Source organism: Petromyzon marinus, chromosome 23, assembly GCF_048934315.1.
Source record: "Petromyzon marinus isolate PM22_M1 ecotype Great Lakes invasive population chromosome 23, UKy_Petmar_22M1.pri1.0, whole genome shotgun sequence".
Lineage (NCBI taxonomy): Eukaryota > Metazoa > Chordata > Hyperoartia > Petromyzontiformes > Petromyzontidae > Petromyzon > Petromyzon marinus.
Window position 1 is genome coordinate 17,655,291 of NC_133689.1, and position 71,144 is coordinate 17,726,434.

Below are 71,144 nucleotides of genomic sequence, written 5' to 3' on the forward strand. Positions count from 1 at the left end.
AGCGGTGAGCGTGGATGGTGTTGGGGTGATGGTGGATGCTGTAGGGGTGAGCGTGGATGTTGTCAGGGTGAGGGTGTATGGTGTAGGGGTGAGTGTGGATGTTGTAGAGGTGAGCGTGGATGGTGTAGGGGTGAGCGTGGCTATTGTAGGGGTGAGCGTGGATGGTGTAGGGGTGAGCGTGGAGGTTGTAAAGGTGAGCATGGATGGTGTAGGAGTGAGCGTGGATGTTGTAGGGGTGAGAGTGAATGGGGTTGGGGTGGGCGTGGATGGTGTTGGGGTGAGTGTGGATGTTGGCGGGGTGAGCGTTGATGTTGCAGGGGTGAGCGTGGATGTTGCAGGAGTGAGCGTGAATGTTGTAGGGGTGAGCGTGGATGGTGTAGGGGTGAGAGTGGATGTTGTATGAGTGAGCATGGACGGTGTAGAGGTGAGTGTGGATGGTATAGGTGAAAGCATGGATTGTGTAGTGGTGAGCGTGGATGGTGTAGGGGTGAGAGTGGATGTGGTGGGGGTGAGCGTGGATGTGGTAGGGGTGAGCGTGGACAGTGTAGGGGTGAGCGTGGATGGTGTAGGAGTGAGCGTGGATGGTGTAGGGGTGAGCGTGGATGGTGTAGGTGTGAGCGTGGATGGTGTAGGAGTGAGCGTGGACATTGTAAAGGTGAGCGTGGACAGTGTAGCCGTGAGCGTAGACGTTGTAGGGGTGAACGTGGATGTTGTAGGGGTGAGCGTGGATGTTGTAGGCGTGAGGGTGGATGGTGTACGGGTGAGCGTGGATGTTGTAAAAGTGAGCGTAGATGGTGTAGGAGTGAGGGTGGATGTTGTATCGGTGAGCGTGGATGGTGTTGGGGTGAGGGTGGATGTTGTAGGGGTGAGCGTGGATGTTGTCGGGGTGAGGGTGGATGGTGTAGGGGTGAGTGTGGATGTTGTAGAGGTGAGCGTGCATGGTGTAGGGGTGAGCGTGGCTATTGTAGGGGTGAGCGTGGATGGTGTAGGGGTGAGCGTGGATGGTGTAGGTGAGCGTGGATGGTGTAGGGGTGAGCGTGGATGGTGTAGGGGTGAGCGTGGATGTTGTAGGGGTGAGCGTGGATGTTGCAGGAGTGAGCGTAGATGGTGTAGGGGGTGAGCGTGGAGGTTGTAAAGGTGAGGGTGGAGGTTGTAAAGGTGAGCGTGGATGGTGTAGTAGTGAGCGTGGATGTTGCAGGGGTGAGAGTGGATGGGGTTGGGTGTGGCGTGGATGGTGTTGGGGTGAGAGTGGATGGTGTCGGGGTGAGAGTGGATAGTGTCGGGGTGAGAGTGGATGGTGTCGGGGTGAGTATGGATGTTGGAGAGGTGAGCGTGGATGGTGTAGGGGTGAGCGTGGATATTGCAGGAGTGAGCGTGGATGGTGTAGGGGTGAGAGTGGATGTTGTAAAGGTGAGCGTGGATGGTGTAGGGGTGAGAGTGGATGTTGTATGAGTGAGCATGAATGGTGTAGATGTGTGGATGGTATAGGGGAAAGCGTGGATGGTGTAGTGGTGAGCGTGGATGGTGTAGGGGTGAGCGTGGATGGTGTAGGGGTGAGCGTGGATGGTGTAGGAGTGAGCGTGGACATTATAAAGGTGAGCGTGGATGGTGTAGCGGTGAGCGTGGACGTTGTAGGGGTGAACGTGGATGTTGTAGGGGTGAGCGTGGATGTTGTCGGGGTGAGGGTGGATGGTGTAGGGGTGAGCGTGGATGTTGTAGGGGTGAGCGTGGATGGTGTAGGTGTGAGCGTGGATGGTGTAGGAGTGAGCATGGACATTGTAAAGGTGAGCGTGGACAGTGTAGCCGTGAGCGTAGACGTTGTAGGGGTGAACGTGGATGTTGTAGGGGTGAGCGTGGATGTTGTAGGCGTGAGGGTGGATGGTGTAGGGGTGAGCGTGGATGTTGTAGAGGTGAGCGTGCATGGTGTAGGGGTGAGCGTGGCTATTGTAGGGGTGAGCGTGGATGGTGTAGGGGTGAGCGTCGATGGTGTAGGGGTGAGCGTGGATGGTGTAGGGGTGAGCGTGGATGGTGTAGGGGTGAGCGTGGATGTTGTAGGGGTGAGCGTGGATGTTGCAGGAGTGAGCGTAGATGGTGTAGGGGGTGAGCGTGGAGGTTGTAAAGGTGAGCGTGGAGGTTGTAAAGGTGAGCGTGGATGGTGTAGGAGTGAGCGTGGATGTTGCAGGGGTGAGCGTGGATGGGGTTGGGTGTGGCGTGGATGGTGTTGGGGTGAGAGTGGATGGTGTCGGGGTGAGAGTGGATAGTGTCGGGGTGAGAGTGGATGGTGTCGGGGTGAGTATGGATGTTGGAGAGGTGAGCGTGGATGGTGTAGGGGTGAGCGTGGATATTGCAGGAGTGAGCGTGGATGGTGTAGGGGTGAGAGTGGATGTTGTATGAGTGAGCATGGATGGTGTAGATGTGTGGATGGTATAGGGGAAAGCGTGGATGGTGTAGTGGTGAGCGCGGATGGTGTAGGGGTGAGCGTGGATGGTGTAGGGGTGAGCGTGGATGGTGTAGGAGTGAGCGTGGACATTATAAAGGTGAGCGTGGACGGTGTAGCGGTGAGCGTGGACGTTGTAGGGGTGAACGTGGATGTTGTAGGGGTGAGCGTGGATGTTGTCGGGGTGAGGGTGGATGGTGTAGGGGTGAGCGTGGATGTTGTAGAAGTGAGCGTAGATGGTGTAGGAGTGAGGGTGCATGTTGTAGCGGTGAGCGTGGATGGTGTTGGGGTGATGGTGGATGCTGTAGGGGTGAGCGTGGATGTTGTCAGGGTGAGGGTGTAGGGGTGAGTGTGGATGTTGTAGAGGTGAGCGTGGATGGTGTAGGGGTGAGCGTGGCTATTGTAGGGGTGAGCGTGGATGGTGTAGGGGTGAGCGTGGAGGTTGTAAAGGTGAGCATGGATGGTGTAGGAGTGAGCGTGGATGTTGTAGGGGTGAGAGTGAATGGGGTTGGGGTGGGCGTGGATGGTGTTGGGGTGAGTGTGGATGTTGGCGGGGTGAGCGTTGATGTTGCAGGGGTGAGCGTGGATGTTGCAGGAGTGAGCGTGAATGTTGTAGGGGTGAGCGTGGATGGTGTAGGGGTGAGAGTGGATGTTGTATGAGTGAGCATGGATGGTGTAGAGGTGAGTGTGGATGGTATAGGTGAAAGCATGGATGGTGTAGTGGTGAGCGTGGATGGTGTAGGGGTGAGAGTGGATGTGGTGGGGGTGAGCGTGGATGTGGTAGGGGTGAGCGTGGACAGTGTAGGGGTGAGCGTGGATGGTGTAGGAGTGAGCGTGGATGGTGTAGGGGTGAGCGTGGATGGTGTAGGTGTGAGCGTGGATGGTGTAGGAGTGAGCGTGGACATTGTAAAGGTGAGCGTGGACAGTGTAGCCGTGAGCGTAGACGTTGTAGGGGTGAACGTGGATGTTGTAGGGGTGAGCGTGGATGTTGTAGGCGTGAGGGTGGATGGTGTAGGGGTGAGCGTGGATGTTGTAAAAGTGAGCGTAGATGGTGTAGGAGTGAGGGTGGATGTTGTATCGGTGAGCGTGGATGGTGTTGGGGTGAGGGTGGATGTTGTAGGGGTGAGCGTGGATGTTGTCGGGGTGAGGGTGGATGGTGTAGGGGTGAGTGTGGATGTTGTAGAGGTGAGCGTGCATGGTGTAGGGGTGAGCGTGGCTATTGTAGGGGTGAGCGTGGATGGTGTAGGGGTGAGCGTGGATGGTGTAGGGGTGAGCGTGGATGGTGTAGTGGTGAGCGTGGATGGTGTAGGGGTGAGCGTGGATGTTGTAGGGGTGAGCGTGGATGTTGCAGGAGTGAGCGTAGATGGTGTAGGGGGTGAGCGTGGAGGTTGTAAAGGTGAGGGTGGAGGTTGTAAAGGTGAGCGTGGATGGTGTAGGAGTGAGCGTGGATGTTGCAGGGGTGAGAGTGGATGGGGTTGGGTGTGGCGTGGATGGTGTTGGGGTGAGAGTGGATGGTGTCGGGGTGAGAGTGGATAGTGTCGGGGTGAGAGTGGATGGTGTCGGGGTGAGTATGGATGTTGGAGAGGTGAGCGTGGATGGTGTAGGGGTGAGCGTGGATATTGCAGGAGTGAGCGTGGATGGTGTAGGGGTGAGAGTGGATGTTGTAAAGGTGAGCGTGGATGGTGTAGGGGTGAGAGTGGATGTTGTATGAGTGAGCATGGATGGTGTAGATGTGTGGATGGTATAGGGGAAAGCGTGGATGGTGTAGTGGTGAGCGTGGATGGTGTAGGGGTGAGCGTGGATGGTGTAGGGGTGAGCGTGGATGGTGTAGGAGTGAGCGTGGACATTATAAAGGTGAGCGTGGACGGTGTAGCGGTGAGCGTGGACGTTGTAGGGGTGAACGTGGATGTTGTAGGGGTGAGCGTGGATGTTGTCGGGGTGAGGGTGGATGGTGTAGGGGTGAGCGTGGATGTTGTAGGGGTGAGCGTGGATGGTGTAGGTGTGAGCGTGGATGGTGTAGGAGTGAGCGTGGACATTGTAAAGGTGAGCGTGGACAGTGTAGCCGTGAGCGTAGACGTTGTAGGGGTGAACGTGGATGTTGTAGGGGTGAGCGTGGATGTTGTAGGCGTGAGGGTGGATGGTGTAGGGGTGAGCGTGGATGTTGTAGAAGTGAGCGTAGATGGTGTAGGAGTGAGGGTGGATGTTGTAGCGGTGAGCGTGGATGGTGTTGGGGTGAAGGTGGATGTTGTAGGGGTGAGCGTGGATGTTGTCGGGGTGAGGGTGGATGGTGTAGGGGTGAGTGTGGATGTTGTAGAAGTGAGCGTGCATGGTGTAGGGGTGAGCGTGGCTATTGTAGGGGTGAGCGTGGATGGTGTAGGGGTGAGCGTGGATGGTGTAGGGGTGAGCGTGGATGGTGTAGGGGTGAGCGTGGATGGTGTAGGGGTGAGCGTGGATGTTGTAGGGGTGAGCGTGGATGTTGCAGGAGTGAGCGTAGATGGTGTAGGGGGTGAGCGTGGAGGTTGTAAAGGTGAGGGTGGAGGTTGTAAAGGTGAGCGTGGATGGTGTAGGAGTGAGCGTGGATGTTGCAGGGGTGAGAGTGGATAGAGTTGGGTGTGGCGTGGATGGTGTTGGGGTGAGAGTGGATGGTGTCGGGGTGAGAGTGGATAGTGTCGGGGTGAGAGTGGATGGTGTCGAGGTGAGTATGGATGTTGGAGAGATGAGCGTGGATGGTATAGGGGAAAGCGTGGATGGTGTAGTGGTGAGCGTGGATGGTGTAGGGGTGAGCGTGGATGGTGTAGGGGTGAGCGTGGATGGTGTAGGAGTGAGCGTGGACATTATAAAGGTGAGCGTGGACGGTGTAGCGGTGAGCGTGGACGTTGTAGGGGTGAACGTGGATGTTGTAGGGGTGAGCGTGGATGTTGTCGGGGTGAGGGTGGATGGTGTAGGGGTGAGCGTGGATATTGCAGGAGTGAGCGTGGATGGTGTAGGGGTGAGGGTGGATGTTGTAAAGGTGAGCGTGGATGGTGTAGGGGTGAGAGTGGATGTTGAATGAGTGAGCATGGATGGTGTAGATGTGTGGATGGTATAGGGGAAAGCGTGGATGGTGTAGTGGTGAGCGTGGATGGTGTAGGGGTGAGCGTGGATGGTGTAGGGGTGAGCGTGGATGGTGTAGGAGTGAGCGTGGACATTATAAAGGTGAGCGTGGACGGTGTAGCGGTGAGCGTGGACGTTGTAGGGGTGAACGTGGATGTTGTAGGGGTGAGCGTGGATGTTGTCGGGGTGAGGGTGGATGGTGTAGGGGTGAGCGTGGATGTTGTAGAAGTGAGCGTAGATGATGTAGGAGTGAGGGTGCATGTTGTAGCGGTGAGCGTGGATGGTGTTGGGGTGATGGTGGATGCTGTAGGGGTGAGCGTGGATGTTGTCAGGGTGAGGGTGTATGGTGTAGGGGTGAGTGTGGATGTTGTAGAGGTGAGCGTGGATGGTGTAGGGGTGAGCGTGGCTATTGTAGGGGTGAGCGTGGATGGTGTAGGGGTGAGCGTGGAGGTTGTAAAGGTGAGCATGGATGGTGTAGGAGTGAGCGTGGATGTTGTAGGGGTGAGAGTGAATGGGGTTGGGGTGGGCGTGGATGGTGTTGGGGTGAGTGTGGATGTTGGCGGGGTGAGCGTTGATGTTGCAGGGGTGAGCGTGGATGTTGCAGGAGTGAGCGTGAATGTTGTAGGGGTGAGCGTGGATGGTGTAGGGGTGAGAGTGGATGTTGTATGAGTGAGCATGGACGGTGTAGAGGTGAGTGTGGATGGTATAGGTGAAAGCATGGATGGTGTAGTGGTGAGCGTGGATGGTGTAGGGGTGAGAGTGGATGTGGTGGGGGTGAGCGTGGATGTGGTAGGGGTGAGCGTGGACAGTGTAGGGGTGAGCGTGGATGGTGTAGGAGTGAGCGTGGATGGTGTAGGGGTGAGCGTGGATGGTGTAGGTGTGAGCGTGGATGGTGTAGGAGTGAGCGTGGACATTGTAAAGGTGAGCATGGACAGTGTAGCCGTGAGCGTAGACGTTGTAGGGGTGAACGTGGATGTTGTAGGGGTGAGCGTGGATGTTGTAGGCGTGAGGGTGGATGGTGTAGGGGTCAGCGTGGATGTTGTAAAAGTGAGCGTAGATGGTGTAGGAGTGAGGGTGGATGTTGTATCGGTGAGCGTGGATGGTGTTGGGGTGAGGGTGGATGTTGTAGGGGTGAGCGTGGATGTTGTCGGGGTGAGGGTGGATGGTGTAGGGGTGAGTGTGGATGTTGTAGAGGTGAGCGTGCATGGTGTAGGGGTGAGCGTGGCTATTGTAGGGGTGAGCGTGGATGGTGTAGGGGTGAGCGTGGATGGTGTAGGGGTGAGCGTGGATGGTGTAGGGGTGAGCGTGGATGGTGTAGGGGTGAGCGTGGATGTTGTAGGGGTGAGCGTGGATGTTGCAGGAGTGAGCGTAGATGGTGTAGGGGGTGAGCGTGGAGGTTGTAAAGGTGAGGGTGGAGGTTGTAAAGGTGAGCGTGGATGGTGTAGGAGTGAGCGTGGATGTTGCAGGGGTGAGAGTGGATGGGGTTGGGTGTGGCGTGGATGGTGTTGGGGTGAGAGTGGATGGTGTCGGGGTGAGAGTGGATAGTGTCGGGGTGAGAGTGGATGGTGTCGGGGTGAGTATGGATGTTGGAGAGGTGAGCGTGGATGGTGTAGGGGTGAGCGTGGATATTGCAGGAGTGAGCGTGGATGGTGTAGGGGTGAGAGTGGATGTTGTAAAGGTGAGCGTGGATGGTGTAGGGGTGAGAGTGGATGTTGTATGAGTGAGCATGGATGGTGTAGATGTGTGGATGGTATAGGGGAAAGCGTGGATGGTGTAGTGGTGAGCGTGGATGGTGTAGGGGTGAGCGTGGATGGTGTAGGGGTGAGCGTGGATGGTGTAGGAGTGAGCGTGGACATTATAAAGGTGAGCGTGGACGGTGTAGCGGTGAGCGTGGACGTTGTAGGGGTGAACGTGGATGTTGTAGGGGTGAGCGTGGATGTTGTCGGGGTGAGGGTGGATGGTGTAGGGGTGAGTGTGGATGTTGTAGGGGTGAGCGTGGATGGTGTAGGTGTGAGCGTGGATGGTGTAGGAGTGAGCGTGGACATTGTAAAGGTGAGCGTGGACAGTGTAGCCGTGAGCGTAGACGTTGTAGGGGTGAACGTGGATGTTGTAGGGGTGAGCGTGGATGTTGTAGGCGTGAGGGTGGATGGTGTAGGGGTGAGCGTGGATGTTGTAGAAGTGAGCGTAGATGGTGTAGGAGTGAGGGTGGATGTTGTAGCGGTGAGCGTGGATGGTGTTGGGGTGAGGGTGGATGTTGTAGGGGTGAGCGTGGATGTTGTCGGGGTGAGGGTGGATGGTGTAGGGGTGAGTGTGGATGTTGTAGAGGTGAGCGTGCATGGTGTAGGGGTGAGCGTGGCTATTGTAGGGGTGAGCGTGGATGGTGTAGGGGTGAGCGTGGATGGTGTAGGGGTGAGCGTGGATGGTGTAGGGGTGAGCGTGGAGGTTGTAAAGGTGAGCATGGATGGTGTAGGAGTGAGCGTGGATGTTGTAGGGGTGAGAGTGAATGGGGTTGGGGTGGGCGTGGATGGTGTTGGGGTGAGTGTGGATGTTGGCGGGGTGAGCGTTGATGTTGCAGGGGTGAGCGTGGATGTTGCAGGACTGAGCGTGAATGTTGTAGGGGTGAGCGTGGATGGTGTAGGGGTGAGAGTGGATGTGGTGGGGGTGAGCGTGGATGTGGTAGGGGTGAGCGTGGATGTTGCAGGAGTGAGCGTGGATTTTGTATGAGAGCGTGGATGTTGAAGGGGTGAGTGTGGATGGTGTAAGGGTGAGCGTGGATGTTGGAGGAGTGAGCGTGGATGATGTAGGAGTGAGCGTAGATGGTGTAGGGGGTGAGCGTGGAGGTTGTAAAGGTGAGCATGGATGGTGTAGGAGTGAGCGTAGATGGTGTAGGGGGTGAGCGTGGAGGTTCTAAAGGTGAGCATGGATGGTGTAGGAGTGAGCGTGGATGTTGTAGGAGTGAGAGTGAATGGGGTTGGGGTGGGCGTGGATGGTGTTGGGGTGAGTGTAGATGTTGGCGAGGTGAGCGTTGATGTTGCAGGGGTGCGCGTGGATGTTGCAGGAGTGAGCGTGAATGTTGTAGGGGTGAGCGTGGATGGTGTAGGGGTGAGAGTGGATGTTGTAAAGGTGAGCGTGGATGGTGTTGGGGTGAGAGTGGATGTTGTATGAGTGAGCATGGACGGTGTAGAGGTGAGTGTGGATGGTATAGGTGAAAGAATGGATGGTGTAGTGGTGAGCGTGGATGGTGTAGGGGTGAGAGTGGATGTGGTGGGGGTGAGCGTGGATGTGGTAGGGGTGAGCGTGGACAGTGTAGGGGTGAGCGTGGATGGTGTAGGAGTGAGCGTGGATGGTGTAGGGGTGAGCGTGAATGGTGTAGGTGTGAGCGTGGATGGTGTAGGAGTGAGCGTGGACATTGTAAAGGTGAGCGTGGACAGTGTAGCGGTGAGCGTGGACGTTGTAGGGGTGAACGTGGATGTTGTAGGGGTGAGCGTGGATGTTGTAGGCGTGAGGGTGGATGGTGTAGGGGTGAGCGTGGATGTTGTAGAAGTGAGCGTAGATGGTGTAGGAGTGAGGGTGGATGTTGTAGCGGTGAGCGTGGATGGTGTTGGGGTGAGGGTGGATGTTGTAGGGGTGAGCGTGGATGTTGTCGGGGTGAGGGTGGATGGTGTAGGGGTGAGTGTGGATGTTGTAGAGGTGAGAGTGCATGGTGTAGGGGTGAGCGTGGCTATTGTAAGGGTGAGCGTGGATGGTGTAGGGGTGAGCGTGGATGGTGTAGGGGTGAGCGTGGATGGTGTAGGGGTGAGCGTGGATGGTGTAGGGGTGAGCGTGGATGTTGTAGGGGTGAGCGTGGATGATGGAGGAGTGAGCGTAGATGGTGTAGGGGGTGAGCGTGGAGGTTGTAAAGGTGAGCGTGGAGGTTGTAAAGGTGAGCGTGGATGGTGTAGGAGTGAGCGTGGATGTTGCAGGGTTGAGAGTGGATGGGGTTGGGTGTGGCGTGGATGGTGTTGGGGTGAGAGTGGATGGTGTCGGGGTGAGAGTGGATAGTGTCGGGGTGAGAGTGGATGGTGTCGGGGTGAGTATGGATGTTGGAGAGGTGAGCGTGGATGGTGTAGGGGTGAGCGTGGATATTGCAGGAGTGAGCGTGGATGGTGTAGGGGTGAGAGTGGATGTTGTAAAGGTGAGCGTGGATGGTGTAGGGGTGAGAGTGGATGTTGTATGAGTGAGCATGGATGGTGTAGATGTGTGGATGGTATAGGGGAAAGCGTGGATGGTGTAGTGGTGAGCGTGGATGGTGTAGGGGTGAGCGTGGATGGTGTAGGGGTGAGCGTGGATGGTGTAGGAGTGAGCGTGGACATTATAAAGGTGAGCGTGGACGGTGTAGCGGTGAGCGTGGACGTTGTAGGGGTGAACGTGGATGTTGTAGGGGTGAGCGTGGATGTTGTCGGGGTGAGGGTGGATGGTGTAGGGGTGAGCGTGGATGTTGTAGAAGTGAGCGTAGATGGTGTAGGAGTGAGGGTGCATGTTGTAGCGGTGAGCGTGGATGGTGTTGGGGTGATGGTGGATGTTGTAGGGGTGAGCGTGGATGTTGTCAGGGTGAGGGTGTATGGTGTAGGGGTGAGTGTGGATGTTGTAGAGGTGAGCGTGGATGGTGTAGAGGTGAGCGTGGCTATTGTAGGGGTGAGCGTGGATGGTGTAGGGGTGAGCGTGGAGGTTGTAAAGGTGAGCATGGATGGTGTAGGAGTGAGCGTGGATGTTGTAGGGGTGAGAGTGAATGGGGTTGGGGTGGGCGTGGATGGTGTTGGGGTGAGTGTGGATGTTGGCGGGGTGAGCGTTGATGTTGCAGGGGTGAGCGTGGATGTTGCAGGAGTGAGCGTGAATGTTGTAGGGGTGAGCGTGGATGGTGCAGGTGTGAGAGTGGATGTTGTAAAGGCGAGCGTGGATGGTGTAGCGGTGAGAGTGGATTTTGTATGAGTGAGCATGCACGGTGTAGAGGTGAGTGTGGATGGTATAAGGGAAAGCATGGATGGTGTAGTGGTGAGCGTGGATGGTGTAGGGGTGAGAGTGGATGTGGTGGGGGTCAGCGTGGATGTGGTAGGGGTGAGCGTGGATGATGTAGGGGTGAGCGTGGATGGTGTAAAGGTGAGCATGGATGATGTAGGAGTGAGCGTAGATGGTGTAGGGGGTGAGCGTGGAGGTTGTAAAGGTGAGCATGGATTTGTGTAGGAGTGAGCGTGGATGTTGTAGGGGTGAGAGTGGATGTGGTGGGGGTGAGCGTGGATGTGGTAGGGGTGAGCGTGGATGTTGCAGGAGTGAGCGTGGATTTTGTATGAGAGCGTGGATGTTGAAGGGGTGAGTGTGGATGGTGTAAGGGTGAGCGTGGATGTTGGAGGAGTGAGCGTGGATGATGTAGGAGTGAGCGTAGATGGTGTAGGGGGTGAGCATGGAGGTTGTAAAGGTGAGCATGGATGGTGTAGGAGTGAGCGTAGATGGTGTAGGGGGTGAGCGTGGAGGTTCTAAAGGTGAGCATGGATGGTGTAGGAGTGAGCGTGGATGTTGTAGGAGTGAGAGTGAATGGGGTTGGGGTGGGCGTGGATGGTGTTGGGGTGAGTGTAGATGTTGGCGAGGTGAGCGTTGATGTTGCAGGGGTGCGCGTGGATGTTGCAGGAGTGAGCGTGAATGTTGTAGGGGTGAGCGTGGATGGTGTAGGGGTGAGAGTGGATGTTGTAAAGGTGAGCGTGGATGGTGTTGGGGTGAGAGTGGATGTTGTATGAGTGAGCATGGACGGTGTAGAGGTGAGCGTGGATGGTATAGGTGAAAGCATGGATGGTGTAGTGGTGAGCGTGGATGGTGTAGGGGTGAGAGTGGATGTGGTGGGGGTGAGCGTGGATGTGGTAGGGGTGAGCGTGGACAGTGTAGGGGTGAGCGTGGATGGTGTAGGAGTGAGCGTGGATGGTGTAGGGGTGAGCGTGGATGGTGTAGGTGTGAGCGTGGATGGTGTAGGAGTGAGCGTGGACATTGTAAAGGTGAGCGTGGACAGTGTAGCGGTGAGCATGGACGTTGTAGGGGTGAACGTGGATGTTGTAGGGGTGAGCGTGGATGTTGTAGGCGTGAGGGTGGATGGTGTAGGGGTGAGCGTGGATGTTGTAGAAGTGAGCGTAGATGGTGTAGGAGTGAGGGTGTATGTTGTAGCGGTGAGCGTGGATGGTGTTGGGGTGAGGGTGGATGTTGTAGGGGTGAGCGTGGATGTTGTCGGGGTGAGGGTGGATGGTGTAGGGGTGAGTGTGGATGTTGTAGAGGTGAGCGTGCATGGTGTAGGGGTGAGCGTGGCTATTGTAGGGGTGAGCGTGGATGGTGTAGGGGTGAGCGTGGATGGTGTAGGGGTGAGCGTGGATGGTGTAGGGGTGAGCGTGGATGGTGTAGGGGTGAGCGTGGATGTTGTAAGGGTGAGCGTGGATGTTGCAGGAGTGAGCGTAGATGGTGTAGGGGGTGAGCGTGGATGGTGTAGGGGTGAGAGTGGATGTTGTAAAGGTGAGCGTGGATGGTGTTGGGGTGAGAGTGGATGTTGTATGAGTGAGCATGGACGGTGTAGAGGTGAGCGTGGATGGTATAGGTGAAAGCATGGATGGTGTAGTGGTGAGCGTGGATGGTGTAGGGGTGAGAGTGGATGTGGTGGGGGTGAGCGTGGATGTGGTAGGGGTGAGCGTGGACAGTGTAGGGGTGAGCGTGGATGGTGTAGGAGTGAGCGTGGATGGTGTAGGGGTGAGCGTGGATGGTGTAGGTGTGAGCGTGGATGGTGTAGGAGTGAGCGTGGACATTGTAAAGGTGAGCGTGGATGGTGTAGGGGTGAGAGTGGATGTTGTAAAGGTGAGCGTGGATGGTGTAGGTGTGAGCGTGGATGGTGTAGGGGTGAGCGTGGATGTTGTAAGGGTGAGCGTGGATGTTGCAGGAGTGAGCGTGAATGTTGTAGGGGTGAGCGTGGATGGTGTAGGGGTGAGAGTGGATGTTGTAAAGGTGAGCGTGGATGGTGTTGGGGTGAGAGTGGATGTTGTATGAGTGAGCATGGACGGTGTAGAGGTGAGCGTGGATGGTATAGGTGAAAGCATGGATGGTGTAGTGGTGAGCGTGGATGGTGTAGGGGTGAGAGTGGATGTGGTGGGGGTGAGCGTGGATGTGGTAGGGGTGAGCGTGGACAGTGTAGGGGTGAGCGTGGATGGTGTAGGAGTGAGCGTGGATGGTGTAGGGGTGAGCGTGGATGGTGTAGGTGTGAGCGTGGATGGTGTAGGAGTGAGCGTGGACATTGTAAAGGTGAGCGTGGACAGTGTAGCGGTGAGCATGGACGTTGTAGGGGTGAACGTGGATGTTGTAGGGGTGAGCGTGGATGTTGTAGGCGTGAGGGTGGATGGTGTAGGGGTGAGCGTGGATGTTGTAGAAGTGAGCGTAGATGGTGTAGGAGTGAGGGTGTATGTTGTAGCGGTGAGCGTGGATGGTGTTGGGGTGAGGGTGGATGTTGTAGGGGTGAGCGTGGATGTTGTCGGGGTGAGGGTGGATGGTGTAGGGGTGAGTGTGGATGTTGTAGAGGTGAGCGTGCATGGTGTAGGGGTGAGCGTGGCTATTGTAGGGGTGAGCGTGGATGGTGTAGGGGTGAGCGTGGATGGTGTAGGGGTGAGCGTGGATGGTGTAGGGGTGAGCGTGGATGGTGTAGGGGTGAGCGTGGATGTTGTAAGGGTGAGCGTGGATGTTGCAGGAGTGAGCGTAGATGGTGTAGGGGGTGAGCGTGGAGGTTGTAAAGGTGAGCGTGGAGGTTGTAAAGGTGAGCGTGGATGGTGTAGGAGTGAGCGTGCATGTTGCAGGGGTGAGAGTGGATGGGGTTGGGTGTGGCGTGGATGGTGTTGGGGTGAGAGTGGATGGTGTCGGGGTGAGAGTGGATGGTGTCGAGGTGAGTATGGATGTTGGAGAGGTGAGCGTGGATGGTGTAGGGGTGAGCGTGGATATTGCAGGAGTGAGCGTGGATGGTGTAGGGGTGAGAGTGGATGTTGTAAAGGTGAGCGTGGATGGTGTAGGGGTGAGAGTGGATGTTGTATGAGTGAGCATGGATGGTGTAGATGTGTGGATGGTATAGGGGAAAGCGTGGATGGTGTAGTGGTGAGCGTGGATGGTGTAGGGGTGAGCGTGGATGGTGTAGGGGTGAGCGTGGATGGTGTAGGAGTGAGCGTGGACATTATAAAGGTGAGCGTGGACGGTGTAGCGGTGAGCGTGGACGTTGTAGGGGTGAACGTGGATGTTGTAGGGGTGAGTGTGGATGTTGTCGGGGTGAGGGTGGATGGTGTAGGGGTGAGCGTGGCTATTGTAGGGGTGAGCGTGGATGGTGTAGGGGTGAGCTTGGATGGTGAAGGTGTGAGCGTGGATGGTGTAGGAGTGAGCGTGGATGGTGTAGGGGTGAGCGTGGATGGTGTAGGGGTGAGCATGGATGTTGTAGGGGTGAGAGTGGATGTTGCAGGAGTGAGCGTAGATGGTGTAGGGGGTGAGCGTGGAGGTTGTAAAGGTGAGCGTGGAGGTTGTAAAGGTGAGCGTGGATGGTTTAGGAGTGAGCGTGGATGTTGTAGGGGTGAGAGTGGATGGGGTTGGGTGTGGCGTGGATGGTGTTGGGGTGAGAGTGGATGGTGTCGGGGTGAGAGTGGATGGTGTCGGGGTGAGAGTGGATGGTGTCGGGGTGAGTATGGATGTTGGAGAGGTGAGTGTGGATGGTGTAGGGGTGAGCGTGGATGTTGCAGGAGTGAGCGTGGATGGTGTAGGGGTGAGAGTGGATGTTGTAAAGGTGAGCGTGGATGGTGTAGGGGTGAGAGTGGATGTTGTATGAGTGAGCATGGATGGTGTAGATGTGTGGATGGTATATGGGAAAGCGTGGATGGTGTAGTGGTGAGCGTGGATGGTGTAGGGGTGAGCGTGGATGGTGTAGGGGTGAGCGTGGATGGTGGAGGAGTGAGCGTGGACATTGTAAAGGTGAGCGTGGACGGTGTAGCGGTGAGCGTGGACGTTGTAGGGGTGAACGTGGATGTTGTAGGGGTGAGCGTGGATGTTGTAGAAGTGAGCATAAATGGTGTAGGAGTGAGGGTGCATGTTGTAGCGGTGAGCGTGGATGGTGTTGGGGTGATGGTGGATGTTGTAGGGGTGAGCGTGGATGTTGTCAGGGTGAGGGTGTATGGTGTAGGGGTGAGTGTGGATGTTATAGAGGTGAGCGTGGATGGTGTAGGGGTGAGCGTGGCTATTGTAGGGGTGAGCGTGGATGGTGTAGGGGTGAGCTTGGATGGTGAAGGTGTGAGCGTGGATGGTGTAGGAGTGAGCGTGGATGGTGTAGGGGTGAGCGTGGATGGTGTAGGGGTGAGCGTGGATGTTGTAGGGGTGAGAGTGGATGTTGCAGGAGTGAGCGTAGATGGTGTAGGGGGTGAGCGTGGAGGTTGTAAAGGTGAGCGTGGAGGTTGTAAAGGTGAGCGTGGATGGTGTAGGAGTGAGCGTGGATGTTGTAGGGGTGAGAGTGGATGGGGTTAGGTGTGGGGTGGATGGTGTTGGGGTGAGAGTGGATGGTGTTGGGGTGAGAGTGGATGGTGTCGGGGTGAGAGTGGATGGTGTCGGGGTGAGTATGGATGGTGTAGTGGTGAGCGTGGATGGTGTAGGGGTGAGCGTGGATGTTGTAGAGGTGAGCGTGAATGGTGTAGGGGTGAGCGTGGCTATTGTAGGGGTGAGCGTCGATGGTGTAGGGGTGAGCGTGGATGGTGTAGGAGTGAGCGTAGCTATTGTAGGGGTGAGCGTGGATGGTGTAGGGGTGAGTGTGGATGTTGCAGGAGTGAGCGTGGATTTTGTATGAGAGAGCGTGGATGTTTAAGGGGTGAGTGTGGATGGTGTAGGGGTGAGCGTGGATGGTGTAGGGGTGAGCGTGGATGTGGCAGGAGTGAGCGTGGGTGTTGTAGGAGTAAACGGAGATGGTGTAGGGGTGAAGGTGGATGGTGTAGGGGTGAGCGTGGACGTTGTAAAGGTGAGCATGGATGATGTAGGAGTGAGCGTAGATGGTGTAGGGGGTGAGCCTGGAGGTTGTAAAGGTGAGCATGGAGGTTGTAAAGGTGAGCGTGGATGGTGTAGGAGTGAGCGTGGATGTTGTAGGGGTGAGAGTGAATGGGGTTGGGGTGGACATGGATGGTGTTGGGGTGAGTGTGGATGTTGGCGAGGTGAGCATGGATGTTGCAGGGGTGAGCGTGGATGTTGCAGGAGTGAGCGTGAATGTTGTAGGGGTGAGCGTGGATGGGGTAGGGGTGAGTGTGGATGTTGTAGAGGTGAGCGTGGATGGTGTACGGGTGAGCGTGGCTATTGTAGGGGTGAGCGTGGATGGTGTAGGGTTGAGCTTGGATGGTGAAGGTGTGAGCGTGGCTGGTGTAGGAGTGAGCGTGGCTGGTGTAAGAGTGAGCGTGGATGGTGTAGGGGTGAGCGTGGATGGTGTAGGGGTGAGCGTGGATGTTGTAGGGGTGAGAGTGGATGTTGCAGGAGTGAGCGTAGATGGTGTAGAGGGTGAGCGTGGAGGTTGTAAAGGTGAGCGTGGAGGTTGCAAAGGTGAGCGTGGATGGTGTAGGGGAAAGCATGGATGGTGTAGTGGTGAGCGTGGATGGTGTAGGGGTGAGAGTGGATGTGGTGGGGGTGAGCGTGGATGTGGTAGGGGTGAGCGTGGATGTTGCAGGAGTGAGCGTGGATTTTGTATGAGAGCGTGGATGTTGAAGGGGTGAGTGTGGATGGTGTAAGGGTGAGCGTGGATGTTGGAGGAGTGAGCGTGGATGATGTAGGAGTGAGCGTAGATGGTGTAGGGGGTGAGCGTGGAGGTTGTAAAGGTGAGCATGGATGGTGTAGGAGTGAGCGTAGATGGTGTAGGGGGTGAGCGTGGAGGTTCTAAAGGTGAGCATGGATGGTGTAGGAGTGAGCGTGGATGTTGTAGGAGTGAGAGTGAATGGGGTTGGGGTGGGCGTGGATGGTGTTGGGGTGAGTGTAGATGTTGGCGAGGTGAGCGTTGATGTTGCAGGGGTGCGCGTGGATGTTGCAGGAGTGAGCGTGAATGTTGTAGGGGTGAGCGTGGATGGTGTAGGGGTGAGAGTGGATGTTGTAAAGGTGAGCGTGGATGGTGTTGGGGTGAGAGTGGATGTTGTATGAGTGAGCATGGACGGTGTAGAGGTGAGTGTGGATGGTATAGGTGAAAGCATGGATGGTGTAGTGGTGAGCGTGGATGGTGTAGGGGTGAGAGTGGATGTGGTGGGGGTGAGCGTGGATGTGGTAGGGGTGAGCGTGGACAGTGTAGGGGTGAGCGTGGATGGTGTAGGAGTGAGCGTGGATGGTGTAGGGGTGAGCGTGGATGGTGTAGGTGTGAGCGTGGATGGTGTAGGAGTGAGCGTGGACATTGTAAAGGTGAGCGTGGACAGTGTAGCGGTGAGCGTGGACGTTGTAGGGGTGAACGTGGATGTTGTAGGGGTGAGCGTGGATGTTGTAGGCGTGAGGGTGGATGGTGTAGGGGTGAGCGTGGATGTTGTAGAAGTGAGCGTAGATGGTGTAGGAGTGAGGGTGGATGTTGTAGCGGTGAGCGTGGATGGTGTTGGGGTGAGGGTGGATGTTGTAGGGGTGAGCGTGGATGTTGTCGGGGTGAGGGTGGATGGTGTAGGGGTGAGTGTGGATGTTGTAGAGGTGAGCGTGCATGGTGTAGGGGTGAGCGTGGCTATTGTAGGGGTGAGCGTGGATGGTGTAGGGGTGAGCGTGGATGGTGTAGGGGTGAGCGTGGATGGTGTAGGGGTGAGCGCGGATGGTGTAGGGGTGAGCGTGGATGTTGTAGGGGTGAGCGTGGATGTTGCAGGAGTGAGCGGTAGATGGTGTAGGGGGTGAGCGTGGAGGTTGTAAAGGTGAGCGTGGAGGTTGTAAAGGTGAGCGTGGATGGTGTAGGAGTGAGCGTGGATGTTGCAGGGGTGAGAGTGGATGGGGTTGGGTGTGGCGTGGATGGTGTTGGGGTGAGAGTGGATGGTGTCGGGGTGAGAGTGGATAGTGTCGGGGTGAGAGTGGATGGTGTCGAGGTGAGTATGGATGTTGGAGAGGTGAGCGTGGATGGTGTAGGGGTGAGCGTGGATATTGCAGGAGTGAGCGTGGATGGTGTAGGGGTGAGAGTGGATGTTGTAAAGGTGAGCGTGGATGGTGTAGGGGTGAGAGTGGATGTTGTATGAGTGAGCATGGATGGTGTAGATGTGTGGATGGTATAGGGGAAAGCGTGGATGGTGTAGTGGTGAGCGTGGATGGTGTAGGGGTGAGCGTGGATGGTGTAGGGGTGAGCGTGGATGGTGTAGGAGTGAGCGTGGACATTATAAAGGTGAGCGTGGACGGTGTAGCGGTGAGCGTGGACGTTGTAGGGGTGAACGTGGATGTTGTAGGGGTGAGCGTGGATGTTGTCGGGGTGAGGGTGGATGGTGTAGGGGTGAGCGTGGATGTTGTAGAAGTGAGCGTAGATGGTGTAGGAGTGAGGGTGCATGTTGTAGCGGTGAGCGTGGATGGTGTTGGGGTGATGGTGGATGTTGTAGGGGTGAGCGTGGATGTTGTCAGGGTGAGGGTGTATGGTGTAGGGGTGAGTGTGGATGTTGTAGAGGTGAGCGTGGATGGTGTAGGGGTGAGCGCGGCTATTGTAGGGGTGAGCGTGGATGGTGTAGGGGTGAGCTTGGATGGTGTAGGGGTGAGCGTGGATGGTGTAGGGGTGAGCGTGGATGTTGTAGGGGTGAGAGTGGATGTTGCAGGAGTGAGCGTAGATGGTGTAGGGGGTGAGCGTGGAGGTTGTAAAGGTGAGCGTGGAGGTTGTAAAGGTGAGCGTGGAGGTTGTAAAGGTGAGCGTGGATGGTTTAGGAGTGAGCGTGGATGTTGTAGGGGTGAGAGTGGATGGGGTTGGGTGTGGCGTGGATGGTGTTGGGGTGAGAGTGGATGGTGTCGGGGTGAGAGTGGATGGTGTCGGGGTGAGAGTGGATGGTGTCGGGGTGAGTATGGATGTTGGAGAGGTGAGTGTGGATGGTGTAGGGGTGAGCGTGGATGTTGCAGGAGTGAGCGTGGATGGTGTAGGGGTGAGAGTGGATGTTGTAAAGGTGAGCGTGGATGGTGTAGGGGTGAGAGTGGATGTTGTATGAGTGAGCATGGATGGTGTAGATGTGTGGATGGTATATGGGAAAGCGTGGATGGTGTAGTGGTGAGCGTGGATGGTGTAGGGGTGAGCATGGATGGTGTAGGGGTGAGCGTGGATGGTGGAGGAGTGAGCGTGGACATTCTAAAGGTGAGCGTGGACGGTGTAGCGGTGAGCGTGGACGTTGTAGGGGTGAACGTGGATGTTGTAGGGGTGAGCGTGGATGTTGTAGAAGTGAGCGTAAATGGTGTAGGAGTGAGGGTGCATGTTGTAGCGGTGAGCGTGGATGGTGTTGGGGTGATGGTGGATGTTGTAGGGGTGAGCGTGGATGTTGTCAGGGTGAGGGTGTATGGTGTAGGGGTGAGTGTGGATGTTGTAGAGGTGAGCGTGGATGGTGTAGGGGTGAGCGTGGCTATTGTAGGGGTGAGCGTGGATGGTGTAGGGGTGAGCTTGGATGGTGAAGGTGTGAGCGTGGATGGTGTAGGAGTGAGCGTGGATGGTGTAGGGGTGAGCGTGGATGGTGTAGGGGTGAGCGTGGATGTTGTAGGGGTGAGAGTGGATGTTGCAGGAGTGAGCGTAGATGGTGTAGGGGGTGAGCGTGGAGGTTGTAAAGGTGAGCGTGGAGGTTGTAAAGGTGAGCGTGGATGGTGTAGGAGTGAGCGTGGATGTTGTAGGGGTGAGAGTGGATGGGGTTGGGTGTGGGGTGGATGGTGTTGGGGTGAGAGTGGATGGTGTTGGGGTGAGAGTGGATGGTGTCGGGGTGAGAGTGGATGGTGTCGGGGTGAGTATGGATGGTGTAGTGGTAAGCGTGGATGGTGTAGGTGTGAGCGTGGATGTTGTAGAGGTGAGCGTGAATGGTGTAGGGGTGAGCGTGGCTATTGTAGGGGTGAGCGTCGATGGTGTAGGGGTGAGCGTGGATGGTGTAGGAGTGAGCGTAGCTATTGTAGGGGTGAGCGTGGATGGTGTAGGGGTGAGTGTGGATGTTGCAGGAGTGAGCATGGATTTTGTATGAGAGAGTGTGGATGTTTAAGGGGTGAGTGTGGATGGTGTAGGGGTGAGCGTGGATGGTGTAGGGGTGAGCGTGGATGTGGCAGGAGTGAGCGTGGGTGTTGTAGGAGTAAACGGAGATGGTGTAGGGGTGAGGGTGGATGGTGTAGGGGTGAGCGTGGACGTTGTAAAGGTGAGCATGGATGATGTAGGAGTGAGCGTAGATGGTGTAGGGGGTGAGCGTGGAGGTTGTAAAGGTGAGCATGGAGGTTGTAAAGGTGAGCATGGATGGTGTAGGAGTGAGCGTGGATGTTGTAGGGGTGAGAGTGAATGGGGTTGGGGTGGGCATGGATGGTGTTGGGGTGAGTGTGGATGTTGGCGAGGTGAGCATGGATGTTGCAGGGGTGAGCGTGGATGTTGCAGGAGTGAGCGTGAATGTTGTAGGGGTGAGCGTGGATGGGGTAGGGGTGAGTGTGGATGTTGTAGAGGTGAGCGTGGATGGTGTACGGGTGAGCGTGGCTATTGTAGGGGTGAGCGTGGATGGTATAGGGTTGAGCTTGGATGGTGAAGGTGTGAGCGTGGCTGGTGTAGGAGTGAGCGTGGCTGGTGTAAGAGTGAGCGTGGATGGTGTAGGGGTGAGCGTGGATGGTGTAGGGGTGAGCGTGGATGTTGTAGGGGTGAGAGTGGATGTTGCAGGAGTGAGCGTAGATGGTGTAGCGGGTGAGCGTGGAGGTTGTAAAGGTGAGCGTGGAGGTTGCAAAGGTGAGCGTGGATGGTGTAGAAGTGAGAGTGGATATTGTAGGGGTGAGAGTGGATGGGGTTGGGGTGGGCGTGGATGTTGGAGAGGTGAGCGTGGATGGTGTAGGGGTGAGCGTGGATGGTGTAGGGGTGAGCGTGGATGTTGCAGGAGTGAGCGTGGATGTTGTAGGGGTGAGCGTGGATGGTGTAGGGGTGAGAGTGGATGTTGTATGAGTGAGCATGGACGGTGTAGATGTGAGTGTGGATGGTATAGGGGAAAGCGTGGATGGTGTAGTGGTGAGCGTGGATGGTGTAGGGGTGAGCGTGGATGTTGTAGAGGCGAGCGTGGATGGTGTAAGGGTGAGCGTGGCTATTGTAGGGGTGAGCGTGGATGGTGTAGGGGTGAGCATGGACGTTGTAAAGGTGAGCATTGATGATGTAGGAGTGAGCGTAGATGGTGTAGGGGGTGAGCGTGGAGGTTGTGAAGGTGAGCATGGATGGTGTAGGAGTGAGCGTGGATGTTGTAGGGGTGAGAGTGAATGGGGTTGGGGTGGCCGTGGATGGTGTTGGGGTGAGTGTGGATGTTAGCGAGGTGAGTGTGGATGTTGCAGGTGTGAGCGTGGATGTTGCAGGAGTGAGCGTGAATGTTGTAGGGGTGAGAGTCAACAGAAGGTGTATATCGGATTAATTGTTTATGTGGCAGCTGCTACATTGGACAGACGGGACGTAACATCAGCGTACGACTTAAAGAACATAAGAGAAATATTAAATTATCTCAAACACAACTGTCGGCAGTGGCAGAACATGCTTGTCAACAAGGACACTCAATTGATTTTGACAATGTTGCAGTGTTGTGTAAAACTAATTATTACTGGCAAAGACTAATTAGAGAATCCATTGAAATTGAGAGGAACAAGAATAACTTTAATCGCTCTGACAGCTACAGGCTTAGTGCGGCCTGGAAGCGTATAATTAAATAATACACATTACATTTTGATTTAAAGAATTACTAATCTACAACTCATTACTAATCATAACCAATGACTGATTACTAATCGATCATATAATTACAATACCCCCCCCCTCCGCCTCTAATCACTGCACCTGATATGAGTTAAGTGATGACGTCACCCTGCTGCTCTATATAAAACCGGGAGCAAGGGAGGGCTTTACCATTCTGGCGAATTGCCCGATGATGCTGGTTGTATTTACCAGCGAAACGTCGTACTCAAACTGTAAATGTGGATTCGCTCTTCAACACACCGGTGGGCTAAAGTAGTGAATTATTTGTCTTTTTGTCAACGTGACACCTTTTTTTGCTGATTGGCCGTGTCGGGTGGTGGAGGGTTACGACACATTTATAAATAAACGCGATCTAACCCAAAAAACCTTTATTATGAATTCGTCAATCTAGATAATTTATAAGTGCATAGCTCCATTGGCTTCCTAATATCGGAAGGAAGAGCGTTCCAGACGGCCGCAGAAGTGCATTTGAACGCACGCGATGTGTTGACCGTCTCCGTTCGATGGGTGGCAAAAAAGTGCAGTGATACCAACAACTGTTGGGGCGAGCACTGTTATTGAGCGTCTATAAACGTTGTCACAGCACACAAGGAGGCGGTGTGGCCAGAGCCACACATTCCCAGCGCTGATATTTTACACACCGCACCGGATGCTCGTTTAAGGCCGAGCCAACCTAGGGGAGGCCCCAGACCGGTTCCGATATCCGATATCGCTCTCCTCTAACGTTTGACAGCCAGGAATTCAACTTACAATGCCGGGTTCATAGAGCGGTGGCCACGGCCATGAATTTGACTCGGGAACGCCAGGTTCAAAGCAGCGATTCATAATTTACTTTGACAAGTGAAACATAAAAAAAACAATATATCCGCAACAATAACAGCAAAATAACGACACTGCTGCATGTCGTGACGCGGCGAGGCGACAGCATGACGACACCTGCGTGGGGTTCGCTGTGCTGCATCGCGTGGTTGAACTTCTTTTGCTCCGTACGTAGCCAACCGCGATAATCGGACTGCGGGGCAAGGACAGTTGTTCCCTCCACATTTAGAAACGTGCGTTTAAACAGATTATTTGATGTTCGGTTGGGGGCGAGGGAGCGGGGGGGACGACAATGCCGGCATGGCTCTCTCACCCAGCAGCACGTGGCCTCCTTCGTGCGAGAAGCACACGCCGGGCGTCGTGGGCGCGGAGGTGCAGGGCGTCACGGCGAAGCGGCGTGCTGGCTCCCCCAGGGACGCTCCGTTGAGCCGGGCCCCGCGCACGCAGCCCGGCCCTCCAGCGGCCCTGGGGTGGGGGGGGCGGTGACGGCACACCCGGGGCGCGCGACGCCTCCCGATAGAACGGCGCTCCTCCTTCTCGGCCCGCATGGCTACCGTCAGCGCCACGTAGCGCGCTAATGCAAGACAGGAAACAAATGCATTACGAGCGCAAAACAGAGCTACATACAAACAACACCAAACACCGGCATAGACTCGCCTTGAACATGTGATCTCTCTCTCTCCACTGTTAATAACACAAAATAACTTTGCGCGCCATTGTGGAGAACATAACAAAGATAAATAAGCAGACAATTCGTTCTCCTTAACGTATTTGATTAACGTAAAAAATAAATGTATGGATTTGTACAGATCTCATCAGCCGCATCGTGGCCTTATGGAAGTGAATATAATTCTCACGTGGAAGGGCGGGTGGAAAAGTGCTGCCCCTTATTCTTTGGACAAAAGTATCTCAGAACTAGTTCAGCATTATCCGCTTCCGCGGGCTATTCTCTAGCAGGGGGCGGCACACTGCTTTGCGAGAGACACCAATAAGTCTGTCAACGAGCGTGAGCGCTCGCGATCGTGTGCTCTTACGAGTCCGTGCCATCGGAAATGCGCGCCGCTCACACGGAGTAGCAGCGCCACTTTAAGTGTCGAACAAAACTGGTCTGAGACTCAAGCATGGATGAGGAACGTCTCCCACAGGTGACCGCCTCCAGTTCCTCAGGTTTGGAGACTCCCGGCGAAACTGCGCTGGCCGCATCGCCGCACAAGGCTTGCGGGCGGGAACGGGAACAGGAGCAACAGCAGGAGTAGCAGCAGCAGGAGTAGCAGCAGCAGGAGCAGGAGCAGCAGGAGTAGCAGCAGCAGCTGGAGTAGCTGGAGTAGCTGGAGCAGCAGGAGTAGCTGCAGCAGCAGCAGGAGCAGCAGGAGTAGCAGCAGGAGCAGCAAGAGCAGCAGCAGGAGTAGCAGCAGGAGTAGCAGCAGGAGCAGCAGCAGGAGCAGCAGCAGCAGGAATAGCAGCAGCAGCAGCAAGAGCAGCAGCAGCAGGAGCAGCAGCAGGAGTAGCAGCAGCAGCAAGAGCAGCAGCAGGAGCAGCAGGAGTAGCAGCAGCAGGAGTAGCAGCAGCAGCAAGAGCAGCAGGAGCAGTAGCAGCAGAGCAGCAGGGTAACCGTGGGATGCGGATCATTGACGGCGTCGATTTGGGGTCCTGTTGAGGCCGGCGCTGTGCACTGCTCAGCAAGATAGGATGGGGCAGATTGGTACAGACCCTTGTAGATCAGACGCAGAATCTTTATTTAGACTGCAGGAGGAATGTGATGAGTTATGAGGCTCTTTTTCATAGATGTCCAGTATGGGTGGGCCAACAAGAAGAGCAGGCATGGTTTGTAAATAATCCTATGGTTTGATGGGTCACCAATGTAACCCATCTCGTATTGGGAACGTTATCGGATAAGATTTCCGCTTTGGAACTCTCAGGCGAGCCGCGCCATTTGACACAGCCCCGGGGGGGGAAGGTGGATGTCCGGTGCTGGCACAGCCGGAGGCGCCATCGCGACAGTCCACCGTTTCACGGAGTGACGCTGACGGCACAAATCGCAACAAAACTCAGAATAAAACCCTCGAATCGGGCAAAACGCCCCGACACAGCACGACGAACGTGGGCGGCTTTCTACCTGCAGGTGTCGCCGGCCCGTGCCGCTCGCGACGCCACCCAGGTAGAGCGGGGAGCGCAGGCCGAACTCCGGGCCCCTGCGGCGTGTCGGGGCGGCCTTCGCCGCCGAGCCGTCCACGTTCAGCTCCCCGTGAGCCTCAGGGCCCACCACCACCTCCACCTGCGCGACACGAAGCGGCGGACCGGCGGGCAACGTCACGCTGGGGGGTTGCCACCTCTGGGGTGCAAACACAACCGGGGCGCATCACGATGTCACATCTAAAGTGATGTACAGATCACTATGAGCATCGAGGCCCACAGGGCTCCCCCACTACGCTGCTTTCTCTGTCTATACGGCTAGAAGGGAGATGTTTCGACTGTTGTAAGTAATGAGCTCCAATGTGTAACATCTGCAAATAACGGACTGCATTCACCATCAGCAGCTGCTGGGACAAGGGCTGCGCCTCCAGGTGCATGTCCAGGTGCCGCCTGTCGTCGTCCCCGCCGGTGGACGCGTACGCGAGCAACCCGTTGGCGTCGGTCTTCAGCTCCAGCGAGGTGCCTGTGAGAGGCACAGAGAGGGCACCGCCAACGTTGCTCACACATTAAAACTACACTATTTTTATTTGACCAGGTAAGGTGTCCTGAGCTATATAGCTCTTTTTCAGAAGTGACCCGCTTAAACACTCACAAATACGCCCACACACACACACACACTCTCCCACGTACACAAACTCCCACATAAACATTCACCCACGTAGATCTAAAACTCATTCCTTTAGAACTGCTTTTTGTGTACAGTTTGTTGGTCTTTTTCCCTGCACCTCGGACAAGCACGGTTGGCTACATACGGTGCCAAAGAAGTTCAACACACGTACGTACATTTCCACACTTCGTCAGCTGCGGTGGATCGCGCTGCGCATGCGTTTCCCCCACAAGAGGCGGTCGTGCGTGGCTCCGGCACCGGCACTGTTGCCCCCCTGCCCCCGCACGCCCCCTGCGTGTCCCCCCCACGGCCCCGCACAGCCACCCTCGCCGGGCCACGCCGGCACACCATCCTGCACGGGCCTCAGGTGCCGCGCTGATGAACCCTGGCCACACGGTCACCATCGGTCACCACCAGTCACCACCACAACCAGCCATGGTCACCACCGGTCACACAGTCACCTGTCTCTGTTTATTGTATTACCGTACTAAATTACCAGCATAAGTCTGGCCCAAGTGTGAACAATGGAGGAGGTGGATCATTTCTGTGGATGGATCCAAGACAGTCGTGGATATTCCAGACTTTTATAGCCAGGACCCATGTCTGATGACTAAGTGTTGAAGATGACAATATTGACGACGACAATGACAATGCTATCGACGATGATGTTGAGGATGATGGTGACGATGACTTTGTACGACGCGCGAGTGTGATAGCCACGTGTCCCCGCGGCGCTGCAGAGACACAGATGCACATGCACATACGCGTAGACACAGACACACGCAGAGACACAGACGCACATGCGCATACGTGTAGGCACAGACACACGCAGAGACACAGATGCACATGCACATACGCGTAGACACAGACACACGCAGAGACAGACGCACATGCACATACGTGCAGGCAGACAGACGCAGAGACACAGACGCATATGAGCATACGTGCAGGCAGACACACGCAGAGACACAGACGCACATGCGCATACGCAAAGACACAGACACACGCAGAGACACAGAAGCACATGTGCATACGCGTAGGTACAGACACACACAGAGAGACACAGATGCACACACACGCAGGCAAAGACGCACACGCGCAAGAAAGAACGACAAAGTGACACGAACACATGCACGCACGCGCTAGGGGGGGTGCACACGCATCGAGCTCGTCTCTTCTAACAAACCAGAGCCTGCGGTGGCAATACGGAAATTCCACGTTCCTATGGCCAAGACAGGGGAGACCGAGGCGGCATCTGGAGGAGTTGCACAGAGCGAAGAGGTAAATGGTTGGAGCCTTCGTTGTATCCGTCGCTCATGGTCCGCAGGGTGTCCTCTTTGTCTTCAGGACCACCGCCCCCTCTTGAGGGCGACGGACAGAATCTCACCCTGCCCACACACACAGACTGTTGGGATGAGTGCTGTTCGCGAGCACCTGTGAAGGTCAGCACGGCACACAAGAGGGTGAGTTACCAACACCATGCCCGACCACCTTTGTCTTCCTAGTGGCGATGTTTACACACTGCAAAAAATACTCATTTTTGGCCAAGTCAACCTAGGAGAGGCCCAGGACCAAATCAGATAATCGTCACTGCTGTTGGCCGTGAGTGGCAATCGAACTCAGGTTGCCGGATTCGTAGCGCATTGCGCTAACCGTTGCACCACCACTCCCCACGATGTACCACTCCCCGCAGTCACCTCTCGATTAGCCTGGGTAAGAGTGTTAAAGGCTGTATGGGGGACCTTTTGTCTTTGTTTTTATTATTGTTTGCAGTGATCAAGAAGGGCAACGTGCTTCACTTAGACATGGATGGGGGATGTGAGCCGCGTCAAGGGCCCGGTGCCCGGGCTGCTCACACACACACACACACAGCAGGAGCTGCACGTTGGAGGGCTGCCCCGTGAGTCTCTCCCCACCGCACCACTACCACCACAACCACCGCCACCGCGCGTCACACGTGACAGGAGTCACCGACCGTTGATACTGGGGTGGGTGGTGTGGCCGGCTTCAGGCCGGGCCGGTACTTGCAGGGAGTAGTAGAAGAGCAGGCCGCTTGGCTGCATGGTGCGGAACGTGAGCCTCGTCTCAGCACGGGGAAGGGCTCCTTGACGGCCAGCGACATGAACCCGTCGCCCGCCAGGTAGGCCTTGCGCGACACCTGCACGCCGAGGTCAGAGGGGGTGCGAGCGCTTGAGAGGCCGCGGGGCCAGCGGCGGGACCTCGGGGAGCACGGTTGCAAGTCGAGCGTCTCGGCTGCACGCGAGGGATGCGTGACAGACGCATCGTAAAGGTTTTTGGGTTAGATCTGGCAAATCGCCCGATGACCTGGTGAAAACGTCACAGTACTCGAATTGTAAACGTTGCGGATTTACACACAAACAACAAAACCAAGTCTGCTGAAGTAGTCACTATTTGGCACGTTTTGTTCACGTGACAAACCTTACTAATTGGCCATGTCGGGTGGTGGTGGGTTAATGAAACATTTATATTCACACGGTCTATCCCAAAAATCCTTTACTATGATTAATATTGGTCACGAAAGCCTTCTACGTGTTAGACTGCGTAACACTTTCTTTCTAAACATTGTGTGACGTTACTCTTCTAACGAGACGTTTCTTTCTCGGAGGTTTTGCGAGCATGTGAGCTCTACGCACATTTTAGCGGGTTCAAAGCGTGATTCACATCTCATTGGGCGGCTACAAACCGACAAGTTGAGAGACTTCCAGTGACAATCACCCGGGTTCAGTTACACAAACATTTGATCCTTCTAAAAACGAAATAACTTTTTTTTAACTAAGCTATTTTTATTTCACCTGGCCACAAGCCACAACTCAACAAAAGTGGCTTACAAAGTGGACATTTATAGCTGCCAAATACTTTAAACGCACGTTGATTGTAAATGTGGGAGGGAAATAAACTGGAGGACCCAGAGAACGAACGGCAAGGTGCGGTGCGCGTACCAGCACGTCGTCTGATCAGCTGGCGCTCACTCCGATCATGTTCCTTCTGCAGGTCCAGGTTGGTGTCCTGCACCTTGAGGCTCAGGAAGCAGCACTTGAGCCCCGTCTCCATCGTCACGTGGGTACGGCTCCTGCGAGACGCGACGACGCCAACCCCTTGGGGGTCAAATCTGTGCCATCGATCACCGATTCTGACACACTTCCAGGACAGTTGTATGTAGTCTCAGTAGCACTATCAGTGATTTAAACTCTAACAATGGCTGCTGCACCCCTTTCACTAAGAATGCAATGCAACCTGACAGATTCACCACCAACCACTGGGCAGACACCGGGAGTGCGCTACGATAGAGACCCATTGCTGGTAACAGACTACGAGTGCCACACACCCCTTCCCCCTAACTCTCTGTAAAATATGAAAAAAAACTTTTTTTATTTTACCAGGTGAGCCCCACTGAGCTATAGATCTCTTTTTTAGAAGCGACCTGGCCACAAATGTTAGCCCAACAAAGTGGGTTATCATGTGGAAATGTATCGCAACCAAATACTCTAAACGCATATTTCTAAATGTAGAGGGAAAAGTCGGAGGACCCGGAGAAAAATCCACATGATCACGGGAAGAACATGCAGTCTCCAAATATACAGCAGGCGTTGGGGTCAAAATCGAACCCACGACCTCCTGTATACCAGGCGAATGCATTAACCTGACTGTCCTCAAAGATTCCTTGAGGAAGTAACCTTCTAATGTAAGTATGTATGCATGTTGAACTTCTTTCGCACCGTACCTTGGCCAACCGTGCTGTTATAATCATGATAAGTTTATATCTATGACTACAGGACTGCCAACAACACAGTCCCGTATATTTCATAAAAATGGTTGTATATTAAGTCAACACGTGTAAAAGATCGATTGAAATGAATTGGAAGGAGATAATATTTAAACTACCCCTACAGGTGGCAGTGCTACAGTATTGCATTTCAACCAATACTAAGAATTATATAATGTTAGTGCTCCTGTTAAATCAGGCTGCGCTCCTGACCTGAAGGATGGTTTGAGGATACAGCCTTCCAACATATCTGGTATAGATCATACTACTTCATGTAAAACTACAGTACAGCACTGATAGCAATACAGTCCATTACATGTTGTATTAAGGGTTGTTCATGCGTTAGAAGTAGACAGTAATTGAAATTACGCCTGCAGGTGGCAGAGAACCACGCCACGCTGGTGCGCTACACGGCGCTGCTGCAGAACCTAACGGTGCGCGTGGAGCGAATGGAGCAGGGCCATGACTGCTACACAGAGCTGGACTATAAGCTGCTGCGGGTGGAGATCAGGAAGATGGAGCAGCTGGTACAGCAGCTGAAGCTGGACGTCTCCAGCGCCACGCACGATCATCTCCACCCCTGGTTCAGTCACGATTGTCTCAAAGGCACGCAATTGTTTCCATCAGGGGTGCTGCAATGCCCACGGTTCCTTTTGGGCAGATATGCAGACTCAGCTTTTGCAGCTGAAGGTGGCACGTAAAAAGGGGAGTACCTTGGATCACTGGAATGCGGAGGCAGCAGTTCTTGCAGTCGCTGGACTGTGTTGGATGGCTTCTCATAGAGAGCTGAATTGAACTTCACGAGCAAATTTGTGAGGAAAATGTTAAAGCCACTGCTTCAGAATTTTCATAAATTTTGTGAAATCTGTACACAGTATCTGAACATGGAAAAGCTGTACTGTACTTTCTACTGCATGTACAAAATGGTGTTAAAGCTCGTGAAAAAATACACATACTGACAAAAAATTACAGCCCTTTATCATTGCACTCTGGTCATGGCGGAGCATTTGGGGGGGGGTTGGGTGGCACTTCATGTAAAATTAGGGATTTCGATCGGATCATTGGGGTTTATCTATATATAAAAAGGAAATTTGTAAATGTGTCTGTTCAAAATGTTTAGCATACTTCCTGACATGCAACTTGAAATGTGCCATGTGGGTACTTTCCAGACTGTACACAATGCAAAAATTAGAAAAATAGACTTTTGTTTTTTTTGGGGGGGAGGGGGGGGGGCGTAATAATGGATATATTTTGCACGGCAAGTGAGCTGTGACTTCACATCTGTGATGTCACCCGCGCATGCGGAAGCGTCACGCAGTGTGCCTGTTTTTAATTGTATCACTTAAAGAACCAGGCTCCAGTCTACATTATAGACTGCCAGTACACTCACCCAGCTTAATAACCAGGCTCCAGTCTACATTATAGATTGCCAGTACACTCACTCCGATGAAGAACCAGGCTACAATCTACATTAGTGTTTTAATTATTATTTATTTTTAATTTTTTATTCACTTTATTATTTTTCTATCTACGTGACTTTACCAAAAGAACCAAGGAATAGTATGAACTATTCACATATTTTGAAAAAAAAGTGAATATCACTTTTACTGTATGATGATATACAAGAAACTGGTAGGTTATAAAAACCAAATAAGAATTGAAAGTAAAATACTTTGTTAGAGCTGCCTGAGGTTGTAATTTTAAGCATTTTTTTCCTCCGAATGAAGTGAAACACTTAATTATTGATTTCCAAATGTAATGACGCCATATTATTTATGAAAAAAATTCAGAGAAAGAACATAACACCGATTACTAGTCATTGTTGTAAATGTTCAGTGCAGTAACTCATAACATAACTTGCTTCCTCTGGTTTTCCCCTCCACATTTAGAAACATGCATTTAGAATATTTGGCTGCTATAAATGTCCACGTGATAAGCCACTTCGTTGAGCTAACATTTGTAGCCAGGTCGCTTACGAAAACGAGCTGTACAGCTCAGTGGGCCTAACCTGGTAAAATAAAAAAGGTTGCATTCTCAGGCACGTTCTTTGGCTGCTGTTCCATCATCCGCCTTGTCCAAATGCCATCATCTCTTCAAGAAATTATTCTCCTCGTGCGTTTATGACTAAAATAAAACAAATTAGGTTACCCTGTGTGTATGTATCACACGCTCGTCTTATAGACACACACAAAGACAAAAGACCCCCGCTTTAGCCTTAACATATTTTTTGTAAAATATATGGTTCAAAGAAGGCCGTATCGGGCATAGGCGGGTGTTGTCTGACCATACTTCACCAGTGCGTGCCGGTAACGCTGGGAGAGCGGGAGGTAGCGGGGCTTGACCAGGACCGGTTCAGATATCAGTCGCCTCTGATGTTCGCCGTGGTCGGGAACCGAACTCGGCTTGGATTTGAAGCGCCGTGTGCCAACCACTGTGCCACCGCTCCATCCCCACTGTACAGCACCGTACTCAACAACAACAAAAGCTTCAAAATACAATTCTGCAATAACGTATCATGCAGATAAATAACTCGTGCGTACAAAGTATGTGTGGGTGACGATCGTCCAGTAAATCAATGATCGCTCACGGAATAATTCTTCAAACAGTCGTGAAGATTAAAGCTGCAGGCATTGGCCACGCGGCACACAACACATGAGCCTCATAAACACCAATCTTGAGACTCGGTGAAGATTTGCTCAGTAAATAATTGACATTATTATGTCATTGTTATTATAGGACCAAACTTAGTACACGTAATGCTCTCGTGTGCGTGTTCGTGTAGCGGTTAGCGCGTTGCGTTGCTGTGAACCTGGCGACCCGGGTTCGATTCCCGCTCACGGCCAACACCGGTGACGATTTTATCTGAACCGGTCCTGGGCCTCCCCTAGGTCCACTCAGCCTCAAATGAGTACCTGGTGCGGTGTGTAAACATCGCCACTGGGGAGACAAAGACGGTCGGGCGTGGTGCTGGCCACCCACCCCCTCGTGTACCGTTCCGGCCTTCATAGGTGCTCGCTAACAGCACTTGCCCCTACAGTCTGTTAAGGCTACACGGGAGATATTTGTCTTTGTTGTGTCTATAAATGATGAGTAGCGATGGTAGTCTGTACTCGAGAGAGATGTTTGTACTGTACACGTGTCTGGAGCGTTATACACGAGGGGGTGGGTGGCCAGAAGCACGCCCGGCCGCCTTTGTCTCCCTTGTGGCGATGTTTACGCACGGCACTCGGCACTCATTTGAGGCTGAGTCGACTTAGAGGAGGGCGTAGAAGCGGACCGGTGTTGGCCCCGAGTGGGAATCGAACTCGGCTCGCCGGGTTTATAGCGCAGACACATCAACACACAGACATCAACACACAGACATCAACACACAGACACATCAACACACAGACACATCAACACACAAACACATCAACACACAGACACATCAACACACAGACACATCAACACAGACACATCAACACAGACACATCAACACACAGACACATCAACACAAACACATCAACACAAACACACCAACACACAGACACATCAACACACAAACACATCAACACACAGACACATCAACACACAAACACAGACACATCAACACACTGACACATCAACACACAAACACATCAACACACAGACACATCAACACACAGACACATCAACACACAGACACATCAACACAGACACATCAACACACACATCAACACACAAGGCACATCAACACACAGACACATCAACACACAAACACATCAACACACAACCACACACCCCTCACCCTCCCCTATAAAATATCCCAATTACTTAAATACTTCAACTAACTTTACTTTATTAAAACACGTCACGCGAGTCTAAGTCCAATCGTGTGTTCTGATTATTTTTAATTTATAAGTCAAATGGCTGTGCGCCTCGAGGCGCCGACATCAACAGCCGCTCTGGTCAATGGCCATCAAAATCAACAGCCGCGCAAACGAACCAGATCACATTTGATACACTTACAGAACGCCATCGCACGGCGTTTATATGACATGCTACGTAACGATGTTGTCGTGGATTGTAACGCGTTCACCATTGTTGTTGTTTTTGTTGTGGTTCTCGTGAAGGGCGCGGTTCTCGCGTGATCTCGTGACGGGCGCGGCTCTCGCGAGATCTCGGTAACCCGGAAGGGGCGGGGTCTCAGAGACGGCAGGGCGGAAGCACGCATCAGACGGCGGAGGGAGGCGGAGAAGTTGGCTGTGACAGTGGCGCGGAACACGAAGACGGCCAAGCAACGCGAATCACAGCCCAGCAGTGCCGTGGAGTCCACGACGGCGACAACAGCTATGGCGAACGAAGCCGACATCCTCTCGCTCTGCGTGGCCATGGCGAACATGACTTTCCAAGGTGCGCGTCACTATCGCACAACACAGCAGCAATAACACACAACACAAACCTATAACATACAAAACACACATCAGCATTAATGTACAACATACAGCACTGTCGCACATGTATTATAATGTAAGTTCACAAATTAATATTCTCCACTGACTCAGATTTTAGTCCCCCCACCACCGTGTCCACAGAGCATGAAGTGTGCATGGAGACCCAGGCTACAGCCAGGAGTCCTCATAGAGGCCCCAGACCCCACATGTTTGAGGAGTTGTCTGGGTTCCCCGCACGTGGTGGAAAGAGAGGCGAATATGCACACCATATGGGCACCTGGAAAACAAGGAATGGTGCAGGATGGACACGAGGTGATGGCGGAGGCTCTTGTAGTAGCGGAGGACGAGATGCTAGAGATGGCCGAATCCCCCGCTCCCATCGTATGAGTGGACGTGGAAATGTGGACAAGGGGGATAGGTCGGGTTCCTGCCAGCGCCGGTAAGTTTAACTGAGCGCACACCGTGCATGTGTGTGCAGAGGGGACGCGGTGATTAGGCCACTGCACTATGTACCTGGGGACCTTAGTTTGATTTCCAGCCATGGCTACATCAGTGGAGATTGATATATGAACCGGTCCCCGGGCCTGCCCAAAGTCGATTTGTACCTGCTGCATTGTGAAAACTTTAGCAGCAATGGGGCAGTGAAGGCGGCCGGGTGCGGCTGACCAAACCACCCACCCCTTTACATGCCATTTAGGCCTTAATAGGCGCTCACTGACATCACTTGCTCTTACAACCTAGGTAGGCTACAAGAGGGTTATTTACTCTATATGATCCGGAAGGCCACCACAATACTCTTTTCCCATAGCGGTGAATGAGGCTCTCACCTCAATCCTCGGAGCCCACATCTGATTCTCCATGGTGCGCACGCCCTGGTTTTCATACAGCATCTAGAGATGTGTTCGAGTTAGACGCTATATACATCCATCAGTGTTTAGCTATTGCGTTATTTTTAGAGTCGGGGCATAATTTCAGCTGGGTCTGTCTGGGTCAGTAACATTTTGACTAATAACCTCAACCCGGCGCACCACATCCAGTATACATCTTGCTCTGCCTGTGGCTATTAGTCACGTTCCTATTATAGTCGACTAGCGACCTAGAATATAATGCAAACCTCGAGTAGAGCCTGGACACTGCCTCTGTCTGGGCAAAGCGCAGGTTTTTCTCATGTGCCTAATTCTTGCCCTCATCGCTGATGTTCTGTGCTGTTGTGTTTTGTTTGTGGTGCACCTGCGTTGCCACCACCAGCGGACCCTATACGATGTCCATCTGCAAGGCGCAGCGGCAGCAGCTGCTGATGGCCAAGCGGCGCATCTTCAAAGCCGATTCTGCGGTGCCAAGCCAATTGTGCTGGTTCGAGATCTCGGTAAATGTACTGGGGGGTGTGCAAACGTGGAGATGGAGTATCCTAGGTATCAGGTTTTGAGAAAGAAATGCCAATTATAAAAGGTTAACAGTTGCACCAAAATAATTATAGAATATAGAGACTTGTCATTTTGGTGACCCAGGTCACTCTCGGAAATGTATGCATTTAAACTTATTTCACACCATACATAGCCAACCATGCTGACCGGAGGTGCGGGAGGACAACTAAACACAACAAGTAGTTATAGGGAAATGAGTTGTCAATTTATATTTAAGAGTGCATAGCTCCAGTAGCTTCCTGATATTGGAAGAGCGTTCCAGAAGGCCGCAGAAGTGCATTTGAATGCGCTCGATGCAGTGACTATCTTTTTTCGATGAGTGGCCAAAAGCCACTACGAGGATGACTGGAGCTCATGTGATGGTTTATGCTCCTTGACAAAAAGTGAACACATCCTGGTCTCTTGAATTCTCAACTGGTTAAACAAACTAAACTTTGACGTTGTAAAGTATCTAGTTTAAATCGACATGCAACATTGATATATAAGAATAGATGTTAGCCTTTCTGGCAATAAAAATAGTGTTAAGATGTTATAACACCATTTTGAAACCTTTTGCAAGGAATCATGTCTGCATTAACCATATATGCTCGTGGTGAACATGCAAACAAAAAACATGCTCTGGTAGTATATGCATTGTCTTTTAAACTGATTGGTCCACACCATAGACAGCTTTCTTTAGAGCCATGCCCTCTTAAACTTGTGATGCTATGACACTTTTCCTATATGGACGCAACCATATATTTATACCTGGTTCAGTTTGTTAACATCACCAATGGGGAGACAAACACAGCTTGGTGTGGTGCTCACCACATCACCGTCTGGTGTACCTTTCCGGCCTTAATTAGTGTTCACGAAGAGCACTCGCTGCCCCCAATACTCTGTAAGCCTAAACAGGGAGTATTTTCTGTGGTTGGTTGAGCAAACCCACTGCACTCTGGTCCCGGCTCCAGTAATCACCCTGCTGTTAGAGTGGGTATCTGAGCTTGGTCAATTTGACCTAAAATAAACGTACAGGGCCATTACGTAGACAATGTTAGCAGTGACAAAGACAGCCAGGTCTGTGTGTTACTATGCCCACTGCTGTGCCAAGTCAACTCAGCGCGGCTCAGGCAGCGACAGGTTGTTTTTCTACTGCAAAAGCCGTGTCACTGAGTGACACGCAATGCGTGTAGATGACATGGTGATGCTGTGTCCTCACATTGTGCTTAAAATTGGTGCACCCCAACAGACCCTGTCATAGCAGCCAGTTTATGCTAATGGGGGATGCGACATGTGCGTGTTCTTTTTACAGAAATGTTTGAGCCAAAAATATGACCCTACCAACAAAGCTCTGGACTTGAAGGCGGTCAGAATTAATGAAGGTAATTGAAACAAACATTTGTGTTTTTTTAAGTTTACTTTGCACTCCTGCACATTGACAACTTGTCACAACTCAGCTTTATTATTTGAGCCGAGAATCGTTCATACTGTTTCTTTAGTCTCATTTGTTCTAGTTTATTCATCCTGTTAGCCTAAAGATATCATTGTCATGTCATTTTAACTAATATTTAATTAATTCATCCTTATACGCATCACTCACTGTATGCATCGCGAGGGTAGGAGTTGAGTTGAACGCAACGCGTAATGAATGCACGATCACCCTCCCCCACTCCCCAGAGCTGGAGGCACGTGGTGTCGACCTGGTTTTGAACCGGAAGGACCACATGGATGGTCTGAACAAGATCATCCGAGAGAATATTCCAATGGTACGGCCTTCTCCTCTCCCCACGTGTTTTAATGCTTTGCACCTAAGGTATAGTGTTGCTGCGTTAGCTCTCTTGGTCCATTCGTCTGTAGGGCATTATTACTCTTAAAACACATTCCTGCAGAGGGAGCTGGTAGGAACGTTGCTTGCCTCGAATGATGGCTCAACGAATTGGCGGCTTATAATTTAGAGATTGTGAGCATCCGCATACTCCAAACGCATGTTGTTGATTCTCCACGTGGAGGGAAAAATGTCGTGAAGATGGCCGGACGTGGTTGGTGGCCACCCACCCCCTCGTGTGTGCCGTGGCCGCCTTCCCCACCCCGCCCCTCCCTCCCCACCCAGCCCCTCCCCACCCTCCCCTCTCCACCCAGCCCCACCCCTCCCATTTTTGGATGGACGACAGACGGACACAATAATCCCTTGTGGGCTGGGTGGAACCAGGAGGTTCCTACCAGTACAAAATACGTACCAAACTGCAGTATAATGTGGCATTGGTATTAGCGACTAGATTAATTAGTGCTGGATTAGAGGCGCGTCGCCACACGTGGATGTTGGTGCGTGCTTCATGGTTGCGTAGCCCCCATTTTACCTCGCGGTCATCGCCGACCATCGACTTGAGATAAAACCAAAACGAGGCACGGCACGACATTTACATTGCTGCTATTGCTGCTAAACCGTAGGTGGTGGCACTGCACTGCGCTACGAACCTAGCGGCCCAAGTGTCTATTCCCGCTCACGGCCAAAATCAGTGACAATTATTCTGAACCGGTCCTGGGCTTCCACTAGGTCGACTCAGCCTCAAATGAGTACCTAGTGCGGTGAGTAAACATCGCCACTGGGGAGACAAAGGCGGTCGGCGTGGTGCTGGCCACCCACCCCCTCGTGTGCCATCCTGGCCTTCATAGGTTCTCGCTAACAGCACTTGCTCCTAGTCTGTTAAGGCTATACTGGGGATCTTTGTCTTTTGCCTCCCTTAGAGGGGAGCGGTAGTGCAGTTGTTCGCACGCTGCGCTATGAATCGAGCGACCAGAGTTCGATTTCCGCTCACGGCCAACACCAGTGACGATTATCTGAACCGGTCCTGGGCCTCCTCTCGGTCGACTTAGCCTCAAATGAGTACCTAGTGCAGTGTGTAAACATCACCACTAGGGAGACAGAGGCGGTCGGCGTGGTGCTGACCACCCTTGTGTACCGTGCTGGCTTTCATAGGTGCTCGCTCACAGCACTTTCTGCAAAAGACTGTTAAGGCTATAAGAGGGACCTTTTTCTTTTCTGTGCCTCCCTTGCTTTCCACTCCCACAGATCACATCCCTGAATCTAACGTGCAATGACCTGCACCGGTTGGATGACCTGGCAAAACTTGCCCAGCACACTCCATCTCTCAAGAAGCTGAACCTCTCCAAAAACAATGTGGGTGTGAGCGCCGTTCAATAAATCGCGACGTGACGCTCGCATGCCTGGTGCACCTCTGGTGCGAGCGTCGCGTTGGTTCAGATTCCTCGCCACAGCGAGTCGACCGTTCGTTACGCGATTCAATCCAAGTATCGATATACCTACTATTATATCTTATATCGTCTCCTTTTGTTTTGGTGCTTGTTCATTTCCGATTCGCTTGATATTATTTTAAGCATGTATTGGGTATCAGATATGCCTTTAATTAGTGGAAACGTAATTAATTATTTAAATGCAATGAATACACAAATGTGAAACGTACTATTGCAGTTTAGTACATCAACATGTATCACCTATGGGTGGTACCTGTTGATGTACTTTGTACAGTAGGCCCGCAACTCCGCATCAATACGTCAATTAACTTCAGTCATTGCACTCACAACGCATGCACCAAATGGTGTGTCGGAACCAGTTCTTTATTATTCATGCAAATTATATGCACGTTAAATTAGGCTAATGACACATAAGAGACAGACAAGGCAGACAACTAATTATATGGACAAAACATATTGGGCTGCATGAACAAGATAGGCAACAAGACAGTGCAGACAAGAGAGTACAGTGAGACATACGATGAGACGGTCAGTACAAATGGGACACAGTACATACTGGACAGGACAGACCACACAAACAAAATACAATTAATACAAACAAAAGACGAAACATAGCATGGACTCTTGAATTTGACCATTATGCTGAAATGGGCTAATTAATCAATTAAGTTGAGAGCTGATACATTCACTTAGAATATGTGATTGCAGTATTTGGCCTCCTTTGTTAACCCTTTTCAACGAATATTAAAGGAATTTCTGCATTGACTCTGCCCATTCGTAATGGAGGGCAATGTAACGTTCATAAAATGTGATCCAATATAAACGAAATGTTTGTATAATGTGTTGTTACTATCAAGGACACCCAACTGAATACCGCACACCAATGATGAAAGGGTTAACCAAAAGAGATGCAAACTATAGCACAAGGGACTGTTTACAAATATGCATACACATTTTGCCGTGACAGCTGCGCGTCAGCTTTTGCACGCTAAGGCAAATGCATTCTGCAAAGCGTTACAATCCATGCGTGGGCATGGATTGTAATGCATAACTTGTGGTAAGTTGCCCAGAAGCATGGCCCTTATGCCCCTAATTGTATGGAAATATCTCCCCTGCCATGCAGCTCAAAGATGTGAGGGAACTTTACCCACTGAAGGCCTTCAATTTGAAAGAGCTATGGCTGAACGGGAATCCGCTGTGCGACTCCTTCCACGACCCAAATGCCTACATGAGGTACCGCTCCTTCGTCATGAACGCGACATTGCCCGCTTACCCATTCGCCTGTCCGTCCACGCAGCTCCCCACTCACCCAGGCACTCACTCGTCCTCATGCTTATCCACCCACTCATCTACATGGTTTATCTTTGTGGTTGCCTGTTCAACCAATGGCTCGCCCGCACGCCTACTCCCCCACCCTCCAGCTTCACCCATGCACTCAACACCCCGCTCGCTCATGCGTTCATCCACCCGGTCACTCACACACACTCCCTTGGCCTTGTGTCCCATCTCTAACTGCATGTGTGTGTGTCAACAGCTTCGTGCGAAACCACTTTCCACAGCTCGTGATCCTGGTGAGTGACCCTCCACAGATGCCGGCCCTCAAGCTATCCCCACTCTCTGTGATATTTGTGTCTCCGTGCATTCCAGTTTCCCCACACATGCAAAAGTGCTTGTGATCAGAGGATTTTGCCAAATGCACCAAGTAAAACACTTCTGAAGAAGGTCATCATTTCCTGCCTTGGTCAAACTACTGCTGGATGAATACCTCCCCTAAGCCATTGAAATTTCTCATGATTGCGAAATTGTAATAACCCACCTAGCACCTGCCCATGAACAACTGTTAGATGGGTTCCATCTCATTGCTGCATTCTTGATCATCAGCCATTAACCCTTATGAAGACGTGTCCTGCCCGAGCCCACTTAAGTTTCTTAATTGTTTGTATAAGAGTTCACTTAAGAAAAGGTTACGTGCAGTTTACAGATGACACAGAGGAACATGAGCAGCTGTTGAATGTCATCTGTTTTTTGTTTTTGTCCTGCTGGCGGTTATCAACATCATCACTTATTGCTTCAATCATCTATCTCTAACACCATCTTTGACTATCTTCGTCACACATCTACCATCGTTACCACAATCATCACTATCATCATCATTGCCACAAACACCACCACTATTGCCGTCATCTTCATCCTGACCGCCAACATCATAATGTAATTCCATCATCACCATGATCCCTTTCACCATAACTACTACTTCCACAACAATCATTACCATCTTTACCATTATCTTCATCACCACGACTACTGTTTCCATAATCATGCTCACCACTATAATCAATCACAATCATTATCGCCATGATCTATACCACTTTTTATAACCACTACCTTCACCATTGTCACCATCAGGATGGGCAGATGCTTTCGCAGCTGCGAAGTTCTACGCCTGTGGTGCCCTCCACGCCTGCGGTGGTGCACAGAATTGCGGTACGCTTCGCTGCAACAATGAGAAATATTTATTCTCCCAACTTTTCGAGGGCCATGCGGCTCTTTGGCCACAACCCTGGCATTACTCCTACCACTTCCCATCCTCCATTTTGTCCACAGCCAGATGAAAGGAACAATATTTATTTTAAAATAATTATTATTAGAGGTTTAACGTATGCTTGAAATGGCTTAAGCATATACCAAGCTCTAATCAATCACTTGTTTACATATCCACCATTTTATTTTACAAAACATTGGCAAAAACTTAAACTTAATCAGCAGCAGCTTAACAGTTGCACCTCTTGTGCACTGACTTTGTGACATTATGACTGTTTCCGAAGTCGGCCAACATCAAAGCGTGCAGCTCCCATAGGAAAGCGAGCAAAGCGGCACAATGTAAGGGGTTTACATGACCCACTTGGAGTGGCGTCGCCCATTCAGGCTGCCATGGGATCCAGGCCAGGCCTAGTTATCTGGTTGGCAAACTGGGTAGTCATGTTGACGTCTCTCCTGTGTGCGTGCGCGCCCACTCTCGGGTGGCTGCAGGAGAACAGCTGGCAGTTCCAGCAGTGTGCGAACACCCTCATGGAACTGAACGTGAGTGCCGTCCCATCCGCACCGTTTATGGACACGACTGATAGCAAACGGTCGGGCGCATTCGCGTTTGACGAGCATCACTAACGATACCGCCCATCTCCCCTTCTATTCCACCCCTCTCTCTCCCCCCTTCCCTCATCACTGTCGCCGTCCGCCTCGGATCTCCGAAAACCGCGGTCGCCTACCTTCATCGTTCCTTTTCGTCCGACTACCGGACGGATTCCACGGGAGGCGTTCGTACAGTGAGCAGGCGTCCGCCGCAGATTGCTGGCGATCTCGGCACACATTCTCCTACCAACCCTTTCCTCCACAACCCTTATACATTGCAATTTATTTGTTTTTACCCCATTTGGGGGGAGAGGAAAAAAATAAAAAAATAACTATATTTGAAACTGTGTCCTCAAACTCACGACACACTAACACCTTGTACCCTGGTTGTTATTTCCCCCCACCTATAACCATGACATCACAAGACGCTGGCATGACGCAATGGTTGGTACACAATCCAGAAGTCGCTAGTTTGATCTGTTATCGTGGTAATCAATGGAAACGTTTCTTAAATCCATCCGGCTTATGTCCACACAACCGATATGCTTGAGTGGATAAACAATTGGAAGAACGCAAACATCCCAAAGAAGCGCCTCATTGTGGATCAAACCATCAGGAAGCTCACTGGCCCCTCACCACCGCAAGCAGTGGGACTCCATACATCAGATCCAACCTGGCCATGGCAGGAGAAATTTCCTCCACAAATTGAAAAAAAAAAGTGTCACCAAAATGCCACTGCAGGGCACCGCAACAGTGGAACACGTGCACACACCAGGAAGCTCTCTTGACCTGGTGAAGACCTCCAATACCAATAAGAGGCCACGGTCTTGGGTTATTCTTTGTGCTTTTGGGGTCCCTGACTCTGTTCACAATCATTAAGGACCATTATGGTGGGAAGGCCCGTGTAAACATACGGACCCGAGTGTCAGAGCCATTTCCTCCTGTTTACCGTGGGGTGCGACGGGGATGTCATCTGGCTCCGATACTATTTCACATAATTCCCGGTCGTGGCCAATAGCAGTGGTAAATTATATTTGAACCGGCCCTACTCCTCCCCTAAGTCGACTCAATCTTAATTGAATACCAGGTGTGGTTGGTAAAAATCAGCGCTGGGGAAACAAAGGCGTTTCTGGCAATAACACCCCAGCATGACAAGTTTGCGTCTGACTGGCAGTTTCTTAGCACAAGCCACTGTATAAAGTACAGACGATATGCATCTGACATTATATTCTCAGCATTTATGCGTTTATGTTTATAAGCAGTGTTTAGTAATAATTTTTAAAGAACCTCAAAATATTCAACTTAATTTTCGTTCACACGGTGAAAAACAAATGCAGTGCTGCTCAGCGGATTCAGGGTGAGACAACTGCAGCCAAACTGGAGTTGGTTAGAAGCACACTGCCCAGGTACGGAAACTTGTCTACTTTCTGTACTATTGCCCCATCACTCACACGATGACAAACATCCCCCCTATAGCCTTAACAGACTGTTGGGGCAGGTGGTGTTAGCGAGCACCTATTAAGGCTGGCATGGTATGCGATGGGGTAGATGGCCAGCACCATGCCCAACTGCCTTTGTCTCCCAAATGGTGTTGTTTACACACCGCACTAGGTACTCATTTGAGGCTGAGTCGACCTAGGGGAGGCCCAGGACCGTTTCACATAATCCTGACTGGTGTTGACCTTGAGCAGGAATCAAACTCAGGTCACCGGGTCTGTCGCGCTGCGCGCTAAATACGTATCATCATCATCATCACTGATATGGATAGGTGAGTTGATAGAAATTACATTTAATTCAACAGTTAATGGGCCAATTAACCAGTAGTTAATTAAATATGGGAGCAGTGGTTTACACACTGAAATATTAATTTGGAGACCCGAGTTTGAATCCAGCAATGTGACGGAGACATCGAGCGACGGAGACGAGACTGAGACGGCGAGCGACGGAGAGAGACAGAGACATCGAGCGACAGAGAGAGACAGAGACATTGAGCGACGGACAGAGACGGAGACAGCGAGCGACGGAGACATCGAGAGACGGAGACATCGAGCGACGGAGACATCGAGAGACGGCGACATCGAGAGACGGAGAGAGACGGAGACAGCGAGCGACGGAGACAGCGAGCGACGGAGACATCGAGCGATGGAGACATCGAGCGACGGAGAGAGACGGAGACATCGAGCGACGGAGAGAGACGGAGACATCGAGCGACGGAGAGAGACGGAGACAGCGAGCGACGGAGAGAGACGGAGACAGCGAGCGACGGAGAGAGACGGAGACAGCGAGCGACAGAGACGAAGACAGCGAGCGACGGAGAGAGACGGAGACAGCGAGCGACGGAGAGAGACGGAGACAGCGAGTGACGGAGAGAGACGGAGACAGCGAGCGACGGAGACGAAGACAGCGAGCGACGGAGAGAGACGGAGACAGCGAGCGACGGAGAGAGACGGAGACAGCGAGCGACGGAGAGAGACGGAGACAGCGAGCGACGGAGAGAGACGGAGACAGCGAGCGACGGAGAGAGACGGAGACAGCGAGCGACGGAGAGAGACGGAGACAGCGAGCGACGGAGAGAGACGGAGACAGCGAGCGACGGACAGAGATGGAGACAGCGAGCGACGGAGAGAGACGGAGACAGCGAGCGACGGAGACAGACGGAGACAGCGAGCGACGGAGAGAGACAGAGACAGCGAGCGATGAAGAGAGACAGGGACGACACAAAGGGACAGTGAGGGATAGGGGAAGGAAGCGGAGTGAGCGAGACGGGCAGAGCGCGGCGAGCGAGCTGCGGCTAAGCGGAATGACGGAGTCACAGACGTACTGTGAAGAGTTGTAATACAAGATGTGTCGGAGAAAACAAGAAAGTTGTTCGCGTCAAGTCGACCACTACAAATATAACCAACACTACCAAGACTTGGCCCACCCTGTTGGAGGCGACGGCCCATTATCACCATTAACATCACTACCATCATCAACATCACCATCACCAACATAATTAACTATCATCACTGCCATTACCGTCATTAACATCACCAACGTATTTATCACCATCAGTAACAGACATAGCATCACCATCATCACCAGCACCATCACTCAGCTCACTATACAGGGGGGGATGTACCGGTTCCAACATCATGTGGAGGTGTGAGGTGGTGCGAGGTGGTGTGATGAGGTGTGACAAGGCGTGTGGATGTGTGAGGTGTGTGGATGAGCGAGGGGGTGAGCGAAGATGGAATCAGGGTATATGGAGGGGCGTGAAGGTCTGGAGATGAGGGGCGTGAAAGTGTGAAGAGCGGTGTGGTGGCGGTGGTGTGTGGTGGTTTGTCGTGGTGGTGATGGTGCGTGGTGGTGTGTGGTGGTGTGTGGTGGTGTGTGGTGGTGCGTCGTGGTGATGGTGGTGCGTGGTGTTGTGTAGTGGTGGTGGTGTGTGGTGGTGCGTGGTGGTGTGTGATGGTGCGTGGTGGTGCGTGGTGGTGTGTCGTGGTGCGTGGTGGTGTGTGGTGGTGTGTGGTGGCGTGTGGTGGTGCGTGGTGGTGTGTGGTGGTGCGTTGTGCTGCGTGGTGGTGTGTGGTGTTGGTGGTGCGTGGTGGTGCGTGGTGGTGTGTGGTGCGTGGTGGTGCGTGGTGGTGCGTAGTGGTGTGTAGTGGTGTGTGGTGGCGTATGGTGGTGCGTGGTGGTGCGTGGTGGTGTGTGGTGCGTGGTGGTGGTGTGTGGTGGTGCGTGGTGGTGTGTCGTGGTGCGTGGTGGTGCGTAGTGGTGTGTGGTGGCGTGTGGTGGTGCGTGGTGGTGGTGGTGTGTGGTGGGGCGTGGTGTGTGGTGGTGCGTGGTGGTGCGTGGTGGTGTGTGGTGGTGCGTGGTGCTTGGTGGTGTGTGGTGGTGCGTGGTGGTGTGTGGTTGTGTGTGGTTGTGTGTGGTTGTGTGTGGTTGTGTGTCGTGGTGTGTGGTTGTGTGTCGTGGTGTGTGGTGGTGAGGTGCGTGGTGGTGGTGTGAGGTGTGTGGTGGTGTGTAGTGGTGGTGGTGCGTGGTGGTGCGTGGTGGTGTGTGGTGGTGTGAGGTGTGTGGTGGTGTGTAGTGGTGGTGGTGTGTGGTGGTGCGTGGTGGTGCGTGGTGGTGTGTGGTGGTGTGAGGTGTGTGGTGGTGTGTAGTGGTGGTGGTGTGTGGTGGTGCGTGGTGGTGTGAGGTGTGTGGTGGTGTGTAGTGGTGGTGGTGTGTGGTGGTGCGTGGTGGTGCGTGGTGGTGTGTGGTGGTGTGAGGTGTGTGGTGGTGTGTAGTGGTGGTGGTGTGTGGTGGTGCGTGGTGGTGCGTGGTGGTGTGTGGTGGTGCGTGGTGGTGTGAGGAGGTATGAGGAGTAGTCCACGTCACGCTGCTCGTTGATGACGTCGAGCGTTGCCGTCTGGCTGTGCCGTTGGTTGCAGAGCGAGCAGCTGGGCGTGCGGCACCAGGAGGAGGAGGATCAGTCCACGTGTCTCCTCCTCCTGCTCCTCCTCCTCACCGTGCTCCAAGCAGCGCGGCTCCGCGTCCTTGCGGCCGCCGGGGCCCCTGGGGGCACCGCCACCACCACAACAACGACGACGACGACGACGAAACTAGGACAACAACAATAACACTGGCACAACAACAACACTTGGAGGATGACAACACAGAGATAACAATAAACAACAATACTGGGACAACAGCGATTCCAACAACGACGACGACGCTGCGTGGAGAATCACAACAGTGATGATGACGGTGACAGCGATGACAGAGACAACAATGAACACAACAACACTGATCACAACCACTACAATAACAACGTGGCCATTAGCACCACCACCAACAACACGGGTTGCCATAGTACTACAACCACACCCCACAACAACAACCACCACCATCACCAACAACGCAACTACCAGACAGAGCAACAAGGTGACTATGACCAGCCTTGCCCTCTCCTGCTGTGCTGCCTTGCCCACCATGCCCTGAGACTGCCCTACCCCTGCCCATCCCCAGTTTTGCCCTCCTCTACACTACCCCACCCAGCCATACGCCTCTACCCCAATACTCTACCCTACACAGCCTTGCCCTCCCTGCCTCCTACCCTACTCTAAACCCTGCCCTTCCCTCCTCTCCTTCACTGCCCCCTACACCTGCGTCCTGTCCCCCTGGCCCAGTCGTGTCCTGCCCTTTGTCACTGCCCTGCTCCGTGCCCCCTGCCCTCATGCTGCTGCTGCTGCTGCGTGTAGATGTGGATGATGTTGTAGAGGAGGAGGCTGTGTTGGAGGTGTACACGCCGTGGCGGTGCAGCACCACCTCCTGGCGGCACCACGGCCCCCCCCCCCCGTACCCCCAAGGAGGGTGGGAGGGGGGTGACAATGAACAGGTGAGCGTGCAGGCTAGTCACTGCACAGGTGAGTACTGTACAGGCAAGTGCACAGGCGAATGAGTATACAGGTGAGTGTGCAAGAGAATGTACAGGTGAGTGAGCGTTCATGTCAGTGTACAGGTGAACGTGCAGGTGAGTGTCACAGGCGAGCGTTCGGGCGAGCAACTGCAACGCGTCGTTGCCGCACTTGTGGCCCAGGTTGTGCTGGCAGGGCACGATGACCACGGGCTTGGAGAACATCTCCAGGCAGAGGGGCCACAGCTGCTGACGTGCTCCAGGTGGTCGTAGCGCGCCTGGGATTCGCGATCAGCAACGACGTCCGGCCCCGCACAGCGCCTCTGCACGCTCATCGCTACAGCTGTCACGCACAGGCAGAAAGCCTCGTCCCTACAGCTGTAACGCACAGGCGGACAGCCTCGTCCCTACAGCTGTCACGCACAGGTGGACAGCCTCGTCCCTACAGCTGTAACGCACAGGCGGACAGCCTCGTGCCTACAGCTGTAACGAACAGGCGGACAGCCTCGTCCCTACAGTTGTCACGCACAGGTGGACAGCCTCATCCCCAAAGCTGTCACGCACAGGCGGACAGCCTCGTCCCTACAGCTGTCACGCACAGGCGGACAGCCTCGTCCCTACAGCTGTCACGCACAGGCAGACAGCCTCATCCCTAAAACTCACGCACAGGCAGACAGCCTCGTCCCTAAAACTGTAACGCACGTGCATTGGAAGCGCTACCAACTCACGGAATTTGAAACACATTCCACTGTTACATGGACTTCCTGAGAAAGAGGTATGGTGTAGGTCTAACAATGGGCTTGTCAAATCAGAAGCTATCAGTGGGTAAGAGGTGAGTGTGCGGTTGGCAGTGACATGCAGTGGGAAATTCTAAAATGTGAGGTTTTTTTACTAAATCGGGGTAGGTTCCCAATGAATGTGTAGATTTAAGGATCAAACATAGCCTCTGGCAAGGAAACGGGTATACAAGTGAGCTGCTGGGAGATGGAACTGTTGTAAGGTTATGGCATGGTGCTTTTGTGAATGGTATACAGCTCCATTTTGTAAGAGTGCTTCTATGCAAAGACCGTGGTGCTGAAGAGACATTTCAACATCGCACATGTTATAAATAACCATTTTAATTGCATAACTCAGCCCCCAACTCACGGCGTTATAACTGCGGGCAACGAGTTTCAACCACAAATGCCTGCTAGGATGTCCCTGCCGTGTTGCCTGGCAAATGGCCCTCTGACCCGGTTAACGCGAAGACGCAATTCACCAAAAGTAAAAAATGAGTGTTGACCCAGACTCAGCGCTTGGGCGCCGCGGTGGCGAGATGTTCACTACCTCGCCTGCTGTAATATTTGGAATTTGTTTGCGTCTCTCCCCTCGGTCGCGTGTTTTTTTTTTTCTCCAGGCCCTCTGGGTTTCTTCCTCCACATTTAGAATCAATCAGGATCACGCGTTTAAGAGTATTTGGCTGCTAACATTTCCACACGATGATAAGCCACTTCGTTGGACTATAATGTGTGGCCAGGTCTCTTCTGAAAAAAAGGCTACAATGGCTCAGTGGGCCCCACCTGCTAAAATAAACAAATAGTTTAGTGGCGTCCAGCGTTCAGCTCTCACGAGCCCCCTCCCCTCGCCCCACAGTTGGCCTCGGGGTTGGGCCAACCCCCCCCCCCCCGCAGGCCAATCGGGACTCAGCCCCCCTGGTCGAGGCACTGCGTCCCCACATTGAATCTACGCAGCTCAGCGACGGTAGCGAGGACCTCGGGTCGACCTTTTATCTTTCGACGTGTGTTTACAGAAACGAGTATAGCGAGTCATTCACGTTTGATGATTTTACCACGAGTCGAATAAATGTGTTCATTTTACATCGGTAAAAACACTTTTGTATGACTTAATAAACATTGCAATACTGTTTGCAATTTACTCAGGGCCCTCGTAGCCTGAATCCGGCCCTGTCTGGTCGGCGTCTCTCGCCCCTGAGGAGTCGAGCGCGCCCGGCGAGGGAAGCATGGCCTCCACCTCGTCGCGCTCGTGTCACTACGAGGAGGAGGAGGGCGAGGAGGTGGCGAGGCGGACGGAGGCCCCGAGGCAGCTGCTCGGGGCCTCTGCTGCGCGCCGGGGACGACGCGGGGCTGGCGAGCCTCGCGGCCTCCGTGCTGGTGAGCGTGCCTAGCAGTTGCACCATTCAATTCCGCTCGTCCAGACGGGGAGAATTCAATCACATTTATTCGATGCGACGTTTCTTATGGGATTTAATAAGCGACAACATTTTGACCCCAAACCGAGAGGATTCTGGGATGTTTGTGGTTTATTGGTAATAACTCTGGAAGGAAACGTCGCTGACCCATCAAGGTGGTACTCCTACTGCTCGCCTCGTCGAGAGGAATCCAAATATATGAGTCGTTAAGCTATGGGATATGAAATGGACGAGCGACCAATAAAACAACATGTATTATGGGGTTGAATGCTTTTTGCTATTCACAAAATAAAACAAAAGCAGTCATGCAAATATCTTATTTAACACAGCACAGCAAAATCAGTTGCACCATTCAATCCCGCTCGTCCATACGGGGAGAATTCAATCACATTTATTCAATGCGACCTTTCTTATGGGGTTTATTGAGCGACAACATTTTGACCCCAAATCGAGAGGATTCTGGGATGTTTGTGGTTTTTTTGTAATAACTCTGGAAGGAAACGTCGCAGACCCATCAAATTGGTACTCCTACTGCTCGCCTCAACGAGAGGAATGCAAAGATATGAGTGGTTAAGCTATGGGATATGAAATGGACGCTCGACCAATTAAACAACATGTATTATTGGGTTGAATGCTTTTTGCTATTCACAAAATAAAACAAAAGCAGTAAAGCAAATATCGTATTTAACACAGCACAGCAAAATCAGTTGCACCATTCAATCCCGCTCGTCCAGACGGGGAGAATTCAATCACATTTATTCGATGCGACGTTTCTAATGGGATTTAATGAGCGACAACATTTTGACCCCAAACCGAGAGGATTCTGGGATGTTTGTGGTTTTTTTGTAATAACTCTGGAAGGTAACGTCGCAGACCAATCAAGGTGGTACTCCTGCTGCTCCCCTCATCGAGAGGAATCCAAAGATATGAGTGATTAAGCTATGGGATATGAAATGGACGAGCGACCAATAAAACAACATGTATTATGGGGTTGAATGCTTTTTGCTATTCACAAAATAAAACAAAAGCAGTCATGCAAATATCTTATTTAACACAGCACAGCAAAATCAGTTGCACCATTCAATCCCGCTCGTCCAGACGGGGAGAATTCAATCACATTTATTCTTTGCGACGTTTCATATGGGATTTATTGAGCGACAACATTTTGACCCCAAATCGACAGGATTCTGGGATGTTTGTGGTTTTTTTTGTAATAACTCTGGAAGGAAACGTCGCAGACCCATCAAGGTAGTAATCGTACTGCTCGCCTCATCGAGAGGAATCCAAAGATATGAGTGGTTAAGCTATGGGATATGAAATGGACGCTCGACCAATTAAACAACATGTATTATTGGGTTGAATGCTTTTTGCTATTCACAAAATAAAACAAAAGCAGTAAAGCAAATATCGTATTTAACACAGCACAGCAAAATCAGTTGCACCATTCAATCCCGCTCGTCCAGACGGGGAGAATTCAATCACATTTATTCGATGCGACGTTTCTAATGGGATTTAATGAGCGACAACATTTTGACCCCAAACCGAGAGGATTCTGGGATGTTTGTGGTTTTTTTGTAATAACTCTGGAAGGTAACGTCGCAGACCAATCAAGGTGGTACTCCTGCTGCTCCCCTCATCGAGAGGAATCCAAAGATATGAGTGATTAAGCTATGGGATATGAAATGGACGAGCGACCAATAAAACAACATGTATTATGGGGTTGAATGCTTTTTGCTATTCACAAAATAAAACAAAAGCAGTCATGCAAATATCTTATTTAACACAGCACAGCAAAATCAGTTGCACCATTCAATCCCGCTCGTCCAGACGGGGAGAATTCAATCACATTTATTCTTTGCGACGTTTCATATGGGATTTATTGAGCGACAACATTTTGACCCCAAATCGACAGGATTCTGGGATGTTTGTGGTTTTTTTTGTAATAACTCTGGAAGGAAACGTCGCAGACCCATCAAGGTAGTAATCGTACTGCTCGCCTCATCGAGAGGAATCCAAAGATATGAGTGGTTAAGCTATGGGATATGAAATGGACGAGCGACCAATAAAACAACATGTATTATGGGGTTGAATGCTTTTTGCTATTCACAAAATAAAACAAAAGCAGTCATGCAAATATCTTATTTAACACAGCACAGCAAAATCAGTTGCACCATTCAATCCCGCTCGTCCAGACGGGGAGAATTCAATCACATTTATTCAATGCGACGTTTCTTATGGGGTTTATTGAGCGACAACATTTTGACCCCAAATCGAGAGGATTCTGGGATGTTTGTGGTTTTTTTGTAATAACTCTGGAAGGAAACGTCGCAGACCCATCAAATTGGTACTCCTACTGCTCGCCTCAACGAGAGGAATGCAAAGATATGAGTGGTTAAGCTATGGGATATGAAATGGACGCTCGACCAATTAAACAACATGTATTATTGGGTTGAATGCTTTTTGCTATTCACAAAATAAAACAAAAGCAGTCATGCAAATATCGTATTTAACACAGCACAGCAAAATCAGTTGCACCATTCAATCCCGCTCGTCCAGACGGGGAGAATTCAATCACATTTATTAGATGAGGCGTTTCTTATGGGATTTAATGAGCGACAACATTTTGACCCCAAACCGAGAGGATTCTGGGATGTTTGTGGTTTTTTTGTAATAACTCTGGAAGGTAACGTCGAAGACCCATCAAGGTGGTACTCATACTGCTCCCCTCATCGAGAGGAATCCAAAGATATGAGTGGTTAAGCTATGGGATATGAAATGGACGAGCGACCAATAAAACAACATGTATTATGGGGTTGAATGCTTTTTGCTATTCACAAAATAAAACAAAAGCAGTCATGCAAATATCTTATTTAACACAGCACAGCAAAATCAGTTGCACCATTCAATCCCGCTCGTCCATACGGGGAGAATTCAATCACATTTATTCAATGCGACCTTTCTTATGGGGTTTATTGAGCGACAACATTTTGACCCCAAATCGAGAGGATTCTGGGATGTTTGTGGTTTTTTTGTAATAACTCTGGAAGGAAACGTCGCAGACCCATCAAATTGGTACTCCTACTGCTCGCCTCAACGAGAGGAATGCAAAGATATGAGTGGTTAAGCTATGGGATATGAAATGGACGCTCGACCAATTAAACAACATGTATTATTGGGTTGAATGCTTTTTGCTATTCACAAAATAAAACAAAAGCAGTAAAGCAAATATCGTATTTAACACAGCACAGCAAAATCAGTTGCACCATTCAATCCCGCTCGTCCAGACGGGGAGAATTCAATCACATTTATTCGATGCGACGTTTCTAATGGGATTTAATGAGCGACAACATTTTGACCCCAAACCGAGAGGATTCTGGGATGTTTGTGGTTTTTTTGTAATAACTCTGGAAGGTAACGTCGCAGACCAATCAAGGTGGTACTCCTGCTGCTCCCCTCATCGAGAGGAATCCAAAGATATGAGTGATTAAGCTATGGGATATGAAATGGACGAGCGACCAATAAAACAACATGTATTATGGGGTTGAATGCTTTTTGCTATTCACAAAATAAAACAAAAGCAGTCATGCAAATATCTGATTTAACACAGCACAGCAAAATCAGTTGCACCATTCAATCCCGCTCGTCCAGACGGGGAGAATTCAATCACATTTATTCGATGCGACGTTTCTTATGGGATTTATTGAGCGACAACATTTTGACCCCAAATCGAGAGGATTCTGGGATGTTTGTGGTTTTTTTGTAATAACTCTGGAAGGAAACGTCGCAGTCCCATCAAGGTGGTACTCCTACTGCTCCCCTCATCGAGAGGAATCCAATGATATGAGTGGTTAAGCTATGGGATATGAAATGGACGAGCGACCAATAAAACAACATGTATTATTGGGTTGAATGCTTTTTGCTATTCACAAAATAAAACAAAAGCAGTCAGGCAAATATCTTATTTAACACAGCACAGCAAAATCAGTTGCACCATTCAATCCCGCTCGTCCAGACGGGGAGAAGTCAATCATATTTATTAGATGAGGCGTTTCTTATGGGATTTAATGAGCGACAACATTTTGACCCCAAATCGAGAGGATTCTGGGATGTTTGTGGTTTTTTTGTAATAACTCTGGAAGGAAACGTCGCAGACCCATCAAAGTGGTACTCGTACTGCTCGCCTCATCGAGAGGAATCGAAAGATATGAGTGGTTAAGCTATGGGATATAAAATGGACGCTCGACCAATTAAACAACATGTATTATGGGGTTGAATGCTTTTTGCTATTCACAAAATAAAACAAAAGCAGGAAAGCAAATATCGTATTTAACACAGCACAGCAAAATCAGTTGCACCATTCAATCCCGCTCGTCCAGACGGGGAGAATTCAATCACATTTATTCGATGCGACGTTTCTTATGGGATTTAATGAGCGACAACATTTTGACCCCAAACCGAGAAGATTCTGGGATGTTTGTGGTTTTTTTGTAATAACTCTGGAAGGAAACGTCGGAGACCCATCAAGGTGGTACTCGTACTGCTCGACTCATCGAGCGGAATCCAAAGATATGAGTGGTTAAGCTATGGGATATGAAATGGACGAGCGACCAATAAAACAACATGTATTATGAGGTTGAATGCTTTTTGCTATTCACAAACTAGAACAAAAGCAGTCATGCAAATATCTGATTTAACACAGCACAGCAAAATCAGTTGCACCATTCAATTCCTCTCGTCAAGACGGGGAGAATTCAATCACATTTATTCGATGCGACGTTTCTTATGGGATTTAATGAGCGACAACATTTTGACCCCAAACCGAGAGGATTCTGGGATGTTTGTGGTTTTTTTGTGATAACTCTGGAAGGAAACGTCGCAGACCCATCAAGGTGGTACTCGTACTGCTCGCCTCATCGAGCGGAATCCAAAGATATGAGTGGTTAAGCTATGGGATATGAAATGGACGAGCGACCAATAAAACAACATGTATTATTGGGTTGAATGCTTTTTGCTATTCACAAAATAAAACAAAAGCAGTCATGCAAATATCTGTTTTAACACAGCACAGCAAAATCAGTTGCAATATTCAATCCCGCTCGTCCAGACGGGGAGAATTCAATCACATTTATTAGATGAGGCGTTTCTTATGGGATTTAATGAGCGACAACATTTTGACCCCAAACCGAGAGGATTCTGGGATGTTTGTGTTTTTTTTTGTAATAACTCTGGAAGGAAACCTCGCAGACCCATCAAGGTGGTACTCCTACTGCTCGCCTCAACGAGAGGAATCGAAAGATATGAGTGGTTAAGCTATGGGATATGAAATGGACGAGCGACCAATAAAACAACATGTATTATGGGGTTGAATGCTTTTTGCTATTCACAAAATAAAACAAAAGCAGTCATGCAAATATCTTATTTAACACAGCACAGCAAAATCAGTTGCACCATTCAATCCCGCTCGTCCAGACGGGGAGAATTCAATCACATTTATTCGATGCGACGTTTCTTATGGGATTTATTGAGCGACAACATTTTGACCCCAAATCGAGAGGATTCTGGGATGTTTGTGGTTTTTTTGTAATAACTCTGGAAGGAAACGTCCCAGACCCATCAAGGTGGTACTCGTACTGCTCGCCTCATCGAGAGGAATGCAAAGATATGAGGGGTTAAGCTATGGGATATAAAATGGACGCTCGACCAATAAAAAAACATGTATTATGGGGTTGAATGCTTTTTGCTATTCACAAAATAAAACAAAAGCAGTAAAGCAAATATCGTATTTAACACAGCACAGCAAAATCAGTTGCACCATTCAATCCCGCTCGTCCAGACGGGGAGAATTCAATCACATTTATTCGATGCGACGTTTCTTATGGGATTTAATGAGCGACAACATTTTGACCCCAAACCGAGAGGATTCTGGGATGTTTGTGGTTTTTTTGTAATAACTCTGGAAGGTAACGTCGCAGACCAATCAAGGTGGTACTCCTGCTGCTCCCCTCATCGAGAGGAATCCAAAGATATGAGTGGTTAAGCTATGGGATATGAAATGGACGAGCGACCAATAAAACAACATGTATTATGGGGTTGAATGCTTTTTGCTATTCACAAAATAAAACAAAAGCAGTCATGCAAATATCTTATTTAACACAGCACAGCAAAATCAGTTGCACCATTCAATCCCGCTCGTCCAGACGGGGAGAATTCAATCACATTTATTCTTTGCGACGTTTCATATGGGATTTATTGAGCGACAACATTTTGACCCCAAATCGAGAGGATTCTGGGATGTTTGTGGTTTTTTTGTAATAACTCTGGAAGGAAACGTCGCAGACCCATCAAGGTAGTAATCGTACTGCTCGCCTCATCGAGAGGAATCCAATATTATGAGTGGTTAAGCTATGGGATATGAAATGGATGAGCGACCAATAAATCAACATGTATTATTGGGTTGAATGCTTTTTGCTATTCACAAAATAAAACAAAAGCAGTCATGCAAATATCTTATTTAACACAGCACAGCAAAATCAGTTGCACCATTCAATCCCGCTCGTCCAGACGGGGAGAATTCAATCACATTTATTCGATGCGACGTTTCTTATGGGATTTAATGAGCGACAACATTTTGACCCCAAACCGAGAGGATTCTGGGATGTTTGTGGTTTTTTTGTAATAACTCTGGAAGGTGACGTCGCAGACCAATCAAGGTGGTACTCCTACTGCTCCCCTCATCGAGAGGAATCCAAAGATATGAGTGGTTAAGCTATGGGATATGAAATGGACGAGCGACCAATAAAACAACATGTATTATGGGGTTGAATGCTTTTTGCTATTCACAAAATAAAACAAAAGCAGTCATGCAAATATCTTATTTAACACAGCACAGCAAAATCAGTTGCACCATTCAATCCCGCTCGTCCAGACGGGGAGAAGTCAATCACATTTATTCAATGCGACGTTTCTTATGGGGTTTATTGAGCGAAAACATTTTGACCCCAAATCGAGAGGATTCTGGGATGTTTGTGGTTTTTTTGTAATAACTCTGGAAGGAAACGTCGCAGACCCATCAAGGTGGTACTCGTACTGCTCGCCTCATCGAGAGGAATGCAAAGATATGAGGGGTTAAGCTATGGGATATAAAATGGACGCTCGACCAATTAAACAACATGTATTATGGGGTTGAATGCTTTTTGCTATTCACAAAATAAAACAAAAGCAGTAAAGCAAATATCGTATTTAACACAGCACAGCAAAATCAGTTGCACCATTCAATCCCGCTCGTCCAGACGGGGAGAATTCAATCACATTTATTCGATGCGACGTTTCTTATGGGATTTAATGAGCGACAACATTTTGACCCCAAACCGAGAGGATTCTGGGATGTTTGTGGTTTTTTTGTAATAACTCTGGAAGGAAACGTCGGAGACCCATCAAGGTGGTACTCGTACTGCTCGACTCATCGAGCGGAATCCAAAGATATGAGTGGTTAAGCTATGGGATATGAAATGGACGAGCGACCAATAAAACAACATGTATTATGAGGTTGAATGCTTTTTGCTATTCACAAACTAGAACAAAAGCAGTCATGCAAATATCTTATTTAACACAGCACAGCAAAATCAGTTGCACCATTCAATTCCTCTCGTCAAGACGGGGAGAATTCAATCACATTTATTCTATGCGACGTTTCTTATGGGATTTATTGAGCGACAACATTTTGACCCCAAATCGAGAGGATTCTGGGATGTTTGTGGTTTTTTTGTGATAACTCTGGAAGGAAACGTCGCAGACCCATCAAGGTGGTACTCGTACTGCTCGCCTCATCGAGAGGAATCAAAGATATGAGTGGTTAAGCTATGGGATATGAAATGGACGAGCGACCAATAAAACAACATGTATTATGGGGTTGAATGCTTTTTGCTATTCACAAAATAAAACAAAAGCAGTCATGCAAATATCTTATTTAACACAGCACAGCAAAATCAGTTGCACCATTCAATCCCGCTCGTCCAGACGGGGAGAAGTCAATCACGTTTATTCAATGCGACGTTTCTTATGGGGTTTATTGAGCGAAAACATTTTGACCCCAAATCGAGAGGATTCTGGGATGTTTGTGGTTTTTTTGTAATAACTCTGGAAGGAAACGTCGCAGACCCATCAAGGTGGTACTCGTACTGCTCGCCTCATCGAGCGGAATGCAAAGATATGAGGGGTTAAGCTATGGGATATAAAATGGACGCTCGACCAATTAAACAACATGTATTATGGGGTTGAATGCTTTTTGCTATTCACAAAATAAAACAAAAGCAGTAAAGCAAATATCGTATTTAACACAGCACAGCAAAATCAGTTGCACCATTCAATCCCGCTCGTCCAGACGGGGAGAATTCAATCACATTTATTCGATGCGACGTTTCTTATGGGATTTAATGAGCGACAACATTTTGACCCCAAACCGAGAGGATTCTGGGATGTTTGTGGTTTTTTTGTAATAACTCTGGAAGGAAACGTCGGAGACCCATCAAGGTGGTACTCGTACTGCTCGACTCATCGAGCGGAATCCAAAGATATGAGTGGTTAAGCTATGGGATATGAAATGGACGAGCGACCAATAAAACAACATGTATTATGAGGTTGAATGCTTTTTGCTATTCACAAACTAGAACAAAAGCAGTCATGCAAATATCTTATTTAACACAGCACAGCAAAATCAGTTGCACCATTCAATTCCTCTCGTCAAGACGGGGAGAATTCAATCACATTTATTCTATGCGACGTTTCTTATGGGATTTATTGAGCGACAACATTTTGACCCCAAATCGAGAGGATTCTGGGATGTTTGTGGTTTTTTTGTGATAACTCTGGAAGGAAACGTCGCAGACCCATCAAGGTGGTACTCGTACTGCTCGCCTCATCGAGAGGAATCAAAAGATATGAGTGGTTAAGCTATGGGATATGAAATGGACGAGCGACCAATAAAACAACATGTATTATTGGGTTGAATGCTTTCTGCTATTCACAAAATAAAACAAAAGCAGTCATGCAAATATCTTATTTAATACAGCACTGCAAAATCAGTTGCACCATTCAATCCCGCTCGTCCAGACGGGGAGAATTCAATCACATTTATTAGATGAGGCGTTTCTTATGGGATTTAATGAGCGACAACATTTTGACCCCAAACCGAGAGGATTCTGGGATGTTTGTGGTTTTTTTGTAATAACTCTGGAAGGAAACGTCCCAGACCCATCAAGGTGGTACTCGTACTGCTCGCCTCATCGAGCGGAATGCAAAGATATGAGGGGTTAAGCTATGGGATATAAAATGGACGCTCGACCAATAAAACAACATGTATTATGGGGTTGAATGCTTTTTGCTATTCACAAAATAAAACAAAAGCAGTCATGCAAATATCGTATTTAACACAGCACAGCAAAATCAGTTGCACCATTCAATCCCGCTCGTCCAGACGGGGAGAATTCAATCACATTTATTAGATGAGGCGTTTTTTATGGGATTTAATGAGCGACAACATTTTGACCCCAAACCGAGAGGATTCTGGGATGTTTGTGGTTTTTTTGTAATAACTCTGGAAGGTAACGTCGAAGACCCATCAAGGTGGTACTCATACTGCTCCCCTCATCGAGAGGAATCCAAAGATATGAGTGGTTAAGCTATGGGATATGAAATGGACGAGCGACCAATAAAACAACATGTATTATGGGGTTGAATGCTTTTTGCTATTCACAAAATAAAACAAAAGCAGTCATGCAAATATCTTATTTAACACAGCACAGCAAAATCAGTTGCACCATTCAATCCCGCTCGTCCATACGGGGAGAATTCAATCACATTTATTCAATGCGACGTTTCTTATGGGGTTTATTGAGCGACAACATTTTGACCCCAAATCGAGAGGATTCTGGGATGTTTGTGGTTTTTTTGTAATAACTCTGGAAGGAAACGTCGCAGACCCATCAAATTGGTACTCCTACTGCTCGCCTCAACGAGAGGAATGCAAAGATATGAGTGGTTAAGCTATGGGATATGAAATGGACGCTCGACCAATTAAACAACATGTATTATTGGGTTGAATGCTTTTTGCTATTCACAAAATAAAACAAAAGCAGTCATGCAAATATCGTATTTAACACAGCACAGCAAAATCAGTTGCACCATTCAATCCCGCTCGTCCAGACGGGGAGAATTCAATCACATTTATTAGATGAGGCGTTTCTTATGGGATTTAATGAGCGACAACATTTTGACCCCAAACCGAGAGGATTCTGGAATGTTTGTGGTTTTTTGTAATAACTCTGGAAGGAAACGTCGCAGACCCATCAAGGTGGTACTCGTACTGCTCGCCTCATCGAGAGGAATCCAAAGATATGAGTGATTAAGCTATGGGATATGAAATGGACGAGCGACCAATAAAACAACATGTATTATGAGGTTGAATGCTTTTTGCTATTCACAAAATAAAACAAAAGCAGTCATGCAAATATCTGATTTAACACAGCACAGCAAAATCAGTTGCACCATTCAATCCCGCTCGTCCAGACGGGGAGAATTCAATCACATTTATTCGATGCGACGTTTCTTATGGGATTTATTGAGCGACAACATTTTGACCCCAAATCGAGAGGATTCTGGGATGTTTGTGGTTTTTTTGTAATAACTCTGGAAGGAAACGTCGCAGTCCCATCAAGGTGGTACTCCTACTGCTCCCCTCATCGAGAGGAATCCAATGATATGAGTGGTTAAGCTATGGGATATGAAATGGACGAGCGACCAATAAAACAACATGTATTATTGGGTTGAATGCTTTTTGCTATTCACAAAATAAAACAAAAGCAGTCAGGCAAATATCTTATTTAACACAGCACAGCAAAATCAGTTGCACCATTCAATCCCGCTCGTCCAGACGGGGAGAAGTCAATCATATTTATTAGATGAGGCGTTTCTTATGGGATTTAATGAGCGACAACATTTTGACCCCAAATCGAGAGGATTCTGGGATGTTTGTGGTTTTTTTTGTAATAACTCTGGAAGGAAACGTCGCAGACCCATCAAAGTGGTACTCGTACTGCTCGCCTCATCGAGAGGAATCGAAAGATATGAGTGGTTAAGCTATGGGATATAAAATGGACGCTCGACCAATTAAACAACATGTATTATGGGGTTGAATGCTTTTTGCTATTCACAAAATAAAACAAAAGCAGGAAAGCAAATATCGTATTTAACACAGCACAGCAAAATCAGTTGCACCATTCAATCCCGCTCGTCCAGACGGGGAGAATTCAATCACATTTATTCGATGCGACGTTTCTTATGGGATTTAATGAGCGACAACATTTTGACCCCAAACCGAGAAGATTCTGGGATGTTTGTGGTTTTTTTGTAATAACTCTGGAAGGAAACGTCGGAGACCCATCAAGGTGGTACTCGTACTGCTCGACTCATCGAGCGGAATCCAAAGATATGAGTGGTTAAGCTATGGGATATGAAATGGACGAGCGACCAATAAAACAACATGTATTATGAGGTTGAATGCTTTTTGCTATTCACAAACTAGAACAAAAGCAGTCATGCAAATATCTGATTTAACACAGCACAGCAAAATCAGTTGCACCATTCAATTCCTCTCGTCAAGACGGGGAGAATTCAATCACATTTATTCGATGCGACGTTTCTTATGGGATTTAATGAGCGACAACATTTTGACCCCAAACCGAGAGGATTCTGGGATGTTTGTGGTTTTTTTGTGATAACTCTGGAAGGAAACGTCGCAGACCCATCAAGGTGGTACTCGTACTGCTCGCCTCATCGAGCGGAATCCAAAGATATGAGTGGTTAAGCTATGGGATATGAAATGGACGAGCGACCAATAAAACAACATGTATTATTGGGTTGAATGCTTTTTGCTATTCACAAAATAAAACAAAAGCAGTCATGCAAATATCTGTTTTAACACAGCACAGCAAAATCAGTTGCAATATTCAATCCCGCTCGTCCAGACGGGGAGAATTCAATCACATTTATTAGATGAGGCGTTTCTTATGGGATTTAATGAGCGACAACATTTTGACCCCAAACCGAGAGGATTCTGGGATGTTTGTGTTTTTTTTGTAATAACTCTGGAAGGAAACCTCGCAGACCCATCAAGGTGGTACTCCTACTGCTCGCCTCAACGAGAGGAATCGAAAGATATGAGTGGTTAAGCTATGGGATATGAAATGGACGAGCGACCAATAAAACAACATGTATTATGGGGTTGAATGCTTTTTGCTATTCACAAAATAAAACAAAAGCAGTCATGCAAATATCTTATTTAACACAGCACAGCAAAATCAGTTGCACCATTCAATCCCGCTCGTCCAGACGGGGAGAATTCAATCACATTTATTCGATGCGACGTTTCTTATGGGATTTATTGAGCGACAACATTTTGACCCCAAATCGAGAGGATTCTGGGATGTTTGTGGTTTTTTTGTAATAACTCTGGAAGGAAACGTCCCAGACCCATCAAGGTGGTACTCGTACTGCTCGCCTCATCGAGAGGAATGCAAAGATATGAGGGGTTAAGCTATGGGATATAAAATGGACGCTCGACCAATAAAAAAACGTATTATGGGGTTGAATGCTTTTTGCTATTCACAAAATAAAACAAAAGCAGTAAAGCAAATATCGTATTTAACACAGCACAGCAAAATCAGTTGCACCATTCAATCCCGCTCGTCCAGACGGGGAGAATTCAATCACATTTATTCGATGCGACGTTTCTTATGGGATTTAATGAGCGACAACATTTTGACCCCAAACCGAGAGGATTCTGGGATGTTTGTGGTTTTTTTGTAATAACTCTGGAAGGTAACGTCGCAGACCAATCAAGGTGGTACTCCTGCTGCTCCCCTCATCGAGAGGAATCCAAAGATATGAGTGGTTAAGCTATGGGATATGAAATGGACGAGCGACCAATAAAACAACATGTATTATGGGGTTGAATGCTTTTTGCTATTCACAAAATAAAACAAAAGCAGTCATGCAAATATCTTATTTAACACAGCACAGCAAAATCAGTTGCACCATTCAATCCCGCTCGTCCAGACGGGGAGAATTCAATCACATTTATTCTTTGCGACGTTTCATATGGGATTTATTGAGCGACAACATTTTGACCCCAAATCGAGAGGATTCTGGGATGTTTGTGGTTTTTTTGTAATAACTCTGGAAGGAAACGTCGCAGACCCATCAAGGTAGTAATCGTACTGCTCGCCTCATCGAGAGGAATCCAATATTATGAGTGGTTAAGCTATGGGATATGAAATGGATGAGCGACCAATAAATCAACATGTATTATTGGGTTGAATGCTTTTTGCTATTCACAAAATAAAACAAAAGCAGTCATGCAAATATCTTATTTAACACAGCACAGCAAAATCAGTTGCACCATTCAATCCCGCTCGTCCAGACGGGGAGAATTCAATCACATTTATTCGATGCGACGTTTCTTATGGGATTTAATGAGCGACAACATTTTGACCCCAAACCGAGAGGATTCTGGGATGTTTGTGGTTTTTTTGTAATAACTCTGGAAGGTGACGTCGCAGACCAATCAAGGTGGTACTCCTACTGCTCCCCTCATCGAGAGGAATCCAAAGATATGAGTGGTTAAGCTATGGGATATGAAATGGACGAGCGACCAATAAAACAACATGTATTATGGGGTTGAATGCTTTTTGCTATTCACAAAATAAAACAAAAGCAGTCATGCAAATATCTTATTTAACACAGCACAGCAAAATCAGTTGCACCATTCAATCCCGCTCGTCCAGACGGGGAGAAGTCAATCACATTTATTCAATGCGACGTTTCTTATGGGGTTTATTGAGCAAAAACATTTTGACCCCAAATCGAGAGGATTCTGGGATGTTTGTGGTTTTTTTGTAATAACTCTGGAAGGAAACGTCGCAGACCCATCAAGGTGGTACTCGTACTGCTCGCCTCATCGAGAGGAATGCAAAGATATGAGGGGTTAAGCTATGGGATATAAAATGGACGCTCGACCAATTAAACAACATGTATTATGGGGTTGAATGCTTTTTGCTATTCACAAAATAAAACAAAAGCAGTAAAGCAAATATCGTATTTAACACAGCACAGCAAAATCAGTTGCACCATTCAATCCCGCTCGTCCAGACGGGGAGAATTCAATCACATTTATTCGATGCGACGTTTCTTATGGGATTTAATGAGCGACAACATTTTGACCCCAAACCGAGAGGATTCTGGGATGTTTGTGGTTTTTTTGTAATAACTCTGGAAGGAAACGTCGCAGACCCATCAAGGTAGTAATCGTACTGCTCGCCTCATCGAGAGGAATCCAATATTATGAGTGGTTAAGCTATGGGATATGAAATGGATGAGCGACCAATAAATCAACATGTATTATTGGGTTGAATGCTTTTTGCTATTCACAAAATAAAACAAAAGCAGTCATGCAAATATCTTATTTAACACAGCACAGCAAAATCAGTTGCACCATTCAATCCCGCTCGTCCAGACGGGGAGAATTCAATCACATTTATTCGATGCGACGTTTCTTATGGGATTTAATGAGCGACAACATTTTGACCCCAAACCGAGAGGATTCTGGGATGTTTGTGGTTTTTTTGTAATAACTCTGGAAGGTGACGTCGCAGACCAATCAAGGTGGTACTCCTACTGCTCCCCTCATCGAGAGGAATCCAAAGATATGAGTGGTTAAGCTATGGGATATGAAATGGACGAGCGACCAATAAAACAACATGTATTATGGGGTTGAATGCTTTTTGCTATTCACAAAATAAAACAAAAGCAGTCATGCAAATATCTTATTTAACACAGCACAGCAAAATCAGTTGCACCATTCAATCCCGCTCGTCCAGACGGGGAGAAGTCAATCACATTTATTCAATGCGACGTTTCTTATGGGGTTTATTGAGCGAAAACATTTTGACCCCAAATCGAGAGGATTCTGGGATGTTTGTGGTTTTTTTGTAATAACTCTGGAAGGAAACGTCGCAGACCCATCAAGGTGGTACTCGTACTGCTCGCCTCATCGAGAGGAATGCAAAGATATGAGGGGTTAAGCTATGGGATATAAAATGGACGCTCGACCAATTAAACAACATGTATTATGGGGTTGAATGCTTTTTGCTATTCACAAAATAAAACAAAAGCAGTAAAGCAAATATCGTATTTAACACAGCACAGCAAAATCAGTTGCACCATTCAATCCCGCTCGTCCAGACGGGGAGAATTCAATCACATTTATTCGATGCGACGTTTCTTATGGGATTTAATGAGCGACAACATTTTGACCCCAAACCGAGAGGATTCTGGGATGTTTGTGGTTTTTTTGTAATAACTCTGGAAGGAAACGTCGGAGACCCATCAAGGTGGTACTCGTACTGCTCGACTCATCGAGCGGAATCCAAAGATATGAGTGGTTAAGCTATGGGATATGAAATGGACGAGCGACCAATAAAACAACATGTATTATGAGGTTGAATGCTTTTTGCTATTCACAAACTAGAACAAAAGCAGTCATGCAAATATCTTATTTAACACAGCACAGCAAAATCAGTTGCACCATTCAATTCCTCTCGTCAAGACGGGGAGAATTCAATCACATTTATTCTATGCAACGTTTCTTATGGGATTTATTGAGCGACAACATTTTGACCCCAAATCGAGAGGATTCTGGGATGTTTGTGGTTTTTTTGTGATAACTCTGGAAGGAAACGTCGCAGACCCATCAAGGTGGTACTCGTACTGCTCGCCTCATCGAGAGGAATCAAAGATATGAGTGGTTAAGCTATGGGATATGAAATGGACGAGCGACCAATAAAACAACATGTATTATGGGGTTGAATGCTTTTTGCTATTCACAAAATAAAACAAAAGCAGTCATGCAAATATCTTATTTAACACAGCACAGCAAAATCAGTTGCACCATTCAATCCCGCTCGTCCAGACGGGGAGAAGTCAATCACATTTATTCAATGCGACGTTTCTTATGGGGTTTATTGAGCGAAAACATTTTGACCCCAAATCGAGAGGATTCTGGGATGTTTGTGGTTTTTTTGTAATAACTCTGGAAGGAAACGTCGCAGACCCATCAAGGTGGTACTCGTACTGCTCGCCTCATCGAGCGGAATGCAAAGATATGAGGGGTTAAGCTATGGGATATAAAATGGACGCTCGACCAATTAAACAACATGTATTATGGGGTTGAATGCTTTTTGCTATTCACAAAATAAAACAAAAGCAGTAAAGCAAATATCGTATTTAACACAGCACAGCAAAATCAGTTGCACCATTCAATCCCGCTCGTCCAGACGGGGAGAATTCAATCACATTTATTCGATGCGACGTTTCTTATGGGATTTAATGAGCGACAACATTTTGACCCCAAACCGAGAGGATTCTGGGATGTTTGTGGTTTTTTTGTAATAACTCTGGAAGGAAACGTCGGAGACCCATCAAGGTGGTACTCGTACTGCTCGACTCATCGAGCGGAATCCAAAGATATGAGTGGTTAAGCTATGGGATATGAAATGGACGAGCGACCAATAAAACAACATGTATTATGAGGTTGAATGCTTTTTGCTATTCACAAACTAGAACAAAAGCAGTCATGCAAATATCTTATTTAACACAGCACAGCAAAATCAGTTGCACCATTCAATTCCTCTCGTCAAGACGGGGAGAATTCAATCACATTTATTCTATGCGACGTTTCTTATGGGATTTATTGAGCGACAACATTTTGACCCCAAATCGAGAGGATTCTGGGATGTTTGTGGTTTTTTTGTGATAACTCTGGAAGGAAACGTCGCAGACCCATCAAGGTGGTACTCGTACTGCTCGCCTCATCGAGAGGAATCAAAAGATATGAGTGGTTAAGCTATGGGATATGAAATGGACGAGCGACCAATAAAACAACATGTATTATTGGGTTGAATGCTTTCTGCTATTCACAAAATAAAACAAAAGCAGTCATGCAAATATCTTATTTAATACAGCACTGCAAAATCAGTTGCACCATTCAATCCCGCTCGTCCAGACGGGGAGAATTCAATCACATTTATTAGATGAGGCGTTTCTTATGGGATTTAATGAGCGACAACATTTTGACCCCAAACCGAGAGGATTCTGGGATGTTTGTGGTTTTTTTGTAATAACTCTGGAAGGAAACGTCCCAGACCCATCAAGGTGGTACTCGTACTGCTCGCCTCATCGAGCGGAATGCAAACATATGAGGGGTTAAGCTATGGGATATAAAATGGACGCTCGACCAATAAAACAACATGTATTATGGGGTTGAATGCTTTTTGCTATTCACAAAATAAAACAAAAGCAGTAAAGCAAATATCGTATTTAACACAGCACAGCAAAATCAGTTGCACCATTCAATCCCGCTCGTCCAGACGGGGAGAATTCAATCACATTTATTCGATGCGACGTTTCTTATGGGATTTAATGAGCGACAACATTTTGACCCCAAACCGAGAGGATTCTGGGATGTTTGTGGTTTTTTTGTAATAACTCTGGAAGGTAACGTCGCAGACCAATCAAGGTGGTACTCCTGCTGCTCCCCTCATCGAGAGGAATCCAAAGATATGAGTGGTTAAGCTATGGGATATGAAATGGACGAGCGACCAATAAAACAACATGTATTATGGGGTTGAATGCTTTTTGCTATTCACAAAATAAAACAAAAGCAGTCATGCAAATATCTTATTTAACACAGCACAGCAAAATCAGTGGCACCATTCAATCCCGCTCGTCCAGACGGGGAGAATTCAATCACATTTATTCGATGCGACGTTTCTTATGGGATTTAATGAGCGACAACATTTTGACCCCAAATCGAGAGGATTCTGGGATGTTTGTGGTTTTTTTGTAATAACTCTGGAAGGAAACGTCGCAGACCCATCAAGGTGGTACTCGTACTGCTCGCCTCATCGAGAGGAATGCAAAGATATGAGGGGTTAAGCTATTGGATATAAAATGGACGCTCGACCAATTAAACAACATGTATTATGGGGTTGAATGCTTTTTGCTATTCACAAAATAAAACAAAAGCAGTAAAGCAAATATCGTATTTAACACAGCACAGCAAAATCAGTTGCACCATTCAATTCCTCTCGTCCAGACGGGGAGAATTCAATCACATTTATTCTATGCGACGTTTCTTATGGGATTTATTGAGCGACAACATTTTGACCCCAAACCGAGAGGATTCTGGGATGTTTGTGGTTTTTTTTGTAATAACTCTGGAAGGAAACGTCGCAGACCCATCAAAGTGGTACTCCTACTGCTCGCCTCATCGAGAGGAATCGAAAGATATGAGTGGTTAAGCTATGGGATATGAAATGGACGAGCGACCAATAAAACAACATGTATTATGGGGTTGAATGCTTTTTGCTATTCACAAACTAGAACAAAAGCAGTCATGCAAATATCTGATTTAACACAGCACAGCAAAATCAGTTGCACCATTCAATTCCTCTCGTCAAGACGGGGAGAATTCAATCACATTTATTCGATGCGACGTTTCTTATGGGATTTAATGAGCGACAACATTTTGACCCCAAACCGAGAGGATTCTGGGATGTTTGTGGTTTTTTTGTGATAACTCTGGAAGGAAACGTCGCAGACCCATCAAGGTGGTACTCGTACTGCTCGCCTCATCGAGCGGAATCCAAAGATATGAGTGGTTAAGCTATGGGATATGAAATGGACGAGCGACCAATAAAACAACATGTATTATTGGGTTGAATGCTTTTTGCTATTCACAAAATAAAACAAAAGCAGTCATGCAAATATCTGTTTTAACACAGCACAGCAAAATCAGTTGCACCATTCAATCCCGCTCGTCCAGACGGGGAGAATTCAATCACATTTATTCGATGCGACGTTTCTTATGGGATTTATTGAGCGACAACATTTTGACCCCAAATCGAGAGGATTCTGGGATGTTTGTGGTTTTTTTGTAATAACTCTGGAAGGAAACGTCCCAGACCCATCAAGGTGGTACTCGTACTGCTCGCCTCATCGAGAGGAATGCCAAGATATGAGGGGTTAAGCTATGGGATATAAAATGGACGCTCGACCAATAAAAAAACATGTATTATGGGGTTGAATGCTTTTTGCTATTCACAAAATAAAACAAAAGCAGTAAAGCAAATATCGTATTTAACACAGCACAGCAAAATCAGTTGCACCATTCAATCCCGCTCGTCCAGACGGGGAGAATTCAATCACATTTATTCGATGCGACGTTTCTTATGGGATTTAATGAGCGACAACATTTTGACCCCAAACCGAGAGGATTCTGGGATGTTTGTGGTTTTTTTGTAATAACTCTGGAAGGTAACGTCGCAGACCAATCAAGGTGGTACTCCTACTGCTCCCCTCATCGAGAGGAATCCAAAGATATGAGTGGTTAAGCTATGGGATATGAAATGGACGAGCGACCAATAAAACAACATGTATTATGGGGTTGAATGCTTTTTGCTATTCACAAAATAAAACAAAAGCAGTCATGCAAATATCTTATTTAACACAGAACAGCAAAATCAGTTGCACCATTCAATCCCGCTCGTCCAGACGGGGAGAATTCAATCACATTTATTCAATGCGACGTTTCTTATGGGGTTTATTGAGCGAAAACATTTTGACCCCAAATCGAGAGGATTCTGGGATGTTTGTGGTTTTTTTGTAATAACTCTGGAAGGAAACGTCGCAGACCCATCAAGGTGGTACTCGTACTGCTCGCCTCATCGAGAGGAATGCAAAGATATGAGGGGTTAAGCTATGGGATATAAAATGGACGCTCGACCAATTAAACAACATGTATTATGGGGTTGAATGCTTTTTGCTATTCACAAAATAAAGCAAAAGCAGTAAAGCAAATATCGTATTTAACACAGCACAGCAAAATCAGTTGCACCATTCAATCCCGCTCGTCCAGACGGGGAGAATTCAATCACATTTATTCGATGCGACGTTTCTTATGGGATTTAATGAGCGACAACATTTTGACCCCAAACCGAGAGGATTCTGGGATGTTTGTGGTTTTTTGTAATAACTCTGGAAGGAAACGTCGGAGACCCATCAAGGGGGTACTCGTACTGCTCGACTCATCGAGCGGAATCCAAAGATATGAGTGGTTAAGCTATGGGATATGAAATGGACGAGCGACCAATAAAACAACATGTATTATGAGGTTGAATGCTTTTTGCTATTCACAAACTAGAACAAAAGCAGTCCTGCAAATATCTTATTTAACACAGCACAGCAAAATCAGTTGCACCATTCAATTCCTCTCGTCAAGACGGGGAGAATTCAATCACATTTATTCTATGCGACGTTTCTTATGGGATTTATTGAGCGACAACATTTTGACCCCAAATCGAGAGGATTCTGGGATGTTTGTGGTTTTTTGTGATAACTCTGGAAGGAAACGTCGCAGACCCATCAAGGTGGTACTCGTACTGCTCGCCTCATCGAGAGAAATCCAAAGATATGAGTGGTTAAGCTATGGGATATGAAATGGACGAGCGACCAATAAAACAACATGTATTATTGGGTTGAATGCTTTCTGCTATTCACAAAATAAAACAAATGCAGTCATGCAAATATCTTATTTAATACAGCACTGCAAAATCAGTTGCACCATTCAATCCCGCTCGTCCAGACGGGGAGAATTCAATCACAATTATTAGATGAGGCGTTTCTTATGGAATTTAATGAGCGACAACATTTTGACCCCAAACCGAGAGGATTCTGGGATGTTTGTGGTTTTTTTGTAATAACTCTGGAAGGAAACGTCCCAGACCCATCAAGGTGGTACTCGTACTGCTCGCCTCATCGAGAGGAATGCAAAGATATGAGGGGTTAAGCTATGGGATATTAAATGGACGCTCGACCAATAAAACAACATGTATTATGGGGTTGAATGCTTTTTGCTATTCACAAAATAAAACAAAAGCAGTAAAGCAAATATCGTATTTAACACAGCACAGCAAAATCAGTTGCACCATTCAATCCCGCTCGTCCAGACGGGGAGAATTCAATCACATTTATTCGATGCGACGTTTCTTATGGGATTTAATGAGCGACAACATTTAGACCCCAAATCGAGAGGATTCTGGGATGTTTGTGGTTTTTTTGTAATAACTCTGGAAGGAAACGTCCCAGACCCATCAAGGTGGTACTCGTACTGCTCGCCTCATCGAGAGGAATGCAAAGATATGAGGGGTTAAGCTATGGGATATAAAATGGACGCTCGACCAATAAAACAACATGTATTATGGGGTTGAATGCTTTTTGCTATTCACAAAATAAAACAAAAGCAGTCATGCAAATATCTTATTTAAGACAGCACAGCAAAATCAGTGGCACCATTCAATCCCGCTCGTCCAGACGGGGAGAAGTCAATCACATTTATTCAATGCGACGTTTCTTATGGGATTTATTGAGCGAAAACATTTTGACCCCAAATCGAGAGGATTCTGGGATGTTTGTGGTTTTTTTGTAATAACTCTGGAAGGAAACGTCGCAGACCAATCAAGGTGGTACTCCTACTGCTCCCCTCATCGAGAGGAATCCAAAGATATGAGTGGTTAAGCTATGGGATATGAAATGGACGAGCGACCAATAAAACAACATGTATTATGGGGTTGAATGCTTTTTGCTATTCACAAAATAAAACAAAAGCAGTCATGCAAATATCTTATTTAACACAGCACAGCAAAATCAGTTGCACCATTCAATCCCGCTCGTCCAGACGGGGAGAAGTCAATCACATTTATTCAATGCGACGTTTCTTATGGGGTTTATTGAGCGAAAACATTTTGACCCCAAATCGAGAGGATTCTGGGATGTTTGTGGTTTTTTTGTAATAACTCTGGAAGGAAACGTCGCAGACCCATCAAGGTGGTACTCGTACTGCTCGCCTCATCGAGAGGAATGCAAAGATATGAGGGGTTAAGCTATGGGATATAAAATGGACGCTCGACCAATTAAACAACATGTATTATGGGGTTGAATGCTTTTTGCTATTCACAAAATAAAACAAAAGCAGTAAAGCAAATATCGTATTTAACACAGCACAGCAAAATCAGTTTCACCATTCAATCCCGCTCGTCCAGACGGGGAGAATTCAATCACATTTATTCGATGCGACGTTTCTTATGGGATTTAATGAGCGACAACATTTTGACCCCAAACCGAGAGGATTCTGGGATGTTTGTGGTTTTTTGTAATAACTCTGGAAGGAAACGTCGGAGACCCATCAAGGTGGTACTCGTACTGCTCGACTCATCGAGCGGAATCCAAAGATATGAGTGGTTAAGCTATGGGATATGAAATGGACGCTCGACCAATAAAACAACATGTATTATGGGGTTGAATGCTTTTTGCTATTCACAAAATAAAACAAAAGCAGTAA

General features: G+C 49.2%; 2 protein-coding genes across 7 annotated transcripts; one reads left to right on the forward strand and one right to left on the reverse strand.

Annotated features, from left to right (window-relative positions):
* Positions 1 to 22,640: 22,640 nt before the first annotated feature.
* LOC142925704 (uncharacterized) lies at positions 22,641 to 32,937 on the reverse strand. Of its 5 annotated transcripts, none has more exons than XM_076069084.1 (5): positions 28,029 to 32,937; positions 25,245 to 27,226; positions 24,797 to 24,924; positions 24,385 to 24,543; positions 22,641 to 22,842 (listed from the first exon to the last, which is right to left on the reverse strand). In XM_076069084.1, the coding sequence occupies exons 2-5, from the start codon at positions 25,417 to 25,419 to the stop codon at positions 22,825 to 22,827; spliced, it is 480 nt and encodes a 159-aa protein (XP_075925199.1). In that variant the 5' UTR covers positions 25,420 to 27,226; positions 28,029 to 32,937; the 3' UTR covers positions 22,641 to 22,824. The 5 variants fall into 5 exon arrangements, with proteins under 5 accessions (XP_075925199.1, XP_075925196.1, XP_075925197.1 ...); XM_076069081.1 differs by lacking the exon at positions 22,641 to 22,842 and having other exon boundaries at positions 22,930 to 24,543; positions 28,029 to 28,159; positions 31,147 to 32,937; XM_076069082.1 differs by lacking the exon at positions 22,641 to 22,842 and having other exon boundaries at positions 22,930 to 24,543; positions 25,245 to 25,453; positions 26,255 to 27,226.
* A 90-nt stretch (positions 32,938 to 33,027) lies between these two features.
* Positions 33,028 to 41,406, forward strand: LOC142925703 (uncharacterized). Of its 2 annotated transcripts, none has more exons than XM_076069078.1 (11): positions 33,028 to 33,223; positions 33,376 to 33,703; positions 34,513 to 34,630; positions 35,980 to 36,049; positions 36,345 to 36,433; positions 37,738 to 37,845; positions 39,064 to 39,173; positions 39,475 to 39,511; positions 40,347 to 40,424; positions 40,971 to 41,021; positions 41,265 to 41,406. In XM_076069078.1, exons 1-11 carry the CDS (start codon positions 33,163 to 33,165, stop codon positions 41,265 to 41,267), a joined length of 1,053 nt encoding a protein of 350 aa, XP_075925193.1. In that variant the 5' UTR covers positions 33,028 to 33,162; the 3' UTR covers positions 41,268 to 41,406. The 2 variants fall into 2 exon arrangements, with proteins under 2 accessions (XP_075925193.1, XP_075925194.1); XM_076069079.1 differs by having other exon boundaries at positions 33,406 to 33,703.
* The last annotated feature ends 29,738 nt before the right edge of the window (positions 41,407 to 71,144 follow it).

Bases quoted from the DNA above. Each gene is read 5' to 3' on its own strand.
- LOC142925703 (XM_076069078.1), top strand. From the start codon at position 33,163: ATGGCGAACGAAGCCGACATCCTCTCGCTCTGCGTGGCCATGGCGAAC. The intron at 36,434-37,737 runs GTACGGCCTTCT...CCACTCCCACAG, and splicing joins TCCGAGAGAATATTCCAATG to ATCACATCCCTGAATCTAAC. The intron at 39,174-39,474 runs GTACCGCTCCTT...GTGTGTCAACAG, and splicing joins GACCCAAATGCCTACATGAG to CTTCGTGCGAAACCACTTTC.
- LOC142925704 (XM_076069081.1), bottom strand. From the start codon at position 25,419: ATGGTGTGCCGGCGTGGCCCGGCGAGGGTGGCTGTGCGGGGCCGTGGG. The intron at 24,925-25,244 runs GTACGTACGTGT...TGCCTCTCACAG, and splicing joins AGCTGACGAAGTGTGGAAAT to GCACCTCGCTGGAGCTGAAG. The intron at 24,544-24,796 runs GTGAATGCAGTC...CGTGTCGCGCAG, and splicing joins TGTCCCAGCAGCTGCTGATG to GTGGAGGTGGTGGTGGGCCC.